This window comes from Pteronotus mesoamericanus, unplaced genomic scaffold (genome assembly GCF_021234165.1).
Source record: "Pteronotus mesoamericanus isolate MK-2021 breed Mesoamerican mustached bat unplaced genomic scaffold, CSHL_Meso_final scaffold_651, whole genome shotgun sequence".
In the NCBI taxonomy this organism is placed as follows: Eukaryota; Metazoa; Chordata; class Mammalia; order Chiroptera; family Mormoopidae; genus Pteronotus; species Pteronotus mesoamericanus.
Genome location: NW_026555325.1, coordinates 46,307,975 through 46,380,063, shown reverse-complemented (window position 1 = coordinate 46,380,063; position 72,089 = coordinate 46,307,975). Strand labels below are relative to the sequence as shown.

The window sequence follows — 72,089 nt, the reverse complement described above, 5'->3', positions numbered from 1 at the left end:
TATTCCTCATTGTCCTGGAGGGCGGGAAGTTCTGGAGGGTGGGGAGTTCAAGATCAGGGTGCTGGTAGGTTTCATTTCAGTGAAGGCCCACTTGGTTCATAGATGCCGTCTTCTGACTGTGTGCTCACATGGTGGAAGAGGGCAATGGAACTCTTTGTGGTCCCTTTCATAAGGGCACTAATCTCATTCATGAGGGTCCTTACTTCATACCTAATCACCTCCCAAAGACCCCACCTCTAAACATCATGACATTGGAAATTGTGTTTTGACATAAATTTGGGGGGACACAAACATTCAGTCTATACCAAAAACCAATTAAATCATCACAGAAGCCCTAGTAGGAGATTTTTCTATGCATCTGAAGATGTTCCAAATCTCTTGAAAAATGAAAAAATAACTATTGATGTTGAAAATTAAGTACTGGCTATCAGGAGGAACTTTTAAAGATATCATGCCCTTCCTCTGGTTTGATGATCTCATGGCCAACATTCCACTGCTTGAGTACGCAAGGTAAAATAAGTTTGAATTTTGTCTCTAGGCTGCCAAATTACTTTGTTTGGTCAGATTGGGGTCCTGAGAGGTATAAAACTTAAGGATTAATTACTCCAATAGATAAAAAATGTGGAGCAATATCTTTACTGAGACATCTTTATCTGAGGCTGCTAATGTTCTGGCCTATGTTGGAAATCCAAAGGGATTGTGACCAAGAAGAAGTCCTTAAAGCTATGCAAGATGGGAATTCTCATGAACTCAAAATAAAGCACTTTATTAAAGGAAAAGAAGACAGGAGGCTTCTGGTATATATATGCCAGTGAAGTAATGGAGAGCATATGAGAATTCCTTAAAAAGGCATTAGAAGAGTAAGTTCAAGAACACCCACTGACTATGATCCATTAGTGGTCAGCTGGCAGTTAGACTGATCACTAAGAAAACATCTTCAAGAGTGAGAAGTTCAAGGCTGGGCATTTATCACAGCAGGAATTCCATTGTAGTTTCTTAACTTGTGTAGCTATGTCAAAGTAGCTGAAGATTTTGTTTCTCTAGAGAGTGTTAATGCTCTGTCTTACTCAGGAATTCTGTTATCTGTTAGAGATTCATACCAATCATGAAGATAAATTACAGATGAAGAATGTTATCTACCATGCAGTGAAAGATGAAGGTACTATACTAAAAGCCAGCAAATCCAATTTTGACAAACCCTAAGAGTCCTAGAGATGCCTTAACCCCGGCACAGTGAAAATAAATTCTTGGCAGCTGTTTGAACTCTTTAGTTTAAATTCCTGTGGACTTTAAGAATCATGTTACTGCATCTTTCTTTTTCTTTTGTTTTACCTGTTCCCAACTTTTGAAGCTACTCTGTCTAATGTATATTTCTATTATTTACAGACAATAAATTGTATGTGTATCAACTATTTATAGAACATGTATCCTTAAACTATGGCTTCTCACCTAGTATAGATCTTATATTTTTTGTAATTTTATTTTATTTTTTAAATATTTTATTGTTGTTCTGTTACAGTAGTCCCTTTTACCAAATTATAAAAACAAAACCTTTTATCAACCCTGAAGCCATACCTGCAGTTATGCTGTAGTTACTTGGTTGGATATCTTAGTCGAAATGTATTTATAACTATTAGTAATAACTGTGTACAGTTTATTTGGATTGCATTTTGTTTCATGTTTGTCTGAATACCCTTCCTGTGCCCTTTAGGATTCAAAGGGCAATGGAGGAAATGAACAGCTAATGATGCAATTCTTATTGTAGTGCATAGGATCGGCATTATATAGCATAAATCAACAAAGAATTATCAAATAAAGTTTTTATTTAAATGAAGCTTTGCTAATTTTGTTAAACATTTTGTATTAATGTACTCATAATTTTTAAAAGTTTACAAAACACTTTTGTTAAAAAAAGTGAGGTAGTGTCAAATTAATGTAATGCAAAAAATAATAGAATTGCAAAGAGAAATAGATGAATCTACTCTCATAATTGGAGACTTCAACATCCCTCTATCAGAATGACCAAATCCTGCAATTAATCCCAAAACAGCACGATAGATATTCTTCTTATGTTCACATGGAACATTCACCAAAATGAACATATACCAAGACTACATTCTGGACATAAAAGACACCTTAACAAATGTAAAAAGAATAGAAATCAATGTCCACTATTAGACCAAAATGGAACTTATTAGAAACCAATAACAGCAAGATAACTGGAAAGTGCCAAAATATATGGAGATTAATCAACACACTCCTAAATGACACATTTGTTAAATATGTTATCTCAAGAGCAATTTAAAAATACTTTCAACTAAATGAAAATGAAAACACAACTTATCAAAATATGTGAGATGCAGTAGAAACATTGCTTGGAAGAAAATTTATAACATTAAATGCATATATTAGAAAAGAAGAAATTTCTACAATCAATAATTAGCTTCTGTCTTAGGAAACTAGGAAAAGAAAAGCAGATTAAAACCAAAGTATGCAAAAGAAAAGAAATAATAAAAATTAGAAGAGAAATCAATGAAATTGAAAACAGAAAATCAATAGAGAAAAATCAATGAAAACAAAGCTGTTTCTTTGGAAAGATAGATGAAATTGCTAAGTTTCTAGCCAGGCTAAGAAAAAAATGGAGAGCACACAAATTACTAATATCAGAAATAAAAAAGGGGACATCACTAGAGACCCCATTGATGTTAAAAGGACAATCAAAGAGTACTATGAACAACTCTATGCCCACAAATTTGATAATCTAGATGAAATGGGCCAGTTCTTTGAAAGACACAATCTGCCAAAACTCACACAAGAAAAAGTACATAGTTTAATAGGTCTATATCTATTTAAAAATTAAATTATTAATAACCTTGTGAAAGAGAAAGCACCAGGCCCAACTGTGTCCACTAGTGAATTGTACTAAACATTTAAGGAAGAAATTATGCCAGCTCTCTACAATATCTTTCAGAAGAGAGAAGCCCAGGGAAACGTCCTACCTTATCCTATGAGGCCAGCATTACCCTAATACCAAACTAGACAAAGACATTATAAGAAAAGAAAACTATAGACTAATATTTCTTATGAGCATAAATGTAAAAATCTGCATCAAAATAGTAGTAAATCAAATTCAATGATGTACAAAAAAATTATATATCACCACCAAGTGGGATTCATCCCAGGTATGCAAGGCTGGCCCAACATTTGAAAATCGATTAGTGTAATCTATCACTATCATATCAATAAATGCAGAAAAAGCATTTGAAACAAAATACAACACTCATATATGATAAAAACTCTCTGTAAACTAGGAATAGGGAACTTATCTACAAAAAACCTTACAGCTAATATTACACTTTAATGGTGAGAAACCCAAAGGTTTCCCATTAAGGTCAGATACAAGGCAATATCCTCTCTTCCCACTACTTTTCAACATTGACTTGAACATTCCAGTGAATACGGTAAGAAAAGAGAAATAAAAGATAATCCCGTTTAGAATGAAAGAAGTAAAACTGTCTTTGTTCACAGATGACAGACATTGTCTACATAGAAAATCTGAAAGAATCAACAAAAACTCTTGGGACTGGTGAGCAATTTTGCTGAAGTTGTAGGATCCAAGAGTAATATACAAAAGTCAATTCCTTTCCTGTATACCTGCAATTAACAGGTGGAATTTGAAATTAAATTTCAAATTTACATAATGCCATTTAATGTTATTATTTAAAAAATTAAATACTTAAATATAAATGTAACATGATTTGTACAAAATCTATGTGAAGAAAACCTCAAGATTCTGTTGAACAAAATTAAAGAAGAATTAAATTAATGGAGAGATATTCCATGTTCATGAATAGAAAAACTTAATATTGTTATGATTTTAATCCTTTCAAACTTGACCTATAGATTAAATGCAATGCCAATCAGAATTCCAGCAAGTTACTTTGTAGATATTGACATACTCACTCTAAAGCTCATATGGAGAGGCTAAAGACCCAGAATAGCCAGCACAATACTGAAAGAAAACAAAGTTGAAAGACTGACACTATTTGGCTTCAAGATTTACTATAAAGCAACATTAATCAAGACAATGCGGTGTTGGCAAAACCACAGACAAGTAGGTAAATAGCACTGAATAGAACTACATGAATATAGTCAACTGATCTTTGACAAAAGACCAAAGGCAATGCAATGAAACAAAGATAGTCTTGTCAACATATGGTGCTGAAACAACAGGACTTCCACATTAAAAAAAGAATCTAGGCACAGACCTTACACAGTTCACAAAAAGTTACTGAAAATGGATTACAGCCCTAAATGTTAAACACAAAACTCTAAAACTCCTGAAAAATAACATAGAAGAAAATCTACATGACCTTGATTATGGCAATGATACAAACACCAAAAGCACAATCAATGAAAGAAAAAATTGATAAATTGGACTTCATTAAAATTAAAAAACTCCTACTCTGGAAAAGACAATGTCATGAGAATGAGAAGATGGCACAGCTGAGAGGAAACACCTGTAAAAGACACATTTCATAAAAGACTGTTATCCAAAATACAAAAGATCTCTTAAAACTCTACAATAAGAAAACAATCTGATTAAAAATGATCCAAAGAGCTTGGGACACATCAGCAAAGAAGATATACATACGGCAATGAAACAAATGAAGAGATGCTTCATATCATAATTCATCAGGGAAGTACAAGTTAAAACAACAATGAGATATCACTGTACTCCTATTAGAATGCCCCAAATCTGAAACACAGATAGCATCAAATGCTAGTAAGGGTGTAGAACAACAGAAACTTGCATTTATTGTTGGTGGGGATGCAAAATGGCACAGCCGCTTTGCAAGTCAGTTTGGTGGTTTCTTAGAAAACTAGCCATACTCTTACCATGTAATACAGCATCTACATTCCTTGGTATTTACCCAAAGGAGTTGAAAACTCTCACAAAAAACTGCACACAGAAGTTTACAGCAGATTTATTTATAATTGCTAAACTTGGAAGCAACCAAGTTGTCTTCAACAGGTGACCAAAAGAATAAGTTTTGGTACGTACAATGAAATATTATTCAGTGCTAAAAAGAAATGAGCTATCAAGCCACAAAAAGACATGGAGGAAGCCTAATGCATATTATTAAGTGAAAGAAGGCAATAAGATAATACTACACTGTATGGTTCCAATTATATGGCATTCTGAAAAAGATAAAACTATGACAGTAAAAAGATCAGTGGTTGCCTGGTATTACAGGGTAGGGATAGCAATAAAAAAAAAAAGTGATGCCATCTTAGATTATCACATACTCAACTAGCTCACTTACTGCTGCATTTCCCAGTATTCAGTTTATGCCATATGGCACCAAGTGGGGCTTCAATGCATTCTCACACAATTTCTTAAACTGGTCTCTTTTAAGAATATTTAATACTTTCATGTCAAAGGAAACTGAATGATAAAATGTCCATACTACCCAAAGCAATTTATATATTTAGTGCAATTCCTAATGGAATACCAATGGTGTATTTCACATAACTAGAACACATAATCCAAAAATTTATAAGAAACCATAAAAGACCCCAAAATAGCTATAGAAATCTTGAAAAAGAAGAACAAAGCTGGAGGAATTACTTTGCCTGATATAAAACTATACTACAAGACCGTAATAGTCAAAACAGCATGGTACTATCAGAAAAACAGACATATACAAGGTCTATCCATAAGGTATCAAGCCATGTAATATGAAAAATAGACACATTTATTGAAGATATAATATACAAGAAAAATCGTACATAGGACAATGATGCCTCCTCAGTCCCCTTCAAAGTATGCGCCATGGGACCTCACACAGCTCTCCCAATCACCATCAGTTGCCCCATCATATTTTCCTGAATCTCGTCGATGCTCTGAAATCTCTTCCCCTTTAAAGGTGATTGTAGTTTTGGGAAAAGCAAGAAGTTGTAGGGCACCAACTCTGGTCTATATGTTGGCTGAGTCACCTGGGTGATTTGATATTTCACCAAAACACTGCAGGAGATGTGTTGCTTGAGCTGATGTGTTGTGATGAAGCTACCAATCATCAGTTGCCCAAAGCTGTGGCCTTCTGAATAATCTGAATAGTTTCTGTGAAGGAATGTTCCAACTTTAAAGAAAATTTGATGCAGATTCATTGCTCTACTTGCTCAGTCATTTTGAACGTGAGGGCCACGCAGTACACATGCTCACTCAGTGGCGTCTACTGCCCTCACTGACTACTAAAGTGAAGTCATCATTGTTCATGCATCCACATTCCAGTCCACTCTCCTTGGCTGCCAGGTTACATTGATGTTGGGCAAACGATTTTTATTATATTAATAATAGCTAGACTTTTCTGGACAGACCTTGTAGATTAATGGAACAGAATAGAGTGCCCAGAATTAAACTTACACCTTAATGGTCAATTAATATTTGAAAAAGGAGGAAAAACATACACTGGGGTAAAGACAGTCTGTTCAATAAATGGTGCTGGGAAAATTGGACAGATACATGAAAAAAAAATTGAAACTAGACCACATTCTTACACCATATAAAGGAATAAACTCAAAATGGATTAAAGCCTTAAATGTAAGCCATAAAAATCGAAGCAGAAAACATAGGCAATAAAATTTCAGATATATCACATAACAATATTTTTGCCAATATATCTCCTAGGGCGAGGGAAGTAAAGGAAAAAATAAACAAATGGATCTACATCAAACTAGTAAGTTTTTGCACAGCAAAGGAAACCAACAACATGAAAAGACAACCCACTAAAATAACTGTATTTGGTGTTGGTTGGGTACTGGAAGTATCAGAGGGAATATTTTGTAAAGTATGATCGTCTGACCACCGTGTTGTAACCTGAAACTAATACAAAATAGTATTGAATGTAAACTATAATTGAAAAAATTAAAAAATAAAAATTTTAAAAAAGAAATTGAGAAATGCAGTTCTTATAATAATTAAATTATAATAATAACATTAGTGGATACTCATATAGTGTTACATAGAACTATTTAGTGAAGAAAAATTTGATTTTGTAATCAAATCTTGAGTTAGAATTTGAGTTCTACTGCTTACTCATCATGGTTTTGGATAGGGTAAGTACTTAATTAGCAGAAGAGTTAATCACTCTTTTGACTAATTTATAGTTATAAAGATCAATGAGGTATTCTATGGGCATTGCATTTTATAAACTGCAGAGAGTTTTTAATAGAAAAGTTTCTATTAATAGTACATGTTTCTAGAACAGCTATGCACGTGACAGTGAGGCTGTAAATTCCATGTTGTTGTTCCGAGGCAGGACATCTGGTTAAAATCTTCCGCTGTTTATCAGTAAACCTGCCCGATGGGCTTGCTCTGAAACTGTGTAAGCTGTGGTTTTGGGTTCCACTGGCCTATAACCTATTGAGCACGTGTATTGTTGCAACTTAAGGACAGAGACTGCATCTTACCTTGTCACAAAGGATAAACTCAAAAACTTACTGAGTAAAATTGAATTTTTGGACATCAAAGCTTACCAGGCACTCCTTGAGGCGATTAGAATATTGTGGGTCATTAAAGGGAAATAAAGCTTCCCTGGATTTCCTCATTCTCTGGTAGAAAGAGTGGAGTGAGCCTCCCTACACTCCTCACATAACATGAGTTATATCTGTATTATCTGGCTAATTGCTTTGATCTGAAATAATAAAATGTCTCTTATATCCCTGAGAGAGCAAGATGTTTACAACACATACTAGGCCCCTAGGTTAAGCCCCAGAACAGCACTTCTGCCTCCATTGGTATGAAACTCAGACCTTGGAAAAATCTCTGTGTCATAAAAGTTGAGACGCATGGGGTTTTCTGGCCACTGGAAGTATTTTATTTATATAGGGAGCCAGGACTCAGACTCATGTTTCTAAGGAGACTATCTTAGAGGGACAGGGAAACAGCTGTCTCTTTCCTGTTTATAAGCAGAGACAAATCACTTTTTGCATCATTCACCTATGGAGTGTGCAGCTACATGCATGAGATATTTGACCTGGTTCTCAAGGCAATACCGTGGGGGCCAGCATACTTCATATTTACTGTAAGGAAGTTAACATGAAATCGATCTCTCATCCTGAATACCTCATGTGCATATTCAGGATAAAATTAATAAAGATTAGTATTAAAAACTCAATGGTTTTGACATAATTATAAAATTATCTCCAGAGTTTCTAGCCACGGGGATTCATGACCAAGATGTGGCCTGAATTCCCATTGTCAGCCACAGGCTTACATGTACAGACACACTTCGTTTAGGAAAAAACTTGTGAGCACGGGGACAGGGCATAGGCAGAAGCTTACAGTGACTAAGAACTGAAAGGGTAGAGGCACAGCTGGAACTCGGGGAGGCCAGAGGTCCCCACCCCAAGTGGGCATACTGAGACATGTTAAAGGACACAGGAACCAGAGGTCAGAAGTCTTGAACATGAGGGTTCTTTTGTAATTTATCTGCTGCTTCTTGAGGAGTTATACCCTTGGGTAGGGGTGGGGTGTTTTAGAGGCTTGAGGGGAAGGCGAGTGTGTGTCATTTCAGGTTCCAGGGAAGTTTCTTCCACAGCAGCAGCAGGTCCTCTGAGACAGATTATCTTGTCAGGAAGAGCCAGGAAAGAAAGCAGCCCTTCATGGTAGGTCTGCAGCTCCAGCTTTGCCTCCAAGGTGGGGATGCAGCCAGGAGGGCTTGGAGGAGGGATGGAGATGGAGAAGCTTCAAAGCATCATCTGTTTGGCTCCATCATCCATAGGTGAGAACGCCAGCAGCAGGGCCCAGGGTGGGAGTCAGTCATTTTCTTGGCTCAGTCATTCCATGGATTTTTTTTTTTTAAAACCTGGGAAAAAACCCAAAACAGCCAAAAAAGAAAAGAATCAACCCCAAAGCTGACAAGCATCACTACCTCTTTGATGACTCCAGTTCAAAAGGGAAAGTCTCTATTGTCAAGAGCTCTCACTGCCCCATCCTCCTCAGAGATAATTCTTAGGGGGATGCTCTGAGGCTCCCAAAGAGGTACCAGCCCAGGCAGAGACAGAGCGAAGAGCCATGTAATGGCTGGAGTCTTGGATTCTTCAGAGGGGCACTCGCAGCACACCAGCCTCCCCACCCTAAACCAGCAAAAGGCTGGAGGCAATTAGGATCAGGACCAGGATGACAAAGATAATGCTGGAGGTGAGCACCAGGCCACCAAGCAAACCATGGATTCCTTGTCTTCTACAGGGGTATTATACCTGTTTGCAGCAAGTAGGCTCAGCAGACCTAGAAGGCAGTTAATGATGCAAAGGGATGTGGGCAACCTGCAGCTCCTGGGGACAGTGCCAGCCATGGAGATGTCCACCTTGCAACACCTCTGACCGGTGTCCTATACCACACAGGACATCCACATCCCCTCCCATACCAGCTGTGGATGTGTCTGTGTTCTCATGATTAAACTTAGGTTAACCTTTTTTTTTTTTTGCAGTACCATATAAGTGCTACTGCAGATGACACACTTTGGTCATGATGCACTAAAGAGCTACAAGCCTGCTGTGATTCTGCTTTTCATCTTGCATTTGTGTTTTGTAATGACCAAATTGGATGATTACCCAGTGAGTTGGGAGGTGCTGAAAGCTGAGCTACACCTCCTTGACATAAATTGGATTCACTCAAAATTCTACTTCACTCTGTGCTACTTACAGCTCAGGAATCACAGGGCTGGTACCTGCTACTGATAATCAGATATTTTCATTCTAGAGCTTATACTTCGCACTTTGTTTTGTCTTAAAGGAACTGATTCAAAAAACAGATACAATATGTTTGGCAATATAAATGTTTCATCTCAATATAGAGTTAATTCTTGCTGGAATTTATCCCCCAAGTGCAATTGAAATCCTTTCCCTGTTGAAGGGGACACATTTTAGCTACGGTGACTAAATTTTCCAACTGACTTGCTTAACATTTATACAAAAATGTATATTTCTATGAGGGGCTTTATCATACATGATTGTATTTAATGTTCATCATAACTCTGTGAGATTGTAAGACGTCTGGAGCCTCAGAGAGGAGACTGGTTCTCATTCCAAGTGAGACTCACACCACTGCTTGTTGAGACTGGTTCACTACCATATGTACACTACCTTCTCATCTTCCTGAGACAAGTGGCTGTTACAGAATTGGTTAATAGAACAATTAGGTTACCAGAGCAGGGAGGCTAATTAATATCTTCAAATCCACACTAACTTGTAGAAAGAGGGTTAATCTTAAAACAAAAATCTCACTTTGATTCATTTTTTAATTGCATGTTAATTAAGACATTAATTTGCTTATTCAGTTCTCAAACTTTCATTTAGAACTTACTAGATACAGGATGATAAATTGAACATGCTACCTGTTAGGATATATGCATATTTCCATGTCCCTGCATTCAGATCTGTTTCCAAAAGAGATTGAAGATAGCTTACAGAAATACATATGATTTAACAAAAAACAAAATAAGAATAAAAAGCAAGCAATTGAGGTGAGAGAAAAATGCCGACAATGTGTGTGATTTTATTTCAGAGGTTGAATATATTTGAGTGTAAGCATGTTCCTATGCCAAGTGGAAAGGGGAGAGTGAAAACAAAAGAGAGAAGACTCAGAGGTAATGATAGGCTGGAGTGAGATCCCCAGCACTAGAAAGAATGGGGTCAAAGCCGTGAGAGTAGGAGTGAGAATTAGTTGTCCCTCATGATCCTCAAAGGATGTGCTTGTACACAAAGATGAAACAGCATTGGGTTTTAAGAGTCATTGTAGAACACAAAGCAACCCAGCTTCCTTCCTGGAAGCAAGTGGAAAGCAGCTTCAAATATCCAGTAAAACTCTGTATTCTGAGACTGGAAAACACATACTCAATTTTTATTTTTTTATTATTATTACTTTTTTGCTATCCAACTGCCTGACTAAAATTCATGGACTATGCTGCGCATGTTGGAGACTATATGTGTAGGGTACAATTTCCTCAGTGGTTTCTGGGAGGACTTGGTCCTGGGAAATAGGCTCAATTACATATGGCCAGCTTGGCCCTCCATTTTTACCTTGACTTTGAATATACATAAAATCTGTAAACCTTACTTCTTTTCTTTTCTCCTCCTTTATTTAACAAACATGAGTGCCTCTCGTGTGTCTTATAGCCTGCCTCCTCATTCCACTTTTTACTTTTTCTTCAAGTGGCTGGGGAAGCTGCTGATGAGGAGTTCTGCCTCGGATCTGCATTCCTGGGTAACGTCTGCAGAGACGCAGGGGAAGGGCGTCTTGAGCCCAAGTAGGTGCAGGGCCTACTCTTTTACTCAGAAATGAAACCTTTTAAGCTCCTGTTTTCCTCTTCTCTACCGCAACAAAGGAGGCTGTAATTAATCGACAAAGCCACAAAAATTTCTTTGGAAGAGGGCCAATAGAATTCTGGGCACGTTGGAGAATCACAACTTGAGAATCAAGAATGGGCCGTATAAGACCATCTAATGAAACAGTTTCCCTTATTTTAGAGATGGAAAAAATTAAGGCCTTAAATAAACTAATTACAAGCATAAAGCTACTAAAAGGGAGAACTGGAGCTAGTGGTCTTCTGACTCCTACAGTGGTCTTTCTGGCAGGAGTCGTTGCTCACCAAATAAACCTGGTCTAATGGACTTAAATTCACAATGGCAGACAGGCATTTCTGAGAGATCAAGAAGTTTAAGCTTATCTTCCTAAGCGAGACAGAATATAAAAGCAATATTTCCATCTAAAGTGCTTGTTTTCAGAGCACTTATAGTCATCCTTCCATTAAAGTGGGCATCCACTCAGTAATGTGGATGATCAAACCTCAGCACAACAATGGGAGGAACTGGTGTGCTTTCATGTCTGATTATTTCTTTTTGTGAACTATGTGCTCTGATCTCCTAGAGTTTCCAAGCTAGAGGTGTGTCACTCCTAATTATGGGAAACTAAGATAAGCTATAACGCTATGCATATATATACATGTTCTACAACTTTCATACTGTGTGCTCATATAAGGGGGGAAAAGAGAACATTATGGTATCATACATATATGCATACATGAGGTCTGTCCAGAAAGTATCCAGCCATGTCCTATGAAAAGTAGGGACATTTATTGAAGAAGATACAAGATATAAGAAAAATTGTACATAGGATAATGATACCTCAGTCCCCTTCAAAGTAGGCACCTTGGGACCTCACACAGTTCTCCCAACATCTCTTCCACTGTCCAAAACACCCTGCAAAATCCTTTGCCAGAATTGCCATCAGCTGCCCCATCATCATTCTTGAATCTTATCAACGGTCTGAAATCTCTTCCCTTTCAAAGGTGATTTTAGTTTTGGGAAAAGCCAGAAGTCACAGAGTACCTGGGCTCTATGAGGAGTTGAGTCACTTGGGTGATTTGATGTTTCACCAAAACTGCTGTGCGAAACATGATGCATGAGCAAGGGCATGTCATGAAGTTGCCAATCACCAGTTGTACATAACTGCGGCTGCTTTTCATCGTATTGCATCTCTCAACCAACAAAGAACATTAAGGTAGTGCTCCTTATTAATTATTTGGCCTGGAGGGGCATATTTGTGATGGACAACACCTTCCCAGTCAAAAAACACGGTCTTGATCTTAACATTTCTTTGATCTTGCAGTGACTTTGCTGGGCCTTCTTTGGGTGGAGAACCAGGCAACTTCCATTGGGACAACTGGGCCTTCATTTGCAGATCATAGCCATAGACCCATGATTCATCTCTGGTTATGACCTTCTTGAGGAAATCTGGTATATTGGTAGCAGTTTGAATCAAGTCATTTGCAACTGTAACATGGTGTTCCGTCTGCTCTGGTAGCAAAAGTTGTGGAACGAATTTTGCCACCACATGTTTCATGGCAAGATCCTGTGTCAAAATCTCAGACTTAGTAGTTTTTGGAATCCCCAGATCAGCTTCTAGTCTCACACTGTCAGTCACCAATTTTTGCTGATCGCAGCCTGTACACGTTCAACATTCTCAGGCGTTCTGATTGTTGCAGTGTAGGCCTTCCAGAACGTGGGTCACTTTCAACAGATTCTTGACCGTATTTGCAGTGTTTGTGCCACACTTTTATTTGTGCTGCACTCATAGCATCCTCCCTGAAAGCCTTCTGAATCATCCACATAGTTTCTGAAGAAAAATGTTCAAGCTTAATGCAAAATTTGATGAGATTCGTTGCTCTACTAGCCCAGTCACATTTAATGTGGCAGCCACATGGTATGCATGTTCACTCAATGCTGTCTACTGCCCCCACCGACTAGTACAATGAAGTCATCATTGTTCATGCATGTACATTCCAGTCCACTTTTGTTTGACTGCCAGGTTACACTGATGTCATGAAAACCATTCTCATTATGTTAACGACTGGACTTTTTCCGAACAGACCTCGTCGTATATAGGTACCACAAATTTAGTACTTGCAAGAGCAGATTCTTGACATTTGGGGTATGGGGTGTGAGTGGGGGTCTATAATACACCACTCTGACATCTAACTTTGTTTTGTGGTCACAGAGTATCAGAGCTGGAAGAGATCATTTTGTCTAATTCTGCAATTTAGATAAAGGGACTGTGATTCAGAGATTAAGTTTTTTGCTCATGGTTTTAGAAAAACAAAAGCAGTTTGAGCAATGTACTCAACCAGAATCTCTCTCTGGTTGATTCTGTTCTGCTCATATTCCCCTCTGTGGTATATTACTATCAAATCCCAGTTACTTCCACTTCTACTTGTTTTTCATCTCAAAGGTAAATAATCTACCTGGGATCCTATATCCTTCCTGGGCCTTATCTTTACCGTTTCATTTAGGATTGGGTGGTGTTACAGAACCTTGGTTTGATGTAAGAAAACTTTGCCATTTTTATGGCTGTCAAGAAGCCTGATTAGTAACAGAGGAAAACACAGTCTTCAGAAGTAGTAGTTCACATAAGGCAGCCTCACAGAAAAATCAGTGCCAGTTGCAGGACTTCAGGAATTTAAACCAAATGGTTATGTTTGGCTTAATAGGTTTTTGTTCAAGGCTCCACTATAGTCATAATACAAAGATCTGATGTTATTTAAGATACGTTATCTACAACATTAACAACATATTCAATAACTTTTATACCGTGTGCTCATAAAAGGAAAATAAAAAGAATATTATTGTAGCACATTAACAGTGAGCCTATTCTAATTAATACACAGTCATTCAATTAGCCTGGACTTTTCATTTTTTGTATATAATAAAATGCATAATCTCATACAATATCCACATTTTATACACGTTTCCTATTTTTGAAACGTAATAGCACAAGGCAGACATCAAAACCGTCTACATGGGGAGGGGACACTTCATTTACAAATAAGGGTGCTGCAATCCAGCTTAAAGGACTTTAGCCAAGTCATAGAGCTCACTATTTTTTGTCTACAGCTGGCACTAGACCAAAATCTGAGCTGACTATTGTTTGTTGATCACAATTCCTCCCTAATTACCTTTGTAATTCTAACCAGCTGTCTTAAGTGTCTTGGGAGACAATGCACTATTCTAGAAAGAGCACAGTATGTGGGATTTGACAGAGGGTTTGTGTCTCAGCCCCACTTCTTGAGACCCCAGTAACTGAGTTGCTACTTACTTGCTCTCTCTCCAGCCAGTTTCCTCATCTGTAAATTGGGGTAAATACCTGACATGTGGAGCTGTCGCAGAGAAAGTGTCATGTGTGTGAAATGCACAGCATCTAGGCGGTTAACATGTGGTCCATCCCCCAGGGAGGCTGAGACTGCATACTTCCTGAGGTACAGGCTGCGCTGGTTAAGAGCACTGAGTAATGGGCTCATGCCTTGACAGTTAGGAGAGATAAACGACGGAGGATAGAAGGTGAGCAATCGTTATGGGTTCACTTACTATGATGGGGGCCACTCTTCTGTGAAAAAAAACAGAGGGAGTATTACAGACCTTCAGGACAGAAGTCCAGATTTTAAGGAATAGAGTGGCCATTTCCTCTTTATCTATACAGTTGTCTTTGGGATTTTTTTTTTTTTTACATTGGAGGAGAAATTAGAATAATTTCTTCCCACAAGGCTGTCATGTTTTAGTATAAGAGTGATCAACTCTTTAGAAAAAGTAATTAAATCTACACTTAAAGCAATTGTTCAGATTACACAATAGTCGTTATTTTAAAAAGACATGTTTCAACATGAGAAATTAATCCTGAAATTTATTTGTAATTATGTCAATATGTCCCACTCCCTGGTGAAGTGGGAAGGCTGACAAGACCAAAAAGAATGCTGATACAATCCTTCTTGTTTGAACTAAAGTTTCTAAAGTAATCTAGGTTTTAGATTTTTACTTTCCAAAATGGTAGCCACTAGCTACATGTCACTTCTGAGCACTGGAAATTTGGCTAATCCAAATTGAGATGTGCCTTAAGGGTAAAATATATACGCTCTGGATTTTGAAGATTTAGAATGGGAAAAAAACACCAAACCCCTATAAGTAATATCATTAAATATCCTTAAAATTGATTATATGTTCAAATAGTGTTTTTTATATATATGGGATTTAATAAAATACATCATTAACAATTTGGGAGTTTAATAAAATATATTATTAGCATTGTTTTCATCTGATTTTTTCTTTATATTTTAATTACTACAAAATTTAAAATTATACAAGGACTTGCATTGGATTTCTATTGGATAGTGCTACTCTAGATAAAACTACCTACACACAGGAAATACAGAGGACAGAGGATCGTGTTAAAAGGAATCAAAGTAACGTGCATCATCAGTGAGAAACCCTGTAGGACAAACGATTTCTTCAGTAAACTGTGCGCAGAAAAAGGGAGAGAGGAGAGAGAGAGGAGAGAGACAGGAGAAAATGTAGATTAAATGAGACAAGAGAATTCTACTTCTGGAATGGCAGTATGAGTTCTGTGGACATGTTCTTCATAACAACCATAATTAGTAAAAAAAAAAATTTAAAAAACAACCGACCATTGAAAGTTTCCAGAAATTGTTTTAAGGGCATATATACAGCAAATGAAGAAACAGTAATAAAAAAAATCTAATAAATTTCAGCAAGAACAATGAAAATCTGTAGCCCTCAAGCCACAAGTTGTCCCCTTCTCTCTAACCGAGCATGATTGAAGCTCCACTCTGAGCAGTTTTGGCTAAGACAGGCCTGCCCCTCCCCTGCCCCTCAGCTCCCAGGGGCAGGCTGTCAGCATTTCTCACGGCCCCAGCTCCGTGTTGAAGAGGCTAAATGCCAGGCCAGTGTAGCTGGGAGGCTGGGGTCTCCCTTCCTCTAAGCTCACATAGAATTAAACCTCTATCCAATGTTCAGCAGGCTGCGAATACTGGAATCTTGGTCACCCTTGCCCCAGTTCACTGATAGGGCAGAGGTTCCAGGCCAGGCTAAACAAGCAAAACAAGCTGTTGTCTCTGCCCAGTTCATAAAAAAAATGTCACTCTGACAGAAGTGCCTGCCTCCAGAGCTGCCTTCAGTTCCAGTGCAGTGGCTGAGAGAGTGTGCCCAGCGGCAACAAGCAGTCCGTAAGACTAGAGTGCTGGCATTATGTGAAATACACTGCAGTTTGAGCCTACAGATATTCTTGAAAACAATGGAGAGTTTGGTGGTAAGGTTAGTAGCTCCATGTGAGCAATAAGCTAAATCACAAACCAGGTAGTTAACCAGAAAGAACTAAGGCAAGAGACAGCTGAGAATCCTTCCTTAATCAGAATAAATCTTAAAGACTGGCCTCAAAAACTAACCCTGTAAAGGTACCTAAATGTAAGACATCAGACTGTGGAACAATTTATGTCCCACATAATGAAAGTAATGTGAAATCGAGCAGCTGACTTGTAAAAGTCCAGGGGTTCTTCAAAAGATTAAACACCTAGTTACCAAGTCACTCAGCAACTCTACTCCTAGGTAGGAAAGGAAACAATACTCAAGAGGTAAGAAAACAACAAAATGGATACATTTTACAGGATGGGCACTACGTGAAAGAAACTAGTAAAAAAAAAAGACCACATATTTTATGATTCTATTTATATGAAATATCCAGAATAGGCACATCTATAGAGACAGAAATATTAGTGGTTGCTAGGGCAAGAGGTAGGGTAGGTTGGGAGAAATGGAGGGTGACTGTTGAGTTTTGGGGTGATGAAAATGTCCTAAAGTTTGATTATGGTGATGATGTATGAGACTGTGAATATTCTTTAAAAAAAAACTATGGTATTGTACATTTTAAATGACTGACTGGTATAGTTAATGAGTTACATCTCAATTTAGCTGTAAAGACCTTATTTGGTTGCTGACACAAAACACACTAAAAAGCCATTTGCAGCAATTTTATGAACATTCATTGAGATGTGCTCTTATGGTTGGTATACTTTACTCTTTTTATATTAACTCAAAATTTTTTAAAAATTAATTTTTAAATTACATTTGTCATGCAATATATTACTGGTAGTTTCAGGTGTACAACATAGTGATTAGACATTTACATACCTTACAAAGTGGTCACCATGATAAGTCTAGGTACCCATCTGGCATCATACATAGTTATTCCAATATGATTGACTATATTCCCTACGCTGTATTTTACATCCCCATGACTAAATTTATAACTGACAGTTTGTACTTCTTAATTTCCTTCAGCTTTGTCAGCCATCCCGCACGTCCCTTCCATATGACAATCATCAGTTTATTCTCTGTATCTATGAGTTTGTTTCTATTTTGTTTTGTTTGTTCACTTATTTTAGATTCCACGTATAAGTGAAATCATATGGTATTTGTCCTTTTCTGATGTATTTCACTTAGCATAATACTCTTTAGACCCATCCAATATTGTTATAAATGACAAGATTTTATCTTTTTTATGTCCATAATTTGGCTATTGTAAATGCTGCAATGAATGTAGAAGTGCATATCTTTTTGAATTAGTGTTTTCAATTTATTTGGATAAATACCTAGCAGTGCTGTGTCATATGGTAGTTTTTTTAAAATTTTTTTGAGGAATCTTCAGATTGTTTTCCATAGTGGCTGCACTAGTTTATGATCACACCAACAATGCACGAGGACTCCTTTTTCTTTAGATTCTTGCCAGAACTTATCCTTTGTTGTTTTTTGATAACATCCATTTTGACAGGTATGAGCTGATATATTTCACCGTTGCTTTGATTTGCATTTTCTTGATGATTAGTGATGTTGAGTATCTTTTCCCATCTGTTAATCTATGTGTCCTCTTGGAGAGATGTCTATTGAGGTCCACTGCCCATTTTTTAATTGGATTTTTTTATGTTGTGTGAATTCTTTATATATTTTGGATATTAACCACTTGTTAGATATATCATTCGAAAATATCTTCACCCATTGAGTAGCTTGCCTTTTTGTTTTATTGAAGATTTCCTTTGAGCTGCAAAAGGTTTTTAGTTTGATGTAGGTCCATTTGTTTATTTTTGCTTTTGTTGTCTTTGACCTAGGAGACATATCCAAAGAACTATTACTGAGACCAACTTCAAGAGTTTATTGCCTACTTTTTCTTCTAGGAGTTTTATGGTTTTGGGTCTTTCATTTAAGTCTTTAATCCATTTTGAGTTTATTTTTGTACATGGTATACAAAAGTGGTCTACTTTCATTTTCAGCATGTATCTGTTTCATTGTCTAAACAGCATTTATTGAAATAACTATCTTTACCCCAGTGTATATTCTTGCTTTCTTTGTCATAGATTAATTGACCATGTAAGCATGGGTTTTTTCCCCTGGGCTCTGTATTCTGTTCCATTGATAACATGTGCGTTTTTGTGCTAGTACCATACTGTTTTGATTACTATAGCCTTGTTGTATAGTTTGAAATCAGATCACATGGTACCTCCAATTTTGTTCTCAGTATTGCTTCAGCTATCTAGGTCTTTTGTGTTTCAGGATAAATGTTAGGATTATTTATTCTAGTTCTGTGAAAAATGCCATTGGTATAACATTTTGATTGAATTTAATTGAATCTGTATATTGCTTTGGGTAAAACAGACATTCTAACATTATTAATTCTTCCAATCCACAAGCATGGAATTTCTCTCAATTTTTGTGTCTTCCAATTCCACCCCCCCCCCCCCCCCCCCCATCAATGTCTTATAGTTTTCAGAGTGCAGTTCTTATACCTCCTTGGTTAAATTTATTCCTGGGTATTTTATTCTTTTTGAGTAAGTGGGATTCACTTGTAAATGAGATTTTCTTAATTTCTTTCGGATAGTTCATTATAAAAACACAACCAATTTCTGAATATTTGTCTCCTGCAATTTTAGTGAATTTATTTTTTAGTTCTGATATTTTTGGTGGACTCTAAGGTTTTCGATATATAGTATGCCATCTGCAAATAGTGAAGATTTTATTTCTTCCTTTCCAATTTAAACATCATTGATTTTTTATTCTTATTTGATTGCTGCAGCTATTCTCCTTTCCAGTGCTATGTTGAATAAAAATGGTGAGACTGGGCATCCTTATTCCTGATTTTAGAGTTTATAGCTTTTCATCATTATGTTATTAATTGTGGGTCTGTCATATGTGGCGTTCATTATGTTGAGGTATGTTCCCTCTATCCCCCCTTTGCTTAGCTTTTAAAAAAAATCACAAATGAATGTTAAATTTTGCCAAATGCTTTTTCTGCATTTATTGATATAATCATATACCATATTTTGCTGTATATAATGCACACCCACGTTTTTGTGCACATTGTATGCAGGATTATTATACTCATGCATAATGTGCATCCTCTTTCTCTAAATATTTTGGGCAAAGAAATATGAATTATACATGGCAAAATATGGTAATTTTTATCCTTCATTTATGTGGCTTATATTGATTTGTGGATACTGAACCAAACTTGCATCCCTAGAATGAATCCCTCTTGATCAGGTGTATGATCTTATGTATTAATTTGTTTTGCTACTATTTTGTTGAGAAATTTTGTTTATATTCATCAGGGATATTAGTTTTTTTTTTTTTTTTTTCAGTGTCTTTGATTTTGTTATTGGGGAAACTACAGCCTCATTGAATGAGTTTGAGAGATTTCCTTCCTCTTCAGGTTTTTTGGAATAGTTTGAGAAGTATAGGTATTAATTCTTCTTCGAATGTTTGTTAGAATTTACCTGTGAAGTTGTCTGGTTCAGAATTTTTATTTGTGGTTTTTTTGATTATTGATTTGATTTTGTTATTAGTAATTTGATTTTTTTCCTTTCTGATTCAATCTTGGAGACTTGCTTCTAGTTATTTACCCATTTCTTCCAGGTTGTCCAAATTGTTGGTGTGTAACTAGTATTTTTTTTTTAATCTTTTGCATTTCTGTGGTGTTGTTACTTTGCTTTCATTTCCAATTTTATTAACTTCATTCTGGGAATAGGTTTATTAATTTTATCTTTTCAAAGAACCAGCTTAGTTTTATTGTTCTATTTTTTGTTTTTACTTAAACTTTCACTGTGATCTTTATTTCATTCCTCCTATTCAATTTGGGTTTCTTTCTTTCTAGCTCCTTAGGTGTAAGGTTAATTTGACATTTCTCTTGTTTATTCAAGGAGGCCTATATTGCTATACATTTCCTTCTTAGAACTGCTTTTGCTGTGTCTGCTTGGTAGGATTTGCAATGCGAAGTGACAGGTTGCAGTTTGTGCTAGGTTTGGGGCTGCTTGGTAGGAACTATGATGCAAGCCAAGACTCGATGACATTCGTACCAGGCTTGGGGACACTTGGTTAGAACTATAGTCTAAGTAGAGTCTGGTTGTGTGTGCTGGGCTTGGGGCTGCTCGGCAGGAGCTCCAATGTGAGCCAAGGCTGGTCTTCACTGTGAGGAGGCTGTGCAGACTGCAGTACGCTCTGAGGCTGGCTGCCACCTGTGTGTAGGATCTGGAGACGGTGCAAGAGGCTCTGGCCCGGAGGGGCAGGACAAGCGGTTAGCCAGGTTAATGGAGAACAGACTTTATGCTTGTCTGCATTAGGCCAGCTAGGTGGGAGAAAAGCTCAGCAAAAGGACAGTGATTGTCACCAGTGCTTCTGTCCTGAAAGCTCCCTTTCCTTATGCCTTGTTTTCACCCTACAGTTATTAGTCAATTTAATTCCTTCATGGATGACCCAGGTGCTCCTGGAGCTGATTGTCTCTGTGCTGGAGCAAGTGAGTTTATCTAAGAAATAATCTCCCTTTGTCTTTCTTGAACGTAGTCCGTGCTGGTTTTCATCTAGATGTTATGGGGAATCTTTTTCCGGACATAGGTGCCCCAGGCTGGGACCTGTAGTGCTTCCCAGGGGTAGGTGGCAGCCAAGTTATCCCTCCTGTTTATTAATCACCACACTGTGGGTGTGGGACCTGCCTGGAGCACGTCTCCTCTGCCCCTGCTGTCTGTCTCTATGCAACTTGTTTACATCCTTAATTACGAAGGAATTATGTGCAGCTTGTTTATTCGGGTGGTTCTCAGTGATGGTTGTTCTAATTCAGTTGTAATGCTGATGTGTTCATGGGAGGTGAATTCAGAATTTACCTACCTCACCTCCATATGTTAACTTTTTACAAATTTTTATAGAAGTGTTATCAGGGAACTGAAAAACTCCAAATGCTAAGTGGTTAAAATGTAGCAATTTCAATATTTTTACATAATATAGAGGAGATGGAATCTTTTACTGTGATATTTACTTCACTGTGTGGTATGGAACTGAACACGCATTTTCTATGAGGTATGCCTGTAGACACAGATATAACACCGAGAGAATAATACCACTAATTCTTATCTTCCAAGATTGCCATGAAATTTGTATTTACAAGTATGGTGGATAACCTCTTATCTGAAAGGCTTAAGGCCAGATGATTTGAATTCAGAATTCTTCAGATTTTAGGTAACCCATATTACTATACAATGTACTCAGTGGGACTTAGGACCTAGTACAATACCATATAACCAAGCCATTTCTCTAAATTTCTCAAAAGAAACATATACACTAAGATGGATCAGCACTATAAAAAAACCTTCTATCAGTTCAGATATTTGGCCCAAATGAATTTTGTTGTCAAGCTTAAAATAATATCAATAAGAACAGTAACAAAATGAGATGATGTCTACATGAATGAAGCCAGCAACTAGAAAGCATGACACAAATATAACTTCGCATTATCAGTTATTTAAAAAGGCCTCCCAATATTTATTTTAAAAACAGAAATAACATTAAAATAGATGTTTCTGGAGTATCAACATATAATAAAAAAAAAAAGTGCAAGAACCCTCCCTCATCTCCAAGGTTTAAAGAGCGGTTATCCAGCTATAATCCACTTTCCTGAATTTTCTCAGTTCCTTTTCTTCAGATTTTGACAACTGACGTATAATGTCTTCTTCCAAATCTATGTCATTTACATTCTCAACCTTTTCAGCGAAATCATTTTCTTCATCAGAACTGTCACTTTCTTTTTCTTCTTCCATATCTACATCATCAGGGGTTTCTTCAGCACTTTAACAGTAACAGAATAAAATGTAAACTTAATATTTAAATATATATTTCTAAACGTAACTTTCTAATTTAAGGTCTATGTAGAAATATAATCACACAAAGTTAATGAAAAATCTTATTGTGTGCAGTTTAAATTATGGGGCTATTATAAAAGAGCACGTGAATTTACAGAAAGTGTAATTTTGAATTAAACATCAAATCCTTAAAATCTACACACAGAAGATCTCTTTTCTAATACTTATTTTCAATGTATTTTATTTACTTGACTTAATAATCCTATGTCCTTTAACTACATGTTAAATCTAAAATAAAGAGAAATACAGTGGAAGAATATTCTTAAAAAAAGGCAACAAAAGCCATCCTGTTTCCCAAAACAGGGTATCTGAACATATTTTAAGAGCTACATTACCTCTTAGGCTCCTTGGAGAGCAGCAGCGAATTTACAAACATGGTGCACAGGAAAGAAGCAGATGGCAGCACATGGGCTGGGGTGTGAAGAAGCTAGAGTAAAAACAGAAAAATAGGGTTTTATCTAAAAAGATGAAATGTCAAAAGCCAAACATAACAGGCTTTCCCCACAGAAAAACCAAACAAACCAAAGAAAAATCTATTCTTACCTTCCTACATTTATATAAACAACTTCTTCACCTAAAATTTAACCTGAAACCCCAAGTTTACGCTAGTTGGTTTGGGTATTAAAGCTGTACAGTATACAAATCATTATTCAACAGTTATTTATTACAGATTGTATAAACAGTCTAACTTACGGTGCTTTGGTGCATGTAATCTGTTTCTCATTGTGCGCTTTAATCATTACTTACCTCACTAATGGCAGGTGTGTTTTCTGTTAAGGGTAGCTGTACCAGTTCACTCTCCAAAGTTTCATTTGATTTTTCATCCTGCTGTTGCCGGTGTTTTCCCAGGATGAAATAAAATGGGGTTGTTGGAAGACTTTCTTCTGCTAGTAGCTGTTAAGAATGTAAGACAAAAGGAAAGTACTTCAATAAAAAGGAGGAACTGCCTTTGACTCAGTAAGAAGTACTTACAGAGACATAAGAGGTCAGGGATGGAAGAAATTTAGAAATTTCTAGTATGTCTTTCATTTTGCAGGTAAAGCACCTGAGGATCAGCAGCCCAATTACTATGAGAAAAGCTAACAGTGGACACTTATATGACAGAACAAAGCACCCACTTATCACTGCTTTCTCCTAAATCCTACAAAAATGACAGCAAAGGGTTTTTCAAAAGGGCACAGAGCCACAATAAATGGGTGAAATGTAACATGGTGGAAGCTGGAAAGCAGGGTGAAGGGTGGTAAATAACTTAGGAGACATGAGAAAGGAGGACTCTAAGCTGGCTGTGGGGTAAGCCAAGTACCCCGATTTATGGGACAGAACCCTGCAGATGCTCAGCAGCTGATGCTAAGAGATATATAGCATCTCTGTAAAGGGATGAAAAACCCAGGTAGGCTAGCTCTAAGTCCATCTGGGGAGCACTGAGAATCACACCTCCCCTCAGCCCCAGCAGACAACTGGAAGTATATCTGAAGACTGAAACAAGAGCGTGTCTTTAGACTGGACTGCATGGTGGGGGTGGGGGTAGTGAATTCACAGTTGAAGGCAGTTGCGCTTTGTAGAGGGTGCTTCTCAGAACACTGGTAACCTAGTTGACATCCTTCAGATAATAACTTAAGAAGAATTTTATCTGGGCAATCTGACCAGCCTAAGAGCAAAAGGCCTAAAAAATAATGACACTGAAGATTTTCTCAAAATACCTCAGTAGAGGCCAGAGAATAAATTTCACCTGGGCAGAACTTCCAAAGGTCTGTTTCACTCATGCTCATTTTTACGTAAGAGCAGGCAGCTAAGGCTCATGAGATTCTGATGCAACCTCCCAAAACAGTCCAAAATAGATACTGGGGGGCGGGGGGGTGGTAGGGGGAGATGGGAACAAACACCTGAGGGAATGGACCATGTAAGAGAAAAAAAAAATACATTAGATTATAAAAATGAGAACATCTCCCAGAAAACAAAAGACTATTTGAGCACCCAGTTTAGAAGGGTTCTAGAAATAATAGGATTTACTAAATAATAGGATTCTGGAAAAAAGAACTGAGAAAATGATGGCAGAGTAGTAATTAATTTTTCCTTAGTTCTCTGATTAAAACCCTTCAAGAGGCTCCACATTTCCTGAAGAAAAGCTAAACTTTTTGTTAAGAATGATTTTTACCACCCCATTTAAATGGCAAGCAGCACCCCATTTGTCCCTTTACTCTTATTTCTCCCCTCGTAATTCTTATCACTTAAAATACTACATATTAACTTATTTTATCCTTGTTATTTATTGTAATTATTGTCTGTACCTTCTGTTAAACTGTAAATACCACAGGTTTACAGGCTTGCTCACTGAAGTATCCTAACATCCAGCATAGTGGATGATCAACAGAAAGATGCTGAATGAATTCAATGAGTAAAGGATCAAGAATAAGAATGGTACTGGGTTTCTGGTAACAGGGTAAACTTTACCATAAGAGGGAAACACCTTTAAATTTCTAAGAGAAAATGGTTTTTAACCTAGAACTCTATACTCAACCAATCACTCAGGTGGGAGAAAATAAAAACATTTCCAAACATGGAAGATCTTAAATTTACCTCCCATGCCCCAAGAAAATGTGCTTCACCAAAGGGAGGGAGTGACCGAAGAAAGAGGAAAGCCACGGGTTCTATTACAGTAGAGGTGACACAAAAGCTCCTGAACGAGGATGAATGCAGACCTCAGATGACTACTGTCCATCAGGCTTATAGAGCAATCAGTCCAGGTTGAAGCAGGTCAGAAGACTCTTAAAGACATTTCTTCAAGACTTAAAAGAGTACCTAATGTGTCTGAAAACACTGAGAAGATTTGTACAACTAGAACAGTTTGGGACAAATGAGGGGAAAATAGAAAACTAAGCAAATAAAGGAAAAATGATAAACTCCAGAGGAAAAAAATGGGTCACAAAGGAAAACACAATCCATTACTACATAGCTCGCCTATCAGTGGTGTTTACTTGGTTAAAATGATGAATATACTGACCTGACCCATTTTAAGACTCACCTTTATTGGGGAACCGGGAGAAAGGAAGGGTGTGCGTGTGTGCACTGTGTATGTGTCGGGAGTGGTCATGTGAAAAAGAGCTGTAACTTCAACTTCAATACATCAGAGTCCACAGAAAATACCTACATCTGACTCAGCTATATAAACTTGTTTCTCAGAGATATGGAGCTAATGTGGGTAATGGCAGTGATGCTGAGAGGTTTTTCCTGCACAGTGTTGTGGAACTACTTGATTCTTTAAATCACAAGCATGTAATACTAATGTTACAAACCAGAACTGTATTTTACAAGAATAATGTAACTTCAAGAGAGGCATTTAGTTTATAAGTATGATTTTTAATTCCATTTTTGGGCCAGGTAAAATATTTTTTCTAACGGCTGAGTTCTAAAAGATAACCTTATCTTTGTAGGGAAGCAACACAAGTCTGTATCATGAGCGGCTAAAACATACCTGTTTGCTTGTTGGTGTGAGTTTTTCTTCTGGAGACTTTGTGCTGAATGTCAATAAACTCTGAAAAGAGAGATCAATTAATGATGCAAAAGTTAAACAGTACAGTGCAAATCTAAGATGTTAAAGTTAGAAAATGAAGTCAATCTTTTGTTTTGATATATAAACATCTACTTAAAGAGCTTCAAAGGTGTGGGTATTAAAGTGCTGCTCATACACACACACTAGTAATGCTTCTGGCACTGAACATGTTAGACAATTTCTTTTGAGAAGAAACCCTTCAACAAAACTATACACCTATCATGGGCTGACTATTACTTTCAAATAGAAAGCAACTGACAGTTATATATACAATACAAAATGAACGCCTTATCTGAGGAAGGATGGTTACCTGTGATTTTGTTAGGAAATAAAACTGCGACCTGTTCAGCCACTGGTAAGCTTCTGAGGTGAATGATTCAGGGATATCTCGTGGAACAAACACTCCCCACTGGACTTCCTCTCTACAGATATTCTTTTGAATATACAAAGGCCTTGGCTCACTAGGCTTAAATACAAACACTACAGGAAAAAAACAAACAGACAATAACATTTTGCATGCAAAAGGTTAGTTCTAGCCTCAGATTGGCAAACCACACTAATCCTGGTTTTATCCCATTGAGTAAATAATCCAGGTCACGATTATTTTAAGCTTTCATTCAACAAGTATCTACTGGGCACCTACTATGTGCCAAGCAGGTTAGGAACAAGGGCCATGAAGATAAAAGAGAAAGGAATCCTGGCTTTAGAGACCAGAGCATAATGCAGAAGACAAGACACCAAAATATCAATGCAATATTTTGTCTTAAGTACTAGAACAGAAGTATGTAGAAAGTGCTTCAAGAACTTTCTGCTGCTACTAAACATGGGCAAAGAGGAGGAATGACTGAAGCTTTACAGAGACATCTGGAATACTTCAAAGAAATCTCTTGGATTGTGATGGCTAAGTAGGAATTGGCATGTTGAAAAATGAGGAATGTACTGAAACTCTCCTAGAACACTCAGCACGAATGCCTAAATAACAAGGTGCTGGAATAAGAACTCAAGAAAAAAGGGCAGTGCCTCAGGCAAAATAGCTTTAAACATCTGATTTGAAGGTAAGTTTGACTATAATTATATAATAGATGTTAAAAAGAAAATTTAGGTGATAGGTCTCTTACTATCCAAGTATGATCTGTACTTACAGTCTGAACCCACTGAAGACTTAGAGACTGCAGCAACATTTTCTGAATTAGGATCAGGTTCCATAACTCTAATATTTAATTTTGCACTCCACTCCACTGGGGAAAAAAGGAAAAGCAATTCACTTCTAAGAGATTTACCAAAAACTTTTCAAAGCTTATTATTTAAAGTAGGTAATCTTAATTTTCATCGGATCAATTCTATTGTCCTTACAAAGAGGGATTTTACACATCCAAACACACATACAGACACACTGAAATTATCTATGGAAGGCTGCACTAAAGAGATGGCAGGAAGCAGAAGAACAAATTATTCCTTTTACACACTAAGAAATGTTTATCATTTCGTGCAACTGTCAGGTCCTTTTCTGCTGCTACTAAACATGGGCAAAGTGTAAGCAGTAGTCACTGTAAAGATATAAAGAAGTGTCATCACACACATTCATTACTAAGCAACCACTATGCCTTCCAAACATGTATTCGAATGAGTAAAATGCCACTTAGTCCACATCTGTTAGGAAGGTTGTGCTGGGTTCTATTTAAATTTAAAGCGGTCGGGGATACTGCAGGTTAATGTGCATTATGAATTAGCAGAAACGATCCTCAGACTGTTAGGAGGATGGAGAACATGGAGGGCAGCAGAGTCCTACACAATGAAGACACTCGAAAAAGGTGAGGATAATGATTGCTATTTCCTGACAATAAGACCATTTATAAGTATTTTTTTATAGGCCTAGTACTCCGAATTTTATTAGTATACAGGCACAGAACTCCAAATTTTAGTGGTATACCACTTAAATAATTACATATTCTCTGGATAGAGACATGAAGATACAATCCAGAAGTCCTAAAATGCCTAAGTTTAACTGCAATTTCTACTTGTTTTGCAAAAGCACTTTATGGTAAAAAATATCTCACATGCACAACTGAGCAGGTTCCAACAGCAAAGAATTCCATTTTCAGTAGCACCAAGAAGGTACTTTGAGCAAGTCAGTCTCCCAAAGCAGAGATGCCTAGATGAAAACCACAGGTAAGTTAACAGGCCAGCTCTATCAGACTTCCTGCACAGCACTGATTTCAAGCAAAGCTGATTTTTATATAGGCACATATGTTTTTGCCCATAATTATCTTGCAGAAAAAGGGATAAGTAGTACAAAAAAAGGGCTTATTTAGATATATACACATTTTTTTAGAAAAACAGGTTTGATGACTAGCTCTTTTCTCTAATAAGCTGTGTGGTATAATAATAAAGACATAGAGAAAGTGTATACAAAATGTACAGCCATTTAACAAAAACCCCCTTTTTATGCTCATTTACCTAAAGAGGACAGTTTGCAATATGAATTCCGAAGGAAGTTTTACAAAGTAAATTCAGAACCAGCCATGTTGGAAATTAGGAACAATTTCATTAGCCATCTGCCATTCTGTCCTCGAGTGCTGTCACATGAAGTGAAATGGAAGATATTTTTAAGATACACATTGTTTGGATCCACTGAGGCTTAAGTATAGCTTCTATTATTATGTAGCATAACCATGAAAAGTATTATTACAAAGAAAAGAAATCTGTAGGCTAGGAATTAAATGTTAATCCTGATTTCAGAAATAGATAAATGATTGCACATGGTTTGTATGCAAAAAATTTTTAGCTTTCCACATGCTGGTTAAATGCTGGCCCGAATGACCTGAGGCTACCTTTAGAGAAAGTATAAACTATTACTGAAGTTTATGTAGAAAGACTTGTTTAAATTAAAAATTGTACTTCGTATTTCCCCAAATTATTGACCTACCTTATATTCCCAGCTCGTTGACAAAATGTACATTTAAGCTCCCATGTCTCTGAATCCCATATTGTAACAATTTCCTCAAAACTAACTGCCAGTAAAGAGCCATCTTCAGAGAAACAGCAGTTAGTTGCTTGGTATTTGTGATAACTACCCACAAAGTCACAGGTCCAGCCAACAGCTTTTTCTGTGGAAATACAGACCATAGAGTTCAGAAATGGTATAAATGCTAGATAACAATTTAGGGAAGTTATAAGCAGTAAGAAGAAAGAAACAAACACAACAGAAACCCTGTTTCCCAAAACTTTAGTTGGAAGTGCTACAAAGCATTGACTGATTTGGAAGTTACACCGCTTCCTGGAGACCTTGACCTCCCTCTAGCGGAACAGTGAAAAACTAAATGCAAAAGCCCCTTTTACTGTATCCTCCCAAACAGGAATAGAATCAGCAAGTGATTAACTATGTCATTTAAAAAGAGTACAGATTTGGAGAAAAGGCATGTAATAAGAGTAACTTACATCCTTTAAAATTAGGCAATATCCTACAGAATTAAGGTAGAAAATGTCCTCCCAGAATAAATACAATTCATGGGAGAGAAATATATCATTTTGTAAAATTGTGTGCTCTTTTGGCATACTATATTTAACTTACTGTATATATCAGAATCATCTGTTAATATCCACACTTTGAAGTGACCATCTTTACTAGCAGTAACCAAGGTGGGGTTTTCAGATTTTTCTGCATTACGGAAACAGAGAGCTGTGATGTGGTCCTCATGTGGCATGTTAATCTTTGTATTAAGAACAAACCTAGTAGGAAGGAAACCACCAATTTATTCTTACACCAGGGCAACACCATACATTGTCATGTAAGAATTTCTTGCATACTGTACCTTTTAAAATAGCATCTTTAGGAAGTAACAACAGATACAGTATCACATAGAATGACTAAAAATTGAGTGCTCTGTCTCTAATGGCTACATGTAGACGGCAATCCTAACACATTATCTCTGCCCTTGTGTAACTTACAGAATATAGAGATGATTATGTATACTGTCAACTTAATGGTACAAAATGAGTATAAAATAGGGGTCATCAAAAAAATCATAAACGCCTACTGTACTAAACTCTACAGGCTAACTGTACACAACACAGGTGCCTCACCAGCTACTTTTGAAAATAAGCCAAGCATGGAATGACTATAAAAGACCCTATTTGTGGCAAGAAAATACAGAAAGCAAACTACCTAATCAAACTTCCTGGTCAATATTTAATATTTGTAATCACACAAACTATCTCTCAAAGCTTGTTTCTGGGCACGACTGTGAATGAAAGATAAACTATGCTCGCACTGTGTTCTCTGAAGAACATGAGGGCAAAATAGTGTGGTGGTTTTTAAAAGTTCAGATTATAAGAGAGGTGACCAGAGACAATCACTTACTCTCTCTGAGCCTGTTTCCTCACCTGTGAAACATGGACAACAAGCTTACCTTACAGTGTTCTTGTGAAGATTAGTAGTAAGACAGTGGGCACAAAAGCCTGAAACCTAGTTCTTGGCAAACCAAGGACTTGGCAAATGGCTATTACAGCCATGGAATGAGAAACTGGTGGGCTCCTTATCTAATCAAAACATGCATACTGCACTACACCTCTCTCGTCTACCACTGCCAGTTTTCCAAAGAAGGTGGTTTTTTTTTTTAATAGCATAATGTTAAGAACTAAGACATTCAGATTCTCCTCCTAGATTTGCCTGGAGTCAGGTATTGTGTCTTTGGGGGGTCTCACTTTCCCCTGTTTTCTCATTTATGCAATGAGATGACGTTAGAGCTTGGAGGACACCTGTGCTCTCTCAGAGCCGAAAGCTTAAAGGCTTTAGAACACCTCCTTAATCTAAATCTAAAACTTATAATAAAACATCTTAAAGACTAAGATCTGAGACCAAAAGATAGAAGGCAAAATATTTTCTATTTTGAAACTGGCTATATAAGTAGCATTACCCTTGTGTTTTCTTATTATAAGTCCACAGTTTCATTTGCAATTCAAGCTCAGTTTCCTTTTCTTGACGTTGTTCCACTGTTGCAAGCCAGTTACCATAGCAGCCAAATGCAGCCTTTGTTAGCTCAATTTGGATCAGACCATAATCATTGATGTATTCTTGCTGCACAATATCTAACTGATGGGTTAAAAAAAATCCAAAATGCTTATTAATGTAAATACATAAATGTTAAAGCATTCAATAAATGGTAATTAACCACATGATATATAACTTCTAAAATCTATGATAATTTTAGGCAAAGGGAAAAATAAACATCGTTAGTTATGGACATCATATTTGCCAATAAAAATGGAGTGTATTATACAGTACTAATTTAATAATTCTTCAATGTCCTCAAATACTACTGATGACTGACCCATTTATACGATACAATAGGATGATTAGCTTACAATAATAGTTTTCACTGGTTTCTAAGAACAGATAGCTTTATATAAAATTTCAAGGCTAGATGTCACACCACTGGAAACATAAGCAAAAATAAAATCAATAATTTCTAAGAAGTGAAAAAAAGATAGAATTGTTAGTAGGCCAGCATTTTATTTATGGATGTTTCTTTTATTCCATCTTCTTGCCTATTTACTAAACATGTATTAAATGCCTACCATTTCCAGGCATTGTAGTAGAAATGTACAAAGATCAATAAGTTTCCTTTCTCTGAGAAGTTTAAAGGTGATGAAGAGAAGGAGACAAAGTGTTACAGCTATGACAGGAATCTGTAAAGGGTAGTGAGGAAGAAAAGGAAGTCTGGGTTGCAATTTATCAGGATTACAGGAAGCTATCCTCTTCACACTGAAAATTTTATCCTCAGTATGCCCATAGGATGCTGTTTCCCCACAAAGGAGAAGCATATTTGCATTGTCAAGCGACACACTCTCCTCTTCCTATCCTTGTGACTCAAAGGTGCAGATATGTGTGACAGAGTGTGGCCTGAAACACAATAAAAATAGACAAAGAGAGGCTGCACAAGATTATCAACTAGCTTACACGTAGACTTTGTTGGCCACTGTGGCTATTAGAATTATGTTGTAAACAACTGATTGTACTGACTTTGCTGAAGTAAACATAGGCACAGGACCTTGTTTTAGCAGCTCTTAAATAAGTAACAGACCTCGGTGGTGCTGTGAAGAGTTTGCATTGGTTTTAAGGCTAGTTAATGGATCCAAATCTTACATTGTATAATTGCTTATCACTCTGGAGAGAATAAAACTGCAAGTGGCCAGGCTTTCCATTCAAAACTAAAGCTTTAGTTCTTGGATCAATCATCAAACCAGTCAAGATACTGCTGTCTGCAAAAAAAGTGACAAACAACAGTTAAAATCAGACAAACATTCATTTTTAAAATGTCAACAATTTCAAATCTGTTGTGTTCTCCAATACCTTTCACTAGGCCTTGAATTACTGCGGAGGCCTCAAGGTTTCGGTGAATGACTATTATCTCTGTGGGTAAAAAAATATTTAAACATACATAGGTCAGAACTTCAAGTTAGACAAAATTAATTAATTTGTTATTCTGCAATATATCAGAATACAAAAATACTGAGTATGTTCAGTTTAGAGTGTTACCAGAAAGTCAGGAATATATTTTGTGATTTGACTGGTAGGGAGCTTCTCTGTTAGACTCTCAGTTTCATCTGTTGTGCTTATGAATACATTTTAGGTGTTAATTCAGAAACTTAAATATCCTGAAAGAGACTGATAATTTACTTTGAAATGAGTCACTGCACTAATGGATTGCTCACAGTTACTTTCTGTTTTGAAGGGAAAGGAGGCAATAGGCTAGGGGATCTACATCCAGGCTACATAGTAACAGGACGAGCAAAGGTTTTGGAGGAACTTGTAGAACTGTCTCCATTTCTGTCAATCTACGGAACTCCCACACTGATATAAGGGCTATCTCAAGGGAACCGTAGTGTTCTTTTGAAAATACCACTGTATCTATGAAAGCACAAATGCCTACTTCAAAATCCTTCCCTTATTTTTCCACATCATTCCACATTAAATATAAGTGGCACAACAAAAATCAAATACATTTAGCCCTACATTTTCATAACACAATTTTGAAAACACTGGATTCTGGTGGCATCTTGGGGCAGAAAGGGACACAACAGGAAGAATAGGAAGGATAGGAAGGATACGAAGAGGAAGAATAGAAGAAAAAATGCCCATTAAACCTGAGGTTACTTTTAGTTTGAGGTCTCATATTTTCCATTTCTTACAGGTGCTAAGTAACTGAGGCATTACACAAATTGTATTTCCTCACAGTAACAAATCCAGACTTACTATTATCAGAGTGAGAGGTACAGAGTAAATCGCCTGCTGGTGAGACTGAAATATGCTCGATAGTGGCTCCTAAACGGGGGAGGAACTCCTTGTTCTTCTCAGCTGCGTCGCGCCACTCCACAAGCACAGACTCACGGCCGCCACTCAGCAGACTGGTGCCTACCCATCCAGTCGCAGAAATGAGAGGACAGTATTTCAGGAGGGAAACAAACAAACAAAACAAAGAAAAAATAATCAGCATAAAAGATTTTCTGACCATGTTAGAGAAATGAACTATTTTTAAAAATATGCAAAGAAGTATGTTCGTATCTTTTAATCTACTCTTCAAACAAAAGATTTAAAGATCATTGATTTAGGGGTTTTCCTTTCCAGTAAGTGCTAATTAATTTGCTGGTAATCAACTCTTCCTCCGATAACAAGGAAAACTGAATGAAACAAATATCCTCTAGGCTCGGATGGTTTTGCTGGTTTTCCCAAATATTTAAGGAAGAAATAAACCAACTTTCACTCTTCTAGGTAACAAAAAGAGAACACTTCCCAATTTATTTCACAAGACCAGGATAATCCTTTACCAAAACAGGTGTATCATAAAACAGTTCCAAGTCAATTTTATGACAGATGAAAATTTCCAAACAACACGATTAGTAAGCTGAATCCAATTATATATTAAAGGAATAAGGCATCTTTGCAGAGGAATGTGAAATTGTTTTTAACATCTGAAAACTAAATCAATGTAATTAACTCCGTCTATAGAATGAAGAGGAAAATCATGATCATCTTAATAGGTGCAGAGAGGTACTAAATGACAGAATTCTACACTTGTAATAAAGACACTCAGCAATCTAGGAACTGATGGGACTTTTGTATTTTCATTAAAGATACCTAGAGAAAATCTACAGTAAATATCTCTTAAGAGAAAAAATATTGAAAACTTTTCCCCAGTGATTGGGAACACTATTACCACTTTTAGTCAGCATTATCTGGAGGCCCTAAGAAAGGCTTAAGGATTAGTAAAAAGTAACAATTACTTAGGTGTTCACACACATCATGACTCGGTTCAAAGCATAATCAAAACAGTTTATACTGTTCCTATTTCCCCTAACTTATAAAGGTTCTAAAAACAACCATAATTTATAATTCTTTTTACACAGACAGCTGATTTCCTTCTTCTTGTATTAACTCTCTTACCTATACAGGGGTCAATACTGACATCTCACTGACAACCAGGGTACCATATGTAACCACTACTTCTCATTTATAAATACTCACACATCTTAAATTTTATAAACGCAAGAATTCAACCATCTAATAGCCAAGATTACCTGCAGTACCTCCTGTACCAAAGTCTTGGCTTAGGGTAGAAGCATTCTGTATTCTTTCTTTTTCTTTAAGTGTCAAATAATCTTAACTATTTGTCTTTTTCTCTAACCCACCTGAAAAGGCCAGTCCTGAATGTCTCAGGACTCAAGGGTACCTAAGGCCACCACAGAAAGCTGTGACTGCTAACTAGAATGACAGGAGATGGGTAAGGGTGACGCATGTATGCCTTCCCACACACACTCATACGTATTTTGTTGGGGGTGGGGGATGGCATGAGGAGGATGGGGAAGATAAGAGTAGCCTGTATCTTTTATTTGTAGGGTTAAGATCCTTTTCATTCCCTTTTTATTCTAAGTCCTCACACATCAGAGCCGTACTACTGATCCTGCCTCCAAACCAGTCACTGCTCCCCAAACCAGAAGCACAGGTAGGCTAAGGAGACCTCCCTACTTCCTGATACTCCAGAGTTGAACCCAAGTCCCCTGTAAGGCCCCAGGGTCCATGGAGAGGACTTTGTCCTGGCATTCTCTAGGAAGACCCATAGACAGAAAAACCACTCTCTTCAGGCACATCATCTACTCTAGCATCCAGCTCTCTTTTTATTAATTTATTTTTATTGTTCTATTACAGTTCTCTTTTTAGAGGACCAGTCAAAAAATGCTGTCTTAACTTTCACATGGGTGTTAGGATCCTGAAAGTAACCAAAGACACAAATGTGCTTCTCCAAATTTCTGTTGAATTTCATCCTATTTTCAAGGAGGTATTTTTACTATTCTCTTGTGAAGCTTAAACAGAACAAAGGTCTGAATTTAAAATAGTGAATGTGAACGAGGCAATCTAACAGTTAAAACAAGCCTTTGAATTAGACCTATGTCCAAATCCAACTTACTAGCCATGTGACCTTAGGCAAGTGAGTTCTCAGCTATAAATTTCACTTCTTTTATCTGTGAAATGAGACTGATAATAAATCTGTTTCATAGGGTCTAGATGAGACTTTGTCACAGTTGCACACTTTGATACTACGAAGGGCTTTGAAAGTTAAAAGTATATGGTATTGTGTTGAGCAATTCCCAAAACACAGGAGTGAATATACAGGTATTTACAATTCATTTGGCCCATGTAATTTTAGATATTTCAAATTATAAATAAACTAAGATACTTGATTCACATGCTTCTAAAGTTCATTTTAACAATTAAACTTACTTACCTGTCACTGAAAAAGCTAAATCCATAACCATATCATGGTGCCAATGTAGACAGGTGTATGTGTATTTCTTATCATCATCAAAATTTCTCCTATTGGAGAAAACAAAAATTTTTAATTTCATCAAAGGCAGAAGTTAGAAGAATGATGGCACGCCAAATATAATGAACACAGTATGATGGGGGACCCTCCGCCTAAGAACTGGGATTATCTTCTGGAGGGTGGGCCCTTTGTAGTACAGGATTTCCCTGCAAGGTCAGTGTCCTAGGAACCCATCTGTATCAGTGTACCAGCTGGCGCTGTTGTGAGAGGCTGCGTTCTGCTTCAGTGAATTTTTTTTGAGGATTCTTTCAATATGTTTGCCCATTTCATGATGAGTGATTTATGATTTACAACTGCACCTGCCCAAACTGTGCTGAGTGTTCAGCAGTTTTTGACCTATTAAAAACAGCATGACCCCTGTGCCAATCTTCTCTATTCACCTGATCTCACCCCGAGTGACTTTTTTTTTGTTTCCCTGGCCTCAAAGGGAAACATTTTGATGTGGAAGGTGAAAAAAAGAATGACAAAAGCACTAAAAGGCATCAAAATCGACAAGTTAAAAAAAACTGTTTTGAGCAGTGGAAAAACATTTCAATAGGTATATTGCATCAAATGGTGAGTATTTAAAGGTGACTAAAGTTTTAACATGTAAGATTATGCAACTTTTTGTAAATAAATTCCAACTTTTTGGGTCCCCCATCACATATGCTTAAAAAAATAAATTGTAATATCAAGTTTATGAGCCTTAATGTCCAAAGAGTACATTATCTATTTCTAACTGGATTCACTTCTATTGGGTTGGCCAAAAAGTCTGTTTAGTTTTTTCTATAATACACAATTTTCATTTTCACCAACTTTATTAATTTGGATATTTTGAGTATGTTGGCTATCTCCTGTGTAGTATAATGCTAACTATTCTCATTATCTTGATTTGATCACTATTGATTAAAACTGGTGTACCTGTCCAGGGAGCACCGTCCAGTGAGAAATCTCCAGCACAAAACTTTGCAAACCACTTTTGACACATCTGATCAGCCATAGCACCTTCTCCATACACTGCACAAAATTTTTTTTGTGTTTCAATTGCATTTTAACTTTCTTAAAATAATAAAGCATAATATGCTGACAATGTTGCATAGTTTCTTCCTTCGATATTTTAATAGCTACACAAAAATTCACCAATTTTGATGTTTTTTTAAATGCAGGCTGATATGACAGCTGTCACAACACAATCTTACAAAATTGTTTCAAATGAAGTTAAAAGCAACTAAGTGCTACTAGAGCCACTTTATGGGAAAAACCAAAAAACCCTTTTGGACAACCGGATATCAACAGCAGGCCACCTTTGTGTCCTATTACATAGATATTCCCTATTGTCACTCTTTCCTTTTTACCTAAATGCTGACAAAAAAAGTTCTCTTCAATAAAAAGACTATAGGCGGAATAGAAATTTTCACTACTCCTAAAATACTAAGCCCAAGTAATGAAGAACACAGTAACACAAGAAAGGGAGGATGTCAGTTGCCAAGAGTGGCTTTTCAGTGCTATCCTTCTTCCTGGACCCAGAAACAGTGGCCTGTTCTGCAGAACTAATATAACACCGTACAGAAACCATCACCATGCTGCCCATGAGTTAACTGACCAAAGACGAATTTTGCCATCCTCGTGACCAGTTGCTATGCAATCTTCCCTTGGATGACATGCTACACATGTAAAATTGTTCTTTGAGTGTTTCCTATTTTTTGATGATGACAAAGTAAACCTGAAAGAAAATTAAATTTTCTTGATTATTAAAATCTCCTGGTAAGTGGTGATGTAGGTAAGGAATTTCTTACCCTTATCAATGAAAAAGGGAGAGCTCTCAGAATTCATTGAATATGAATACAGAATTTAAAAAATTGTGATCAAGAATTAAGAATTTTGTTTTGTAAACATTTATTAATATACAATGTATATTTTTTGTGACTAATATTCTATTATCATAACTTGTTTACAGACGCCGCTGACACTGAAATAAAGACGACAGTCCTGTTCAGTGGCTTGGACAAAGTTTGTTCAAATTTCTTGCTGAAGATAAGTTTTAGCATCAGATATGCGCAGGCCTAAAAAATTATACCTGAGACAACTGGCTAGTATGTCTAAAGATGTCAGGACCCTCATTACACTGCAAGGAAAAATAAATGCCAACACTGACATGGTAAAAGGGAAGAAGGTACAGTGTCATTTGAAGAATGACTACTCATGCTTAGCACTACTCTCTCTAAATGTTATATCACTCATCTTTACAACTCTATTAACGATATTATCGCTACTTAAAATATGTTAACTTGAGGTACAATGAAATTCACATGGATAATTGTGACCCACTTTAAACCCAGATATTCCAAAGCCTCTATTCACTCTATCTATGATATGGCAATGAGGATTATCTCTGGAACCCTTTTCAAACCAAATCCAATTATGGCAGAAATAGGCACATCAGAATCTTGGTATATGAGGGTTTTTGGCTAGGAAAGCCCCCCAGGTTTTTGTGACTGATGATCCCTCAACCCTATCCACTGTGGGTTAAAAACTGGAATCTAAAAAACAATATAAATGAACAAAACAAAAACTCATATACAGAAACAAACTGATGGCTGCCAGGTGGGTGGGTGGGTTAGAAGGCTGGGTGAAAAGCTAAAGGGGTTAGGAAGTATAAACACTGGTAGTTTTAACCATCACAGGGATGTGAAGTACAACACAGGGACTATAGTTAATAACACTGTAGTAACTACGTATGGTGTTGGGTGGGTACTAGATTTATTAGGAGTGGGTACCAGATTTGCTAAGTTATAACAATGTTAACCACTATACTGAACATCTAACACTAATATATGTCAACTGTAATTGAAAAATAAAATTAAAAAAAATGTGGCAAACAGTAACATTTGTTTTACAGGGCCATGTGACAGATCAAATAAAAAATGTGTGTCAAACCCTACCATAACCCATAAAGTTAAATACAAAATATAGTAGTGTAATAAGTAGTTGGTATTTCTTAAATGTTAGATAGCAGCCCCCAAAACCAAACAAAAAACCCCCCACAAAAAGCCAACCAACCAAAAAACAAAAAAAACCCTAAAAAACACACACCCCAAAAAACAAAACTACCTTCATATCTTATGATTTCACAATCACTTGTAACATGAAATCTGTGACAGCTTTGGGTTAAAGATATGAGAATGATATAAAAAAAACTGTCCAGTAAATAAAGCTTTTAAAAGGGAATTCTTACCTTGAGGTTTTTTTCTTTTTGAAAAAATATACAGACAAGTAAAAGTCTCGTACTGCAGCAACGTACTCTCCCTGGTATTTCAAAAAAGGTAACATTCACAAAAACAGTCAACACTCTTTAAGAGGAAATACTGTCAAAAAGGTTAATATAATAACAATAAGGTTTTGCAGATTAAGAGTATGTTAATATAAAACATTATATTACAGTTTAGCTATGGATAGAATAATCCTACTTTAAAAATAATCACAGAAAATTAAAAGTACGACTTAGGTCTTAAATCCTAAAACTAGATTATCTAGCTTTATATATAAAAGACAAGTACCATGATTTCACTTATGTGTGAAAAATAATGAACAACATAAAGAAACTAGAAACAGACTCATAAATACAGAGAACAGACTGACACCTGTCAGGGGGAGGGGTTGAGAGTTGAATGAAAAAGGTGAAGGGATTAAGCAAAGAAAAAACCCCTCAGAGACAAAGACTGGAGGGTAGAAGGAGGTAGGAGAGGATAAAGAGGACAAACGGTGAGGGCAGGAGACCGGACCTGGGGTGGCAAACACACAATATGCAAATGATATATTAAAGAACCGTACACCTAAAACCTATATAATTTCATTCACCAAGGTTACCCTGAAAAATTCAATAAAAACTAAAACAGATGCTTATTTTTTTTTCCATTAAGACATAATTTACACACAATAAAATGCAATTCCATAAAACCATCACTACAAGCAAGATTTAGAACATTTTCTTCACCTCGGAATGTTCTCTGTTCCTCTTTCCAGCTATTGCTCAATGCTCCCACCTTTGTCAGCTACTAGTGATTTCTATAACCATTCCTCTGCCTGTTCTAGAACGTCATACCAACAGAATGGTACAATAAATACTTTTTTGTGACCAAACTCTCTAACTCAACATCACCTTTCTGAGATTCACCCACGCTCTTAGTATATCATTAGTTCCTTTTTATTATGCAGCAGCATTTCAATGAATGAATATATTGTATATATTCTCTTTCTGAATGAACATTTGGGTTATTTCCATTTTGGAGCTGTAATGAATATTAATCATTCTTATACGTGTCATTTTGTGGTCATGCTCTCATTTCTCTACCAAGGAGTGGAACTGCTGGGTCACTGTAAAGGTATGTTTAACTTTGCTCCATATCTTGTCAACACTCAGTTCTGTCAGCCTTTTAATTTTAGCTATTCTAATGAATATGAAATGGTATCTCACTGTGATTTTAATTTGCATTTTATAATGTTAGAGTTTTCTCTAAGAAATTAACGCTTTTCAGAACAAAGCCAAAATAATGCTATAAAACTTAAGACTAAAGAAATATGCCACCACAATAATATTATTGGGCCTTTTGGTGGTTCTTGATTTTAATAAAGTGATTATTAACAGGTGATGGCTAAGTAAATCATGGTGTGAACATTGCACAGTCATTATTTCTGGTGAACATTTAAATACCACTCATGCCACAATATTAAGTTAAAAAAAGAACAGATACTAATTCAGTTTGGGAAAAGTTATATGTCTGGTAGGAAAAAGTTTAGAAAAATACTTGTTATATATTATCACCAGTGAGATTTAATTTCTTCATTATATTTTCCTATAATTTCCAAATTTTCCCTAACGGGCATATTGTTGTCAGGGAGGTCATATTTTCTAAAGTCACATAATCTAAAATGAAAAGATTCAAGTGGCTTTTATGTGGGACACACTACGATGTACAATGCAAATGTCAAAAACACTGATTGTATTTTGGACATTTAGAGAGTTCATAAGAGCAATAAAATAAACCAGACAAAATTAGGATAGTCCTAAAAATCTTTACCATAAATACATGCTAAAGCAATGAAACAGACCTTTCAGTTACCAACAAAAATATTGTAACTCAAGGCAACATTAAATCTCTGTAATGAAAAATGTTCAGAGGAAAGACCTCAGGAAAGTGGCTTTATGTACAAAAACCAAAACCAACAAAAGAAATTTTACCTCATTTCCAAAGGCAATGCACTTCGGTGACTGGTTTATGTAATCCAAAACAAAGGAGAGCTCCTCAGCTTCTATCTCTTGGCTTGCTGATTTGGGCAGTTTCACCGAAACCAGTTGAAATGCATCTAGCCAAAAGAAGCTGTATTAATGCAAAGCTTCCCTAGAGAAAGTGAAGATGTGCATTCATTCATATGAAACCGTTAACCAGTACTCTAGAATCCATTTGATGCCAAGATAGTAATTTCAGGCCACCTTGAACAAAATGTAGCTTGAAGGTACACTCTTCATTTGAATATGTAAGTTTTAAATGAAAGTCTAGACCCACAACTCATATGCGCACACACTCCATATATGTAGAAATAGAAAACAAATTTGTTTTACGGGTACATTCCACATTCTAAAGTACTAAGCTGAACTTTTAAATGGAGATGGAATATATGATCGGTGAACTTAACGGCCAAAAGCAGCAAACCATTTGAGTTTTTAGAAATGCTATAGGCCTACCACACATTCACAGAATAAACCTCCTTTTCTGCAATATTAATATACTTCTCTCTACATCCTATTCAAAAAATTTCTCCCTGAGGGGAAAGAGCTATATCCTCCCAGACTTTATAATCAATATAAAATTCAGCAACACGCTGATCTATTATTTTCCTGTTTTCCAGCCTTCTTATACACTCTGAAGTCTTGATTCTTCTAGCCTTCTCAGTCATTTCAAACTTGACGTGCCCAAACCCCGAACTCTTGATTTTCCCTTCTAATATTAGTCTTCCTCACAGTGTCCACTGTAGGAAACGGCACCACCGTTTACTCAGCTGCTCAGACTAACCAAATCTTTGACTTCTCTTTCCCACATTAAATGCTGTTGGGCTCAATCTTCAAAAGACATCCAGAATTCAATCCTATCTCACCCCTTCTGCCACTATTACCTAATCTAAAGCCATGATCATGTTTCATATTTTATGTGTTTGAAGAAATGAGTTCTCTCTACTTCTACCTTTGTCTTCCTTTAGTATCCTCAACACAGAAGCCAGTGATTTTATTACAACTAAGTCAAATCATGTCATTCTGCTCAAAACGCTTCAATGGCTTTTACCTATTCAGAGTAAAAGCCAGTCCTTCCAATGGCCAACAAGGCTCTGTATTACCTCTTCTCCCTTGGCTCACTCCAATCCAGCCTCCCTGGTATTTCTCAAACATGCCAGGAATGCTACAGAATATGCTTCTCCAATATAGCTGCACAGCTTAATCGCCTCCCAGGACCTCCGCTGAGAAGTTAGTCAAAAACCTATGTATTAACTTTTGACTCTTCAAAATCTTAATTGCCTAATGTTGACAGGAAGCCTTACTGATAACCCAAACAGCTGAGTAACTTATTATTTATGTTATATGTATTATATACTATATTCTAATAATAAAGCTAGAGAAAACGTTAAGAAAGCCTCAAGACAATATATATTTATAGTAATTACTGAAAAAATCTGCACCTAAGTGGACCAGAGCAATTCAAATGTACATTGTTCAAGGGTCGACTGTATATTTTGAGAATCCAATCACATTCACCTTTTTATGTAACAGATTAACTAGATTTTCATATGCTGAGTGCCATGGTGTGCCAAAGTACGGGAGAGTAACACTAAATCCCACCATGAACAGAATTCAGTTTATAGCAAGTAAAGTTTCCAGTTAAGTTTGAAATGCTAATGACCACGATTGACCACGATCTTTTACTTTAGGTGATTAGCTTGCTATCCTGGCTTGCACACAGACTCAACGGGGGGATATTTAAGTGAAGAAATAGGCCCCATCATAGGGAATCTTACATTTTAGGTTCCTTGAAGTGATTCCAATATGCAACCAGTGCTAAGGACCACTGGTGTCACTGATAAGGATAAAAAGTTTTTTTTCTGTTATTGGCAACCATCCTTCCAATTGAGAAATCATGGGGTGAGGATGAAGAGTGGTTACCACGTGTAAGTGGGTGAGCATAATGACGCGGGGAGACACGAAAAATGCAGACACCTGGACTATGTCTCAGACCTAGTGCATCAATTAATGGTCAGGGAAGACTAGAAACCTGAATTTTTAGTAAGCATGTGGACAGGCATATATTTATATACTAAACGGAATCTAAATATTGAAGAGTGTTATCTTTAAAGTAGTCATTTGGGAAGGCAACTTAATTATTTTAGAATGCTGCCATTTCCAGAACATTTTTTTGGGATATCCTTTAGAGATGCTTTAAAGGCTACATAAGAAAAACTAACCTTACTATTTTTTTGTTTCTTAATGTGAAATTTTCATAGATAAAAAGCCCATGACATATAACAATTTGCAAATTTGCTCCAGTGACACCCTCTCAAAAAAGAAAACAGATATCCCCCCCCCCCCCACAACCAAAACCACAGAATCACAGAAAGGACTAACTTAGCTAATGAGCTGTGAGCCAGTCTAGCCAACTGCCCAGCAACCGTCGCAAAGCTGCTTTGCACTTCTAGTTCCGACTACAACGTGCCCATGAAGTGGGCGCAGTGGCATTCTGGAGGACGAGTAACTGCGAAATGTAAAGAGCCACTCAACGCCACATGAAACAATAAATTAATTATACTATACCTGGTTTTTCTTTCTTTATTATAACAAAGACAGAATCCTCAGCATGGGCATGAGTAAAGAAGGCATGAAGTTTATGCCCAACTATGAAAGTCTGAAAGATAAAAAACACTGCATTGTTAATTGTCTGTCCGGTCCATCTTACCCATTCCCCGGCCCCAAGACTTAAGTTCCGTAAAGGGCAGGGGTTTTTATCCATTTTGCTCACTGGTGTACCCCCAATATCAGTAGAGTACCTGACATATGGAAGATAGTCAATACATATTCGTTAAGTTAAATAACCTTTTAAGTTAATATACATAGATCCAGTTGTTTCTTTTTAATGGTTGTATAGTGTTCTATTGAATAAATACCAAATGTTAACTCATATCAAGGTTATGATCAATTTTTTTATACCATAAACAATGCTTTAAGAACTACATCAATTTGACATTATTTCATCAAGAAATTCCTAAAGATGAGATTGCTGGAACAAGGATATTCATTTCCAGTTTCATTTTCTTCTACTGTGTTCAAAAGTATGTTTCTCTAGACTTTACCTATCACCAGATTTTTAAATTTGCAATTTGGCTGAATAGGGAAAAATTCTTGGTTATCTATTTTAATTTACATTTCTTTAGTTATTAATGAGGTTAAGCATCTCTTCATGTTTATTGGTAAACAGTTTCTTCCAGTTTAAAATTTTTATATAGCCAAATTTGTCTTTTACAGTATGTGAATTTCAGGATTTGTTTAGGGATGCTATCTCTAGGCTAAGGCTTAGGCCTTATGGAAGGGAGTAATGTACCTGTAATTAAATTATGTTACCATGTCTGTCACTAAAGCACGCTGCCATTCTTTTTCACATAATAAAAATGGAAGATTAACCCACGTACCTTTATCAAAATGCCATCTATATAGTCCCACAGTTTAATTGTGCCATCCAAGGAACAAGAATACAGCTAAAAGGGTAAAAATTGTACAAAACTGATTAAAAAATAGAACTTATTATTAAATGAATTGTGTTGATACAGAAGGCATTTTGTTCATTAATTCATTATTTGCCTTGAGAGACTGGGTCATTTACTTATATTGTTTTTGCAAAATTTCTATTGTTTGTGACAGTCTTATCACAGGTCCTTGGAGGAAGCAGATCCATCAATTTAAAGTTTTAATTAAAGCCCTCCCCCAGGAGCTCAGCTGGTTAGAGTATTGTCCCAATATGCCAAGGTTGAGGGGTCCATCCCTGATCAGGGTACATAACTGATGTTTCTCTTCCCCTCTTTCTTTTCTAAAAACGAGTAAATTAAAGAAAGAAATTAAAGATTAAAATGAGGGGGGAGGAGTCAATACTCTTGTCTTCAAAAGGGAGACAGTAGGGTATTAACACAAAAAGCACTAAGAGTTGTTATTTTCCTTTTTTATTAGCAGAACTGCTTTCATCTTACATGGGTATTAAAGGAGTACTTCTCAAATGAGCTGAAAATGTCTGGTTCTCTTTTTTTAAAATCCAACCCATCAAAGACCAATACTTTTGTAAATTACAATAGAAGTTATGCACTTCTATTATATACTTGGATGCTCTCAAGTTTTGGGACACTCAATTTCCATACCTGTCCCATTGCAGACTGGCCACCATCCATTTGTGGTAATGGTCTGTGAACCATACTTTGGAAGCACCAGGAGGACTTAGTAACACACATTTTTATTTTTGTCCCAATGGACACTGCAATTTTTTGTTGTTGTTGTTGTTACTATTACTGTGAAAACACTACTTATGTTCATAGTGAATTTTAGCTTTTTTGGAAATAAAGTGGCTATTAAAATTTCTACCAAGGAAGACATGGAATTATAGAAATAAAAAATAAAATACTATCTATACAAGTAAATGATTTATATTGAGTTAAAAACACAAATCACAATTAGTACATATAACCTAAAAATCCTAAGCATGGATTAGTAAAGTATAAAAAGGCAAATATATAATCACTGTCAAAACAATGGTTAGTAGAGACACTGTGACTCCAAAGTCCACAAAATCTCTGGCACCCACCCCCTCCCCGCCTCACCCCCACCAAACCTGCTGTTAAACTTGTCCTCCTCTAATTGTATTAACTTTCAGTTCCAGGAAATAGATCTTTTATGCAATGTGTATATAGTTTTTCATTTTGCTATAAAGCTTAGTTATATAGACTTCACAAATTTCAATTTTAATGAAAGGACATTTTGGCTACAAAAAAAACCATTCAAATGTTGTACATAACAATGAACTGTTCTCTCAAACCCTTAGAGGACAGAAAGGATAAAATGTGCCTGAACCCTGCAGAAAAGCTACTTAACTGACTTTCAAGAGTAGCTCATGTAGTTTTGGAAAGAAAAGATCAGCCTTACTTTATGTCCTACTTCCCTTGTGATAATGCAGTGAATGACAATGCAGATACATTTTTTAATCAAGCAATAACTTCCAACTTGGCCATGACTAATCCAGAAAAGTGGAACTTGATCAAAAACTAGAGCAAGAGTAAAGCATTTTTGAGCTAACACTTTAGTAGCTTTGCTGGAAGTTATGACAGAATTAAAATGTCCATTTCTTATTCTTAATTCTGAGAAGCAAGAGCTGATTCATGGAGGGAGTAGAAGGGAGAGCCAAGTTTGTCCTAAAATTAACTGGCTGATCCGCTGATGAAAGAAGCCCTTTTTTTTGTCCAGATGCTCGCCTTAAGAATAGGTGACATCACATTAACCCTAGGAAGTCTCATCTCTAAAGGAACAGATTTACAAAATCAGTATCTCTTGGTGAATGTTAAGAAAAAAAAAAGTTCCAGAAAGAAGAGTTCAAATGTCAAGTAAGTTTGAGGCAAACCAAATACTATATGTCCTTTAGATACTCACAATGCATATAAAGGAACTGAGAGGACCTACCATAAAAAAATTCACCTATGTGCCAAATCCAGAATTTCAGAAACTCATACAGCCAAAAACCCCTTCAGTCAAGTAATAGCTACTGTCATTCTGTGTAACAACTGATTCACAGAATACTCCACAGAAAATGTGGTTGTGGGCTGTGACCCCATTTTAATAATTAAAAATAAGTGAAAAATATCCTGATTCAGAAAATCGATGACTTTCCCTGGTCATTACCTGGAAGGTTTCCAGGTCAAACGCAATTCGAATTTTTGTGGCAACAATAAAGCCTATATTAAAATATGCAATTAGAAATCATTTAACACCTGTAGATGGTTGTTGGGGTTGAGCTGGATTCCCGTCACCAGATTTCTGTGCCCTTGCAATATGTGTACACATTCTTCTGTAGCTGTGCTATAAACTTTAATAAAGTCTCCAGAGACACAGATGATATATCTGGAAATGAGAGAGAAAAGTAAGTTTCACATATTTATAGACAATAAAATCTCTTATTGTCCATGAAAAATATAACATGCAACAAAGGTTTCTTTCAAAGCAACAGTTTAAAAACTGTACATTAAATTTGTGTTCTTTTCAGTCTATGGGGACATCTAAGACTGATTAGGTCATTAACTAGGAAGAGTACATTAATGAAGACACAGTTTTACCTACCACGGGTTCCGTGGGCAGAGGCTTAATGGAACCATCTAGTAAAACAGCTGACTTAACCAAGCTGTCTGCGCACTAATAGATGCGGACACTGTGTTATGCATTCACTTCCTATCAGCTCTTACTCTTTAGTGGTTCTGCTAACACAGCATGTTCCCATGTCCTCCAGCTTTCCAATTTTCACCGGGGACACCAGCTTACAGACACTAAGTTAAAGGTCCTCTCTAGTCAGTGAGATCTAGTCTATAGCAAAGTACAAAGACATTATGACAGTCCTTGTGAAAATACTGGTTTTGCTTTTGTCTTTCTGGATTTGTGGCTTCCTTCCACGTAGCAGAGGCTACTAAATTACTGAGTGATTAAACTTGGGTTAATACTTGTTTGACTATTTTCCTAGAAGATACAGCCATAGGAAAAAGCTCAGAAATGAAAATCTTCTAGTATCTATTAACTGTTGCTTTGTGCCAGTTATATTTAACACTGTACATGTCTGACACAGTGTTTTTCCATACACTGTAGAAGGTACACAGAACCCCTAAGCTGGATCTCTCCTGTGATCCCAAAGTATCCTGTGCATGACTTGATCCTGGTATTTTCACATTGTGCTGAAATTACTTGTTTACATATATATAGATAGATATATCTCCCTTACCTGCTCACAAGATCTTACAGGCCAGAGGTATGACTTATCTTTGATTCCCAACATCCAATCCAGTTTGTTGAACATAGCTTGCCTGAACTTTAAAGGTTTTTATTAACTAACTGGATAAAATGAACCAATAAACAATTATTATACCATAATATAAAAGTAAATATTCCAACATTGAATGGTGTCACTGTCAGGAGCTGACCAACAGCCGACCCTCGACACAGTCGGAACGATGAGGTGCGACTGCACAGCAGAAGCAGCCACGGCTGGGCTGGATCTCTCGGTCGTCCCTCCTTGCATGCCTGCGATTATTGATGGTGGGTCGTGGGATTTTCTGGCACTTGTATCCTACTGCTAAAAACCCACACAATTCCCCTGATACTGCCCAGAAAGAATTATTAATTGCAGAGCAAAAGCCCAAGACACATCCTGTTGCTTCCCACTTCCCCTGTCAGGAAAGTTAATGTTAGACATTGGGCAGACCAGCTGCCAGAGAAGTGGAGAAAAGTTCTATTGAGAATTCCCCCTGGTAGGACATTCCCTCCAATACCCTGGACAGGAGCATGGATTAATGGAGACATGTGAGTGAAAAGGCCAGGAAAGTTAGTTAGGTATTATGATTTAAGTACTTGGGAACAAATACACAGAAATCCTCCTCTGTGTGTATGGCTTAAAGCTAAACCTCCACAGAACGGCCACTAGGGCTCTGGACCCTCCATGACCTTGGTTGGTTCTAAGGATTGCACACAACACAGGGGCTGCACTTGAACAATACAGACAAGACGTCAACTCTCTCCCCAGACAACTAGCCACTGAAGGCTTAAAAATAACCTTTATAGAATAACTACTCTGGCTATTGAATTTTTCTTAACCTTTGTTAATTTTTGAAAATTACTGACAGACATTTAGTAAAAGGTAGTATTTTGCACTTCTCGCTCTCTATTTGAATGTCTGAATAGCTCTCCTGGTCAGAATAATCTTTGCTTAGTACTATTATATCTGCAAACAATGGTTCTTTTCCAATCAAAGTAACTTTTACTAAAAATGATTGTATTTAAGTTTCCCTGTACTACGCTGTGCTATTTTTTTGTAATAACCTTTGATGTAATCACGCCATGTATCAGTTCCTTGTCTTATCCCTATAAAAATAAAGTTTCTGAGCTTAAAGGCTGTCAGTCCAGACTCACAAGTCAGGCTGTCCTCCCGCATCTCACCCTACTGTCTCTCTCTGTTTCTTTGCTGAGCTGTCTCTCCTTCGGGGACTCCAAGACCCACCGAGGCTGGACCCCAGCATGTCACTACTGTTTTATCAGTTCTAAGACACTTGATTTTTCATGTGTTCACCTCCCTGAAATCAGATTGCATCTTCTAAGTGCTGTAGCCAGGAGTCATTCACAACGTGGTTGTGTGCAACCGTCTCATAAGATCGAGAAAGTATGAGCACCAAAACATTCGGGGTACTTGGTCTTCTCACAGACTGGAGCCTCCTCTTCATTTCACTGAGTACCTTAACCATCTGCAGCCTGGACCTCTCTTAAGGACCGTCTATAGTCTCCAGGTGTGGGCCCTTCAATTCATCTTTCATATACTTGTATCAGATGAATTTTGCAAATCTGAGCGTATCACTTACTGCCTTCAGGATATGATCCAAACTCACAAGGCCTTTGGTGGTTTGACTGGATCTACTTTTTCACTTAACAGTGTGACAGGTGGTTCACACTCCAACAACGTTCTCCCCCTCCCAAGACATATCCCATTAGTGTCAACAAAAAGGTCCTTTAGACAGTTTCCTGGAGATGGCAGTGGAGACCGTTTGCCAAGAAAGCTCCCAGTAGTTTATTCTGATACGATTCCCCAAAGGAAAGGAATTTCCTCTCTGTGATCCTCAGCACAGAATAATGGCTTTAACTATTGAATGCAAGCCCCCAAAGAAACTCTCCACGTCTTTGAACATTCTGCCATCTACATACAAAACTCTTTCCTTCTGACTACTCCTTTAGGATTCAGCTCAGGGGTCCTTCCATTACAATCCTTCCCTCACCTTCTTATTCCAGATCAACACCAGTCCCAGTGTGCTTCTACGGGATGGTGGGCTTAGCTCTACTGCAGCATTTATCATAGGGCATTATGAAAGACTTCCCCTAACAGACTGTAAGATTCCTGAGGGGAGGAATTATGTGCCCACTTATTATAAATAACAAATATATGGTGGCGTACAAAAAGTGTGTTTTTAAGAAGTCAAACACAAATGGGTTTGAATGACAGCTTTACCATGTACTGGCTGAGTAACATTGGAGAATTTACTTAACCTCTCTAAACCTACTTCACTTTTACCCACTGTAAAATGCAAATAACACTATCTCACAGTGTTATTATGAGGATTAAATGAAACAATACATGCAAATGCAAGCTTAGCCCCCACAGAACACTCAATAAAGGCTTTTGTAAAATAAGGATAATATCTAATCTTGCACACAGCAATGTGTGCAACGCACCCATCACAATGCCTGTCACACTGGACTCAATCATCTTTGATGAGAAATAGAGAAGTACAAAGTTAGGGATGTTCCTAAGCAAGAATGTGGATTTAAATGAAGCCCTGAAGGATGTGTGATTCAAGGGCTGGGAAAGAAAATGAATAGCAACGTAAGGAAAAGCAGGGAAATAATTAACATGATACCTGCAAGAGAGAGATGAAACGAGAAACATGTGTACAATGGGTAATATCAAGAAACACAAATGGATGAGCTGAGCTGAGCTAACTGGCCCTGAAAGCCAGATAGAACAGCTATAATTAAGGCAATGGAAGACTGCTACAGGGTTCTGAACTAAGCCTAGAAATAAGGGTTAGGGTAATGTTACGACAGCAACACTTTCAGAAAAATTATTACAGCAATATCCAGAATGACCTTCAAGGCAAACACATTTTGAGTAAGGAACTGATAATTTAGGAATGAAAAAAGGCAAGAATGACCCATATTTTTAGATTAAGAAGCTTGCAAAAGTCAAACAATGGAAAACTAGGTTTTATACCCAGGTCAGGACCAGGACTTCCGTATGCTTTTACCCCGCAGACTCTTAATACTACTTTTCACGAAAAGCTCCAAAAGACTGGCATAATGTCTTTTGGTGGTGGTGGGGTGGGGTGGCAGCTTAGTGTAGAGAAAGAAAAATCTTTAATAGTTCTGTAATTCCGAGTCACGGTTCTGTCCCTGTCTTCCGTGCCTGGGCCGTTTTCTTATCGCCTAACGCCGAGCCGCTTCTAGACACGCGGGTCCGCCCCCGTGAGCCCCTCAATCTACTTGCGCAGGTAAAACGTCGGAGGAGAGAGAGAAGCGCGCCCCAGCCTGCGGTGACACGGGACAATAGACTTCCTCACTCTTTTCAGTACACAGGCAGCAAGTCCCGCACGCGCGCCCCTACCTTGAGACCAGGTTTGCCACCGGCGAGCCTGGACACCTGACAGGTCTTTACCCCGCTCCCCGGGACTCGCTCACACCCCTCAGCCCACAAAGTGCAGTGGCTCCATACTTAGAATCCGCAGAGAACACCGGTCGCCTGAAATTTAACTCGCTGCCGCCACAACGAACCACGCGGAGACTCTCCTCCTCCACCATCTTCACGCAGACGCAGGAACTCCCGATGACGGCCCCGCCCCGGACTTCCCTTACGGGGCCTGGTGATAGGAGGGGAGTCCCCGGGAGCCACGCAGGGCTCCTCTAGGTCTGCATCTCTATGGTAGGACCCAGCACCTACGCCGCCATCTTTTGTTTGGGCAAAGTGAAATTAGAACTCAAGTAAAAAGCGAAACGGACGTAGAGACAATGAATTTCTACTGGTACCGCTAAACAGTTATTTCGAACAGATAAATTTCCCTCCGGCCTCGTCAATCTGACTTTAAACTTTTTGCGCCGGGAGGGAAAGGTGGGCAATAACGAATCACGTGACTTCAGTTCTCCTCCTCTCCCCCCACCTTTCACCCCCGTAACTATGATTCGGGGCCTAAAAAAGTACGCCAGCGTCTCCTGCCAATCTGTATATCCGAGGCGCAATTGAGTTCGGGGGGGAGAAAGGTAGCTTTCTATTTTTTTGCTCAGTTTGCTTCTCTCATTAGCCGTTACTTTGTCCTGTTCCTGTGAGCATAGTATACAGTCCTATTATAATGTACCTGTCACTCCACGTGTGTTGAAATTTGTCACGCCCCTTCTGTGCTTTCTGGAGACGAATGGTTTATTGGGAGACTTTATATGTGAGACAATGCAAGGCAGACGGGTTCCCTGTCGTGTTACCTTGTATGGAAGAGAGCGGGTAAAAAAAGGGTAACAAAATAATCACAGGTTATGTGATGGTGAAAAGTGATACACTAGAACAGTAATATGAGGGACAATAGTTTTCTCTGAAGAGGCTCAGGTTTAACCTGATGAGTATGTTTTTGTTAAAGTTGTTCAGGTAAAAAATAGTATTTTAAAATATTTCGACGTTAATACAGATTTGAGGTAAAATAAATCAATACAGAAATATAAATCGAATGGCCCCAGCCCATCCTACAGCCCACGAATATGTCTCCACCATTAAAAGTACAGTGTGTATGCTTCCTGATATTTTTCTAGGTATAGAAAAACTCTTTAAGTGCAAAGCACTACAAATGTTTTTCTCTCTTATGTAAAATCTTATACACACACACACACACACACACACACACACACAGCTTACTTTTTAATGACTGGATAGTGTTTCATTGAGTAAATAATACCATAATTAAATCATTCTCTCAAAGGTTGCTATTCAGTAATTTCCTTTTTTAAAAGTGGCAAATAGCGCTGTAGGACACAAGTTTGCTACAGTATTGCCAGTAGAGAGATTCCTAGGATAGGTATTGCAGGGTTAAAGATACCTGCGTATTTTATTTTGGAGTCAAAAAAGGGGAATGTTTAGTGTTTCAATGTAAAGTTTGGGAAAAATCCATAAGGAGATGTTTAAAGAAGAAATCAGGAGGGGGAAGGACTATGAAATGATGTAAGGCAAACAAAAGTGCTTATAAATACTGCTTCAAGGAGCAACAATTGAAAGGTAGCAAGAGAGAAGTCCGTTGTTTAACACGTAATTTGTAATGTGGAGAGTCACTTTGTCAAGAATTAGGTGTGATGAATTTGCTTCTTAAGTCCATTATTTGCTTTCACATACTGGCATTTGTATATCATGAATCTGTTTTTGTTGATTGGCCCTCAAACTAAAATACAAGCAAAATTTTCTCAAGTGTTTGGAGAATTGGAAAGAATATAATATTGAAGATAATAGAAGGTGGCTAGACACTCTCTACATCTGTTAAACTATCAGATACTTTTCTAGGTATTTGATAGAGAAGAGCAAGGAAAGTTTGGCACATTTGTTGAGAAGTTCAGCTGAACATCTTTGACACAACCCATATTTTCTCTAGCTTATTGTTTTTCTTTCTGAGTCCTAACCAGAATCATTATCTTTAAAAGTTCCTTAATGGCAATATTGACTTTTTCTGGCACACACCTAAAGTCTCCCAGCCTCTACCCTACTTCCAAAACCACTTCCACATTTTTACGTATTTGTTAGTACAGCAGCATCCTGTTTTTGGTAGCAAAATCTTTATTGCTTAGGGATCTCCAGAAAAACAGAGCCAGTAGGATTAATTAATTAAAGGGATAATCAAATTAATTAATTAAAAGCACACTCAATTATGGAGGCTGAAAAGTCCCACAATCTGCAATGAGCAAGTTGGACATTCCGGAAAGCAGGTGTAGTACATATAATTCAGCCTAAGTCTGAGGGCCTGATAACCATAGGAGCTGACAGTGGAAATCCAGTCTAAGTGCGGAAGAAGACCAACATCCCAGCTTGGCAGTCAACTAGAGAAGGAATGAATTCTCCATTTCTGTTCCTGTTTTGTTCTGTTCTGTTCTGTTCAGGCCCTGAATTATGCCCACCATATTGGGGAGGACAATCTGTTTTACTGAGTCCACAGATTAAAATGAGAGTCTCATCCAGAAATACCCTTATAGACAAACCTACAAGTAATCTTTATCCAAATATCTTGGCACCCCATGACCCAGTTAAGTTGACACATAAAGTTAATCATCATGCCAGGCAACTGCTCTATATTTCTACAGTTCTACCTTATCCAGAAAGTCAAATAAAACAGTAGTATATAGTATATAATCTTTTGAGTCTAGCTTCTTTCATTTAGCATAATGCATTTGAGATTCACATTGTTGTGTAGATCAATGGTTTCCTCCTTTTTAAAAAAAAAATTGCTGGGTGGTATTCTATTGTATGGATAATCCACAGTTTGTTTATTCATTCTTTTGTTGAAAGATGTTTGGTTTTTTTCCCCTCTCAGCTTTGGAAATTATGACTGTTATTGCTCTAAACATTTGTAGGTTTTTGTGTGAACATAAGTTTTATTTATTTGGGATTGCTGGGTCAAATGATATGTTTAACTTTTTAAAAAACCACCAGACTGTTTTCCTGGAGTTCTCTACCATTTTGCATTCCAATCAGAAATGTAAGAAAGTTTTAGTTGCTTCACATCCTTGTCTGCATTTGGTGTTGTAAGTATTTTATATTTTAGCCATTATGACAGGTTTGCAGTGAGATTTCATTGTTTTAATTTTCATTTAACTAATGACTGATGATGTTGGTCATCTTTTCATATATTTATCTCCCTCACTCCCTACCTACCCCCAAACAACCCAATAGAAAAATAGACAAAGAATATTAGAAGAACAAGTCCAGTAGCCTACAAACATGTTTTCAAAAGACATATTCAAGAACACGATACAGGAAGACTGAAAATAAGGTCAGGAAAAAATATGACAGAAAAATGCTATAAATGAAACATGGATTTAGCAATATGTGTCAGTATAATTTAGAGAAAAGTCCTTTAAAGGATCAAAGAAATACTTTTATATTTTAAAAGATACATTCCATTAAGAAGATATGAATCCTGAACATTTTATGATTTACCAATATAGCTTCAAACTACATAAAAAAAAGCTGATAGAAATTAAAGGTTAAATTGGTGATCACAAATCAACTCATCAAATGGTCAGAAAAGTAAAAATGTAGAATGTATCAATAACACAATTAGCCAGATGGATTAATTTACATATAGAGCCAACAGACAACATACTTTCCTCCCCAAACACCCACCATAATATGTACAAAACAGACCATCATTTAGATCATAGAGACCATTTAAATAAATTCCCCAAAGTATGGTACATCATGCAGGCCATATTTCTTGACTACAGTTCAACAGAATTGGAAATTTAAAGCAAAATAATTGCCAAGAGAACAAGGAAAGAAACAAAACCAAATTATCCATTTGGAAATAAAAAATTTCCCTAAATGACTGTAGTTAAAAAATAATTAAAATAGAGCATAGCACTAATAGACATAAATGATGAAAACACTAACATTAAAACTGCAAAGTAAGCAATTTCAGAGGAAAATTTATATGTTTAAATTACATTTATTAGAACACTAAAAGATTGAAAGTTAATTACTAAGCTTTTATGTTGAGAGGCCAGAATGAGAATAACAAGATAAATCCACTTTAGAGTTCTTTCCAATATATTCTACTGATGCTTCTTATTAATGGAAGAATATTATTCTTTTTTTTTGGTTGATACCTAATTTTTAATCCTAATATTTGGATAGATTCTCATATTATTTTTTATTATCATACAGAGAAAACCTTGCCTATGAATTTTACTTGTATACAAAATATACAAATTAAAGAAAAGATTTTAATATCTAATGTATCTTATTGCTAAGGGGTGACCATTAAGAGGCAGAAGACTCTGGAATGTAACAGTTTTTTCAGCACCACTAGGTCCCAGGAATCTGTTTGAGAGTTGGAGGAGAATAAAGGCAAAACATTGTTACTTTGCATGGTAGTATATAAAGAGCTATTTTTTTTAGTGAGCAAAAACATCTATGTATCTTATGTTAAGTTAAGAGAATGTTTCACTTACAAGATGAATGGTTTTTGTATTTCTCTGAGAACTACTGCGTTTCCTTAGAAGGGCTGTGTGTAAGTTTCCCCATAATTTTGCACATGCAAAGACTGAGGAACTGTTATTTGAGCCTCACTTTAAAAAGCCTTAATTCTTCATGATGCACTGTGAATTCATTTTTATGAACAGATCAGTATAGCATCCGATTTTATATGACCCCCAATAAGCTCTCTATTTTCCTTAAAATTTTTACATCAACCATTTAAAGCAAATAGGCTCAATGCTGGGTATACTTTTATCTGGATATCCAAGGTCTCACCTTGCAGTTGTCCCAATCTTTCATTCTTTTGCCTGATGCTACCCCTCCCTCAACACACACTCCATAACACTCTGCTCTGAAAAGGGCCTGTGAATCTCAATTTATTCTTTCTTCTCTGTTAGAATTCTTCTCCTTCTGTACAATTTACACCCGTCCTCTCAGAACAGAAGATCTCAGTTAGACATAAGGAAGAAGATTTCACATCTCCTTAGGTTCAGTTGTCATCCTTGTTAATATTTACTTTACTCCTGGAGATTTGGCAGTTATTTGCCAGTTGACTTTAATTTCAGGGCTCTGTTCCCTTCTATTACATACTCAGGGTGAGGGATTAGAGGATCTGAGCTGTCAGACTATTCTCAGTTTGGGAAATAAATTATTTCATACAAACTTTTAGACATTTATATGGCAGAGGGATTATGTCTAAAATGGGGAAAAATGCATAATATATTAAATCAATGACTCCCCATAACCTGTAGGCTAAAATCCAGGCTTCTTGACCTGGCAATAAATGACTATCACAGGTTGTCCCAATTTATCTTTCTAATCTATCTTTTCTCACCTCTACGAACTTCACTATGCATATGGTCCCCCTAGCATTTTATGACGATTTTAGATCCATACTTTCATTTGATGTTACTTGTATCTGAAATACCCTCTTGTTTTTATTCTGCATATCTAAATCCTTTCCAAGAGCCTTAAAACTTCTAAACTCTCTTACATGAACACTGTCCTGTATCTTCCAACTTTTCCACTCAGAGCACTTAAAATTTGTTTTACTACTCATTGCCATCTAATTTTATAATAGCTCTTGCATTGTCTTGCATTAATGCTTGATTTGTCTTTGTTTTATGTTAACAGATGTATGCTCTTTGTAGGCAAGATGATATATTTTTCTCCTAGAGATCGTAATGCTATGACTGCTTCCTGGTTATAATGGTATAAGACCATATATTGCTAGAGTTTTTAATAGTATTTGCATGCCATAGATCTGAGTTTATGATGATGACTTCAGAACTAGGTATGAACATTAGCATTCAAAAACTTAAACTACAACTGCAAAAATACCAACATACCACATGGTGGCAGCAAAGGTACATCATTATTTTTGCAGGTTTGTATATACTTTCGTCTGCCAGAAATCGTAATTATCCTGTTAGCACGTTGAAAAAATATTTTAAATGTATAACTAATATGTAAGCTTCATGGGATGTTATGGAATGAGAATTTTTAAATAAAAGGAAATTCAAAAAGGTCTTTAGATTTTTTGATTGTCTTTATTTACAAAGAAAGCATCTCTTTCTAGAACTCCATATTGTTTTGGAATCAGATTCCTCTTCCCTCACTGTCTTATCCCTCTCTCTTCCGAAAGTTTCATGAGCATGTGGAGCTGATCTTTGACATTTGGATTTTGAGACGGGGGTCATTGGTGGCTCACAGGCTGTGTAGAATGTGGACCTATACAAATTCCAGCTGTTGATGGTACACGTAGTTCTTTTGCAGACAGGCTTCTTAGGCATGTTGCCGAAGTTTAATTTCCATGTGTAAAGTCATACTTAAAGTATGTAAACTGAAACAGATGTTAGTACTCTGAGAATGCATTTGGTGCACGAAGGAACAGTTCCTTAGCCTCTGCTTCCACCCCCACTTTATTTTGAAAGCCGTTTTGAATAGAAAAAGGCCTCTGGAGAACCAGAGAATCTAGTATCTTTGACCCCTAAATTATTAGTATGTAGTAATTCTTTCCTGGGAAACAGTTGCCCCAAATAAATGTTAAATTCTGTTTTAAACTTCCTTAATAATTGTATTATTTTCTTTCCTTCCCTATATGCTTTGTTCTTTAATTAGGAAGCTATTCACTCTAATAATGCAAGTTTTCCTAAAACCTAACTAGGTCTTACTTATATGACCATTAAAATAATAACTTTGAACTATCATTCATTTAAAGATTAGCAGCCAAGGCAGATGTTACACCTTCTCAGTGCTGTGGGCAAGTGTTAAAGCACTAATATGAAAGTCTTCCCATATCTGAATTATGTTGGTTGTAGTTTATAAATAGAGCACGAATGATAATTTGTGCTTCCAATAATTTTCCAAAGGAAAAAAGTTAGAGTTAATTAGAAACAACATCTAATTACTTTCTTTGTATCTTCTTCCTCTGTCCTTCTTTTCTCTTTTCAAATATACTTGTTAAGGGCCTACCTCAGGTGCTGTGCTAGGCTCAGAAAAGGATTTTTTTTTTTTTAAGAGATCCTGGTCTTAAGGAATAGTCAATATAACTTAGAAAAGAAGCACATATTAAAAATCTAACAGCACAGAAGAGCCCACCCATAATCATGGAGAAGTTAAGAAGGCTTTGAGGAAGTGATGATATTGGAGCTAGGTGCTGAATGATGGAGGGGAATTTCTCTAGGCAATGAGGGGGAAAGCAGATTTTCTAGGCAGCAGAGTGGAATGAGCACTGGGTTTGTGGAACATGCATAACCCTGATATGGTTTTTTTAATAGATACATGGCGGTGGGAAGGTTAGGTGATGAGAAGAGAAAGAAGGGGCAAATTTAGTTATGTCTAAAGGTTTGGAGATAATAAATGCAAAATCTTTAAATGTGATTATAATTTAAAGTTTGATGCATGTTTTGATTTATGATAAAAGTTTAATTTACATTACTTCAAGGTGAAATATATGAACTTTTTTCTGTGTAGTAAAAATTAAAATAGATATATCATAATAGCTGATGTTCTTAAAGTTAGTGAGTTACCGTCTCTACATGTATCAGTAAAATACATCAATTGACTAAAAATTTATGCATAATTTGTGCTTTGTTATATAAGAATAAAAAGTCTCCTTGAATTTGTCTTTATATTTAATCACTCAAGTCCATAGATATTTAGCTTCTAGATTAAGAAGCAGAGCTTTTGGCCCTGCACAGGTAGCTCAGTTGGTTAGAGCATTGTCCTAATATACCAAGGTTGTGACTTCAGTCTCTAGTCAGGGCATGTATAAGAAGCAACCAATGACTGTATAAATAAGTGGGACAACAAAATAATGTCTCTCTTTCTCTCCTTTCCTCTCCCTCTCTAAAAATCAATAAATAAAAAAAGGATGCAGGGCTTTAGTGAAAAATGTATATTGTGCATTTGTATAAATGTAATACAGGTGTGTAATATAATTAATTTGTAATTAATTAATAATTTGACCTTTATTAATGTCCAGCTTGCCTAAATGATAGATCTAATATATATTAAATGTTACAGAAATGATTCAATTATCAACATAGTATTTTCCTCAAAAAGTAAAACCAAATTCAAAGTGTTTGCAGAGAAACATGTTAAAAAAATAAATTTCATGTTATTTTGTCTACTTTTAGAATCACTGATGAAGTGTTTCAGTAGCTGTTTTTTTAGATACATAATACTGTTTTTTATAAAAATAAGTTAAATTTTGTACTTCTGGTTTAAATATTTGCTTTCTTCTCAAATCATATATATTTTGGTCTTGACATTACAGTCTTAGTTATGTCGAAATAAGTGATGTTATTTGTTGGGACATAAGTGGATGTCTTTAAAAATATTGTTGGGAATTTGGCCTGAGGATATTTTATGTATCTTATTTTTCTATTGGATCAGAATAAAACATACTTCTAAATTAAGAGGGAAGCTTTCATATTGCTGTCTTTCATTTAATGCCTGGTATTGAACTCCCTCTTTATTTTTTTAGCCTGAATTGTAATTCTAAAACAAACAAATTCTAAGTGCTTTACTTTCCATTTTAAAGTTTCTATCACACTGTGATCATGGAGTGGATGGAAAATTATTATGACATTCTTTAGGTTTTTTTAGTCTGCTTGAGTGATTTCATAAATAGCAAAGCTTCAATAATTTCATTTATGAAAGCCACTTGAAAAAGTAATTGGCTAATAATATTGTCAGAAATAAATTCAGTCTTATAAAAGGGTGTTATAAAGATTGTCTTTTTTTTTTTACACTAAAATAATTCTATTTTTAAGGATGAAGTGAATAGTTTTTAAGGAATTAATTGGTAGTTTTATACTGAATCTTTGCAATTACTTAAGGTTTCCTCACCTCCCAATTAAAAGTAGAATCTAGCTGTCATCTCTAGGACTTCTCAGAGACAGTATTAAGGAGAATCTAAAGATAATTTCCTTGTTTTATTACATTCTTACACAATACTGTGTAACAGTGTTAATTGAACAATTAGGCTTCTATTTCTGATTTACTAGGGCAGTGATTTTCAACTGGTGTGCTGCAAGAATTTTTAAAACATGCAATACCTGACTACTTAGTCAGGGGCACTGACCTCTTTTCCCTTAGATTGTCATATAACAAATGACAACAGCCAACACAACAATAGTCGTCTGGTATGCGTGAATCAAAATTATACCTTTTTTTTTCAGATCGGCCAAAAATATATTTTTTGGTGTGCTGCAGAATTTTAGTAGTTTATGTGTGCCATGAGAAGAAAAAAAATTGATAATCACTCTACTAGGGCATATGTCCTAGCATTTTGAGTGGATTTATAAAAATCAACAATATGTAAGGGTATTTCTATAATTCTATGAGTAGAATCTATCCAGTGTTATTTTGTGAGTATAATTTTATGTTGAAACAAAGAAGTAACAGTGACTTTTAGAAAGAGGTGTATCACTAAACAAGAATAAATGCCACGAAATGAGAATTTTATAAACAAAACTTCGAGTAAGGGAATGGATTCTGCTGATTTCCATGTAAATGATTGTCATCGTAAAAATTAAACTTGCAAAGTACTCAGATCATAAGCATCTTCAGTTCACTTTCCTTTGATTCTATCCAGGCTGGGTTTCTACCAGCCAAAGTCAAGAGAATCAGTTGAATAAATAATCCAGTTAATTACATTAAAATGTCTGATAGATTCACAGGTATTTCTGGATAATTCAGGATAATGTAGCTAAGTGTTTTGTCAGTGTTTATGTGGAGTACCTTTCACCATCACACGCCGCTGTGGTTCAGGTCTGTGTGAGGTCAATGACACAGTAGGGGTGGTGGCTGTATCTTGTGTCGCCTCTGTCCAGTGTTTATAAAGATGATTTAAAGTAAGGCTGGTGGTAAGAAGATAGAATATATTTGAATCATGGTATTTTAATTTTTATTATTTTCCAATATCTTTAAAAAAATTCTCATATTTATTTTAGAGACATATTCTACATAAAACACTGTGTAGGTTTAATACATACAATGTATTGATTTGATACATTTATATTATATTTGAATTTAAAGAATGACTATTAAAGTTCATGGGAGTCACTGACTTTTATTCTTTGAGTTGCCTTCCTTTTTTATGATTTATATCCTGTGGTTTTTACACCAGTGATAAGAATTAGTAGTCACAAAACTTAAAAAAAAAACAGCTTTATTGAGGTATAATTTAAAAATAAAAATTCTTTACATTTAAGGTACACAACTTAATGTTTTGATTGTCACCCATGTTTTTAAGAGTATGAACGTAATATGCCAATTATAGTCACATAGTAATGCTATCTATGCACTTTCTTTCAACATCACACCATTTGAGAGGCAAAAAAGAAAGCTGTGCATATATCCAGGCACTACAGTACATAATAGAATGACTAGGATATTAATGTCTGTGAGATGGAATTAGCTTACCTTTAGCTTCAGCATCAGCTATAGCTTCTCATTTCAGATAACTTAGTTTTATATTTACTCAGATTTATCTTCACTTAACTGTCCTTCACTTAGAAACAAAAATGGCTTTTTGACTTGAAATGGGTCCCTTGTGCTAAATAATTAGCTAAATAAGTACAATTGTAAACAATTTTAACCACCCCTCCCCACATTAGAGAGGATTACATCTTGATATTTAAATCAAGCATATGACTCTGGATCAAGGGGGGCCAGGAAAACAGAGTCAGCCAATCTGGTTAGGGTTTGAACAGCCTTAGGTAAGGCACTCTACTTTCCTCATCAAAAATTATTACATTCATCCTTAGTGGAGGATCTTTAAACTGCCATAACAAGATCTGGAGTTTAAGTTCCTATTACTGGAAGGGCAACTTTGTTATATTTTTTTCTCAGAAAATGAAAAACAAAGAAACCTTCATTTCTTGACTACATGTCAACTGTTACAAATGTCTTAATGCAAGGAAAATGGAGCCTGGGTCTGTTCTGTCCAGCAGTGCTAGCAAAGAAGTGTTGTCTGGCTCTAGCATTCCTGCAAGCTAATTTATTTGTTGCTTTAGAAAGAAATTTCGTTTCCATTAAAAGTATGTCTCTGGGTAGGTGATTCATAAACAGAGGACCTGGAAATGAAATCAGTCCCTTGAGCCTATTTACATTCTTAATCATACACAGCTGCTGTGCTAATGGAGGGTTTTTGGATTTTTCAAAGGCAAAAAGAGTCTTATCTTTTGTGATTAAAATGTTAGAGTGTGGTCACATTAAAACAATGCCAAGTAACATAATCGCTTAGAAAGCTGAGTTTTGAAGAAGGTGGATATCCCTTTCAGTGTGTGGTGAACCTTTTTGTAGTTATTTTGAACTCAGCTTTTAGCACATTTTAAAAACTTTTCCTTTGATGCAAAACAGCTGTAGCTATGTTTTGAGTGATATAAACATTTCCCTCCACCTCCTCCTTACACTTTCCAGGCTCAAGGCAAAGGATTTAAAAACTTTGCCATTTCTTCTTATCATGTACTTCCTACAACTGTTTACCTTTTTACTAAATAACACTTTATAAGAAAACTTTTACAGAGATGGAGTTTGAACAGTTACTTGAAGCAAATAACCTAAAAATGGTTGCAAAACAATTGTGTTTTGGAAATTTATTATAAAACCTTAAAACACCTTCTTAACAAATTTCACTGCATTTTCTCCTTGGAAAGACCATGGCCAGCACAGATGGTACAAATTAATACTTGTTCAATAGATAGCTGGGTTGAAACAGGCAAGTCAATTACAAGTCTTTTCTCTTTGAGTTTATAGGAAGTGATTCTTTCAGTGTCTTCAGCCGCTATAAATTATAGTTCCCTCTTTCTCGATTTGGGATGATTTTGTCTATGGGCTCTTTGAACAATGTTACAATTTTGCATCATCATTGGTGAACTTCCCACACCTTAGAAACCATACTAACAGATTAATAGCTGCTTACTGGTATCGTGTATTTGAATAACATCATGCACAATGGGCTTTTCTTATATAAGTAATCCAGCCTGAACCAATTTTAGTTTTCCTAGTCACATGGCTGGGAGGCAGAGCTGGGTCAATGAGACTTCGTTAGAGGACTTTTTCCGTATAGAAACTTGCTTGTAAGATCTCAAGGAGTGCTTTTTCTACTGGAGCTTAGCAGGGGGAAGAACTTGATTTTAGACTAAGGATAAGTACAAGGATTAGATTTTAATTCATGGCAGGAAATATGGACTAAAACTAGTTTTTTAGATTTTAACAATAAAAGCTTTTTGATGGCCTTGAAAACTTCTGAACATAGTGAAATTTTAGTAGTGTCTGAGATGGTATTATCTCACAGATGGAATTTACCACCTCTTTGTTTTACTTGTGAAATATTGTTACACCAAAATACAATACAGTAGAAGATATATATCTTTAAAAGCATTAATTCCATGTTTTTTAAAAGTATAGCATAAAAGTCAAAATGAGATTGAAATTAAAATTCTCAATTTCCAACATATTTTTAATAATAATATTTTTCTTTGATAATATTTACTTTGAACTTACTTTATTTCCTTTGTTGCTCCTTTATTAGACGAGTTAGTATTAGCTTTTGGAAATGTGAAAATTAGTTACTTGGTGCTTTCATTTTAGCTGAAATATGTTAGTTACTCTATGAAGTGGTTGCAAATATTCTAGGAAGAACAATGCTACTCGATTCATTGATTTGAAAAGAAATTAAGAATTTCAAATGATGCAAGAGATTATTAGTCCAAAAAGTTTCTAAAAGATCACAAATGTTGACTAAGTTTAGACAATAGTTTTAAAGGTTGTCAGAAGAAACCTGAGTCAACAGAGATTTTTGACTGAATTGTGCTATAAATCTACATTGGGTTCAAGCTTATAGATACCCATCTAGTCTTACATACATTTTCCACTGAGAGCATAAAATAAATTTGGTGCAAGATTTTTTGTTTTTGATTTAACACTATGTTGTTACATGCCACCACTTTGTATTGGTAGCCTAGTTCTTTTTGCTCTATTTCCTGCATGCCTCCCCATTGACCAATATGTAGAATGTAGTATAGAATGCAATAATCTTAAATTCTGTGACACTAAATTTGTTAAAACTTAATTGCAAATGGATATCCTCTGTCATTGGGTGTTTCTGAGTGTTTCTTTTTTTAAATTTTCATCCACGTCTAATACCTTCCTGTTAGTAATAAGTGCATTGGTAATAATGGCTAATACTTATAAAGAATCTCCTATATGCCAGAAAATTTCTTTTAGTGGATTTTCTGATTTATTTCTCACAGCTACCCTATAAACTAGATACAGTTATTATCATTTTTTAAAATCTTCACCTGAGGACATTTTTTTTTTCATTGCAGAGAGAGAGAGAGAGCGAGCGATTGGTTGCCTTATTGTCACACCCCAACTGAGGATCAAACCTGCAACCTGGGTATGTGCCCTGACGAGGAATTGAACCCACGACCATTTGGTGTATGGGACGATGCTCCAACCAACTGAGCTACATTGGATAGGGCCAGTTACTGTCATTTTATAGATACGAAAACTGAGTCACATAGATATTACATAATTCATCCCATATCATGTAACTAGCAAATGGCAGAACCAGTATTTGTATCCAGTGTCTTCAGAACCCTTGCTCAGCCTCTCCTCGTAGGAAAAAATTGGATGAATCTATATATTTGAAAATCGAATTAGTGTGAACCACCTAAATTTTCTTAGGCATGAAACATACACAAGAAAAGCAAGGATGATTGCCTTAAATAAATTAAAATATTTTGTAAAAAGTAGAAGGCTTAAGTTCCACACTTGTTCTAGAATTTCTTTGAAATAGAAAAGGCAGTACAAACTCATAAATGAAAAATCAGACATTTAAAAAAAGAAAAATGTAAAAAATGCCCACAGTCCATCTGAGACACACTATTAACTATTAACACTAACACTATGTCACTTTAGACACCATATGTAAATATATATATTTATTGAAATATTTTCTGTAACAATTCATTACATCAAAACACCTGACAGACTCATACATGTACTTTGATAACAGGAAAATGAGGTTCATTGACTGTTGAAGGTTTCTCTGGAGTGCCTTTTGTCACTGCATGTCATGAGGTCAAGGGAATAGTAGAGATGGTGACTGTATGTTAAACAGCAGATAATTAGACAGATTTTTATTTCTACTATACCTCTGTTGACTAGTTGTTTCAGCTTTACACTATTATAGCAAAAAGCAGGAATAATTTAGAAAAAATTATACATATATATGTATGTTTGTGTGTAAAAACTAGAATATCTTCAAATGGTAATGAAGTTTCCTGTATTCTGAGAGAAAGGATCTTGGTTTCTAATCTTACTCAAATATCCTGATTTCCATCTAGTAGATACTGTATATATATTCTTTGTAATTAGTGCATTCTAAATACCAACCAACAAAACAAAAATAGGTAGCTTCCACTTTTCATGCAAATATGTGAATTAGCCAATAAGTTTCTTAAGAACAGATTTCTACAGAGACAAGAGGGAAGGAGGGAGGTGGGATGGGGACAAGGAAGGGAAGGGGAAAGTCAAGGAACATATAGCAAGGATTCATGGACAAAGCCAAAGGGGAAGAGCTGAGGGAGGGAAGGAGAGAGGGGGCAAGGGAAAGTGGTGGGGGGTTGGCAGAGACAAATGTATTTGAAAAAAATAAATTAAAATAAAATTAAGAAAAAAGAGAACAGATTTCTATATTATCTTTGCTCCAAATTTGATTTAGAAATGTGAACTATCAGCTGTATATTCCTAACACTGTTAACTAAAACAAATAATTCAGGAGTGATAAAAAAATTCTGAATTGTTTCTGGTATTTCTAAGATAAAAACCAAGAGGAGAGATTGTAGAGCTCATTGAAGCTTACATGTTTCTTTTATATGGATTGAAAATGTATGCCTTGAAATGGTTTTTGAAAATAGAAGAGGAGAGACCAAAACTTGGACTACAAAGTAAGGAAATGGTGTTAAAAAGTGCACAATAAAGTATGACCCACGTATGCACACACCCACATATGCGCACACACACGTGTAGCAGGTACGCAACCTCCTGAGTCAACAAACCTCAGATCATGTCAACATCTCAGGCACGTTTGGACAGGTTCTCATCTTTTATTTAAATTATGTTATTTTGGTAGCTTTATCTGAAAGTTATTTTATTGATTTTGAAATTCTTTTTAAATGATTATGCTTATAGTAGTGACTCAGACATTTCTCTGATATCTTTCTTCTTTTTTTAAATCTAAAGGTCTTGTGGAAGCTTTAATTACAAGCATTATGCTCTAAGAAAATAACACAAATTCTGGAGTTGCTATAAACCATCTCATGAAAAGACAAAGCTAAAATGGATGAATAAAATAAAGTGTGTAAATCGAGACTCGTTATTGTTTAATCTAGAGTATGAGTATGGGACAGGTACAATTTTTGGTTAGGTAAAATTAGCCTTAAAGGAACTTTACCTCATTTTGTTGCTCACATTTTTCCTATTCCATCTTGCCTCAATTTTTTAACTCTTTTAGAAAAAACTTCTTGTTCAGTTACAGTTGTCCCACCTTTCTCCCCATTGCCCACCTCCACCCGGCCCCCCATTCCCACAGACATTCTCCCCCCAACCCGATTGTCCATGCCCATGATTCCTCTAGTCATGTCCTTATAAGCCTGTACAGAAAAGAAAGTTTTGTAAGTATCTGACTTTGTCATACGGTTAGACCATCTTAGTAGTTTGGGTTTAACAGAATACCATAGACTGGGTGGTTTAAACAACAAGCATTTGTTTCTCAGTTTTGGAGGCAGAAGTCTGAGATCAGGGTGCCAACCTAGTTGGGGGTGAAGGTCTTCTTCCTGGTTTTCAGATGGCCGTCTTCTCATCATGTCTCCTCAAGGCGGAGACCAAAGAGAGGAACCAAGCTCTTTTTCTTTCTTTTTTAAATTTATTTTATTGACATTGCTATTACAGTTTTCCCAGTTTTCCCCCTTGGGCCCCCCTCCACCCAGCAACTCCCACTCCCTCAGGCAATCCCTACACCATTGTTCATGTACATGGGTCATGTGGCCGCTCTATTTCCGGTACTGTACTTTACGTCCCCATGGCTATTCTGTAACTACCTATTTGTACTACTTAATTGCCTCATCTCTTCACCCGTTCCCCCACACCCCCTCCCATCTGGCAACCATCAAAATGCTCTCCATATCCATGATTCTGTCTCTGGAACCGAGCTCTCTTATGTCTCATTATGAGGGCACAGACCCTATCATCTGGGCTCTACCCTGATGACCCAATTATCTCCTAATGGCTCTGTTTCCAAATACCTTCAACATTGGGAATTAGGATTTTCAACATACAATTTTTTTGGGGGAGAGACACAAAAATTTGGTCCATAGCATAACCACTTCAAGAGTATTCATTTTTTAAAAGGGAACGTTTGTATGAAGAACCTTACAGAAATGGGTTATTTTTTTTTTCCAGAATCCTCCTGATGCGTCTCCCTCCTGCAATGAGATTAATATCAAAATTATCCAGGAACAGCTTAACTCTTCTTCTAGAGGTGTAAACCTTAAAAGAAAACACAATACAGACTAGTAAGCAATTATAAAGGATTGGTTGCTGTGGAACTTATAAAGGAACTTATGATTGGGAGGTATGCTCAAAAGAAAGCCTGATTTAATTTTTGACTAATACAGTTAAACACAGGGAAATGGCCTACTAAGGATGGGAAGCATTAAAAATTTGGCTGAGAAGGAGTGAAATTTAGGTAGACAGATTGCTTTTTAAGGCAGTAATGGCAGGCAGGCCGCCGGGAGCTAGCGCTGTGGTGAAGGCCCCGCACGCCATGAAAAGTCAGACAGTAACAGGTCTTGCCATATGTCTTGCTACTATAACTGAGAAATGCTGAGGGAATTTTGGCATAAAGTAAAGGTACACATTCATTTCTCTTGCCATTCTAGGAATAGCAGAACGAAGAGAAGCTGTATGAATGGAGGGTTAAGAACTAGTTACTGAAAGATCCAGTTATCGCTTCATGGCTAATATTTTTTCTTGATTAGAAAACAGTTTGTTTGCATCACTGTTGTCCAGGGGATTCCCACTTTAAATCTCCCTGCTATAAACAGCATTCCTCAAACCTCGAACCCATCTCAACAACCACCAGGCATTGTACAGATACTGCTTTGATAATGACTCGCATTCCTTGGGTGGAAATGAGAGTCTCATAAAATTTAAGCAGAGATGTTAGACTGTATAAAGACAGGTCTCTGTAGTTCCAGCCCAGTATTTAAGCTAATAAAAATATTAAACAGTGAATTAATGAGAACATATATAAACTTTTAAAACATGAAAATTTCTAGCTACTATAAATGAGACATAGTCTAATCCTATTTAGTTATGAGTTTTCTTTCATTTTACAATTAATTTTTTAAAAATGTTGGACTAAAGAGTATACATACATGTTGCCATACCCAAGACTGGCAAATCATAGTTCCTTTATACATATGGAATAAAGTCATAGCTGGAGCCAACTTCTTTTTATGTGTTTCTATAAAATGTATTTGAAGATTTCAAAAAAGTGTCAGAAATGAAAGACTATGAATTCCAGAGGCACACGTATGATGCAAAATTGGCATAGTTAGTTGGAAGCAAGTTGGCAAAGGACTTATTTAAATCTATTTGTTTTTAAAGTAAAGTTTTCCATTTTTGAGTAGAGTTCTGTGCAGTAAAATAACAATAATGTAAGGACAGCATAGATGTAACCAGTATACAGATTTTTCTTTTACAGATAAATGTGACATCTCTTAAATTAATTCCCCTTGCCTGGTGACAGTATTCTCAGGGTAGGTACTTTAACTGCCCGGGTGATAGGATAATTTATTATTAGACTAAATCCAAAGAGAGGATACTAAACAAGCCTTCCAAGTGGAGTTAGAAAGGAGACAGGGCTTCATATAACTGTTTGCATCTTGGGCCCTGTGGTGAGTGTGAGTGACTGTGCCAGTGCATTCTTACCCCGTTACGCTGCTTCCCTCCTTTCACTCTCGGCAAGGCTGGGTCCAGGCTGTTTGGATCTGGGAGTGATGGGGCGGGGAGAGAAGCCACTTCTGGTGATAAAATAGAGCGATGTGCTTCTTTAAATCAGAAGATATGGAAGCACATTTTTTCTTTGTAGTCGGAGGATGAAGGAAGGCACATCTTGCTAGAGGTGAAAATGTAAACTCTGGTTTCATTTCAAGAGTTAAGAAAAAGGGACAGATAAGCATTTGAAATGAATGTGAATGTTTGGGACAACCAGAAACACAGGAGGACATAGTTGCTCCTGTAGTACAATGGATAAGGTCTAAGTCAGTATGACATTTTTGAGGAAGTATTTCCGGAATGTTGTACATGTATTCCTAGTTCTGGTTGAATCCAAGCTCTATCCACAAGGTTGTAAAGATACCCATAGTTAGGACTGCATTGGCAGTTTTTCATATCCTACAATTTTCCTTTCCAGGTTTATATGGAATTTTGAGTGGTTGAATTAAGCTCAGTATCTAAACTTTTCATATATTTGATAACTTGATACATAAAAGTAAAAATGCTTATATGTATTCTAATATTAAATTTGCTTAAATTATTTTACTTTTAAAGTAGCGGGGATAAAGGAATATTACCATGTGTTAACATGGCAAAAAATATATTAATAAAGGATAAACTAATATCTCAGGTAAACATTAATAACTTATACAGACTAGTTACCTAATGAGAAAATCATTTCAATATGATGTCAAATTTTAGTAATATTGAGATGTACAAGTAATGTAAGGAAAACATATTCATTTAAATGGTAAGAACTAGTGGTCAATTAGCAACAGCATCAACAAAAACAAATTAAACAATTTTATCATGTAGAGTGAGCTAACATGATGTAAATGATTTTTAAAGCAAGTTTTAATATTTTTCTTTTTATATTTCAGAAATAAGAAAAAAGACTTAATGAGTAGTATACTTAAGACCTTTTAAACCCATCTTCTCAGAACGAACAACCCTGTTCCTAATACTAATGGGAGAAATCTGGTGGATGGCCTCTGAGAATATTTAATGTATCAGATAATTAGTTTTTTTTCTTAAAAGGGAATCTAGAGTAAATTACACTTAGCACATCACCTCTTCTGAAATGCTAGATTGCTATTTGTTCATATACCACCCTGTTCACCTTGGTTCTGTTCTTTGTGACCCCAATCAATCAGCATTTGTCTAAGGAACTAGCAAATTAATTTCCTTTATTTAATGGGAGCATTGGATTCTCATTTTAAATTTGTGTCAGTAGAACCATAGCCACAAGTCAGAGATGTCCTCCATAATTCTCACTGCCATGCAGCCCAGGAGCCTATAAATCTCCAACATCAAACTGAATTCTCCATATAGCATGTGTGTCAGGTGTTGTGCATGGAAAACAGGATTAGGGTGTTGTAGGGTACATGGAGGCGGTCTGGCTCCCTCCCCTGGATGCGTGGGTAACTGGAGGCAGCAGCTCCTCACAGCCTTGAAGGAGTCTGATAAAGCAGTGTTCCCACAGGCTTTCACCCCGGTCCCACGCCTTGAGCCCCAGGTGCGATAAACTGCCCTGTAGCCTTGAGTAAGCTCACATGTGCTGCTCAAGATAGTTACTTCACCTATCTGGCCTGCTGTTTGCTTTGTTTAGGACTAGTATCTAAGGGATGGGAGCTTTGGATAAGGTGGGGAGTCAGGGCGCCAACCTGGACACGGGCTTGTGGCTTGTGTGACTCCCTCCCCATGGGCTCGTGGCCTGTGTGTGGTGCGGACACAGGCTTTGTGGCCTGTGTGATTTTCCTGGACCAGGCTTGTGCCTGTGTGACTCTCCTGAATAAAGGCATGTCAAGCATCCCCAGGGCTCCATGCAGTTTGTTCCATCTACTGAGCCCCAAGTGGACCTGTCCAGCCTAGAGAGGCTGCAACCCAGGTGTCCTAGCATCTTACCTCCATTTCAGATCTTTACCTCATTGCCATCTTGAAAGATCCAGTCCAATTTAAGTCTCAGGCAGGGGTGTCCAACTTGTGGCCTGCAGGCTGCATGCAGCCCAGGATGGCTGTGAAATGTGGCCCAACACAAAATCATAACTTTACTTAAAACATTATGAGATTTTTTTGTGATTAAGTATTGCATGTCCCAATGTATGTAAAGTATGGCCCAAGACAACTCTTTTTCTTTGAGTGTGGCGCAGAGACACCACAAGTTTGGATACCCCTGCTAAAGCATTTGTTACTTTCAAAGTAGTGCTGTTGCTTTGGATACATTTAAAAAATAAGTAGTTTTCAAAAATCTTTGAAAATAGCAGCCACCAATTTCCATGACTAATGACTCACCTTTTAGGCCAACTTTAATAAACTCACATTTAAACAAAACAAACCTGTTGACTAAAAGGAAAACTTTATTATTTTAAAAAATTAGCATCTCATTCCAAGGTGACAGTTTCAGTACATGAAAATAGTTCAATTTTAA

General features: G+C 36.5%; 1 protein-coding gene and 1 pseudogene across 2 annotated transcripts; one reads left to right on the top strand and one right to left on the bottom strand.

Annotated features, from left to right (window-relative positions):
• Positions 1-1,221, top strand: part of LOC129061922 (lysine-specific demethylase 3A-like) — a 4,947-nt pseudogene extending 3,726 nt beyond the window's left edge.
• A 20,979-nt stretch (positions 1,222-22,200) lies between these two features.
• On the bottom strand, positions 22,201-51,681 carry WDR75 (WD repeat domain 75). 2 transcript variants are annotated; one of them, XM_054562309.1, is made up of 22 exons: positions 51,578-51,681; positions 47,055-47,184; positions 44,721-44,786; positions 43,849-43,939; positions 41,233-41,357; positions 39,229-39,299; positions 37,597-37,716; positions 35,916-36,004; positions 33,389-33,547; positions 32,486-32,545; positions 32,279-32,394; positions 31,711-31,821; positions 31,050-31,225; positions 29,705-29,862; positions 29,060-29,240; positions 28,191-28,285; positions 27,276-27,371; positions 26,444-26,613; positions 26,056-26,115; positions 23,331-23,477; positions 22,919-23,010; positions 22,201-22,509 (listed from the first exon to the last, which is right to left on the bottom strand). In XM_054562309.1, exons 1-22 carry the CDS (start codon positions 51,661-51,663, stop codon positions 22,305-22,307), a joined length of 2,604 nt encoding a protein of 867 aa, XP_054418284.1. In that variant the 5' UTR covers positions 51,664-51,681; the 3' UTR covers positions 22,201-22,304. The 2 variants fall into 2 exon arrangements, with proteins under 2 accessions (XP_054418284.1, XP_054418285.1); XM_054562310.1 differs by lacking the exon at positions 31,711-31,821.
• Between the last annotated feature and the right edge of the window lie 20,408 nt (positions 51,682-72,089).

Bases quoted from the DNA above. Each gene is read 5' to 3' on its own strand.
- WDR75 (XM_054562309.1), bottom strand. From the start codon at position 51,663: ATGGTGGAGGAGGAGAGTCTCCGCGTGGTTCGTTGTGGCGGCAGCGAG. The intron at 36,005-37,596 runs GTCAGTTAACTC...TTTCTCCAATAG, and splicing joins GATGGCAAAATTCGTCTTTG to GAGAAATTTTGATGATGATA. The intron at 29,241-29,704 runs GTAAGTTAAATA...GTATTTCCACAG, and splicing joins AGATGATTCTGATATATACA to AAAAAGCTGTTGGCTGGACC.